Source organism: Sminthopsis crassicaudata, chromosome 1, assembly GCF_048593235.1.
Source record: "Sminthopsis crassicaudata isolate SCR6 chromosome 1, ASM4859323v1, whole genome shotgun sequence".
Taxonomy (NCBI): Eukaryota; Metazoa; Chordata; class Mammalia; order Dasyuromorphia; family Dasyuridae; genus Sminthopsis; species Sminthopsis crassicaudata.
The window spans coordinates 246,256,943-246,322,325 of record NC_133617.1 but is presented as its reverse complement, the minus strand read 5'-3'; the positions used below and the strand labels follow the sequence as shown (position 1 = coordinate 246,322,325).

At 33.4% G+C, this 65,383-nt stretch overlaps 1 protein-coding gene across 1 annotated transcript; it reads right to left on the bottom strand.

The window, feature by feature from the left end:
- Positions 1-21,388: 21,388 nt before the first annotated feature.
- Positions 21,389-56,970, bottom strand: DSG1 (desmoglein 1). The gene is made up of 15 exons (XM_074277142.1): positions 56,749-56,970; positions 44,834-44,869; positions 44,444-44,575; positions 43,098-43,253; positions 42,254-42,398; positions 40,001-40,167; positions 39,530-39,664; positions 39,012-39,197; positions 35,450-35,709; positions 35,223-35,362; positions 32,211-32,606; positions 30,501-30,628; positions 28,827-28,905; positions 26,369-26,580; positions 21,389-24,347 (listed from the first exon to the last, which is right to left on the bottom strand). The coding sequence occupies exons 1-15, from the start codon at positions 56,794-56,796 to the stop codon at positions 23,238-23,240; spliced, it is 3,330 nt and encodes a 1,109-aa protein (XP_074133243.1). The 5' UTR covers positions 56,797-56,970; the 3' UTR covers positions 21,389-23,237.
- Between the last annotated feature and the right edge of the window lie 8,413 nt (positions 56,971-65,383).

Genomic DNA, 65,383 nt, shown 5'->3' with positions numbered 1-65,383 from the left:
CTTTAGTATTTGATAAATAGAACATTATAAGGAGGTGAATGTGTGTGCACATATATGTATGTCTTTGTGTGTGTATGTGTGTGTATTCTTCTTAATGTTTATCATATTTCTAGTCCAGATCAGTATTATGAAAGAGAATATGCCAAAAAGTATTTTACTTCTTGCCAATATCATTATAGACTGTTCTCCAGATGCTTTTGAGGGCTGGAGGACAAAAATGGCATTTTCTGATTTTTAGGGAACCCATTTTAAGGAAAAATAAATTCAAAGCAATAGGAGTCTATCCTATTAAAATGGATAGAAAAGTACTCAGTCTAGTTTCATGTACCCTTGATGCTTCTTTTCCTGATGTTTAAAATTCTAGCAGAAGTTGTGTGTATAGGTGAGAATTTTGCCTGATTGTGTGTCTGTATTTTTAAATGATTTGAAAATAACAGTTAATAAATTTAGGATTCTCTGTGTTTATATGCATGAATGTAAATATAAAATCAATCTAAAATAAATGTAAAAAGCATTATTAAACACATTATGTGACAGCTATTATAGACATAGTATGGTATGATGAGCGGAAGACTTAAGCTTCATGTCAGAAAACTTCTATTCATGTTTTATTTTATATTTGTATATGTGTACAGATGTATGTATATAGATAATATATTGCTATATATGCTCCAAAAGATGTCCGAATTTACCTTATTTGAAAAATGGAAATAATGCTTATGTTACTATCATGTATGGATAGTATGAACTTGAACTTGAACTTGGCATCAGGAAATCCTAGTTTGAATTCTTGCTTCAGACACCTATTAACTTTGTAACTTGGTTAAATATAGTTACTTAACCTCTCTCAGTCTGTTTCTTTATCTGAAAATGATTATAATGTTATAATAAATATAAAGATTATAATAACACCTTCCTCATAGATCAAATGATTAACATATGTAAACAGCTTTGTAAACCTTCAAGTGCTATATAAATCTTAGGTATTACATTTCTTGATGCCAAGTTCAAGTTTAAGTTCATACTATCCATATATATTCATACACACGTGAAAGTGAAAAATGCATCATTTCTACCTCTTGGATGTTCCATTTGTCTTTCAATAATACAGTGACCTCTTATATTCAATATCATTTAGTGACTCACTGCTTTATAAGCATTGTAAGAATCACAGTTCACTTTCCTCTCAGCCTTATAAGACAGTACAAATATTATTTCCTTTTTAAAGATGAAGAAAATGAAACTTGGAAAAAGTGATGGACACAGGTTCTTAACAATCATTTATTGAATTAAGTTGAATCCAAAAGTTTCTTGGCTCTTAGTTGAATATTCTCTGTGTTACATTGGTTCATTAATCAACAAAACTTTATTAAATATCTATATTATATATATATATATATATATATACACACACACACATAAATATATATATGTACATATATATATGTCATTAAACTTCCTTGGAGAACTTAATTTAAAACTATGATTATTGTATAAGTTTCTTTGTTCTTTCTCCATAAATATACCTCTCACTAAAGTTGTGGGAAGTTGATCTAGGTTACAGTTGTTTTTATGATACATGAACCATGACTTCTGTCGTTGGAGGACCTTGGTTTATATATTAATTCTGCTATAGATTAGAAAATCATTTAACCTTTATAGGTCTCAGTTTCCTTACTAATAAAATTAAGATCATGAACTAGCTGACCCTCAATGTCTTTTCTAGACATAAGTCTATGATCTTGTGACTGGTTGAAAATCATTGTATGTCTTTAGGCAGCATGTGCATATATGATATTCTCTTTACTCCATTTGGATTATCTGAAGCATTAGATGCTGGACACAGGCTCTTTCCTCATCTGACTTTCCTTTTTGAAATAAGTTTTTGAAGTTACTAATGCTCTCACTACCCATAAGTTTATTAACAACCAGTTTCCTCCTGAATAATAATTATAAAATAGTTGAGTAAAGTAATTGGTATCCATATGGTGATGTTATAGAAGTGCCAAGTTCAAATCTAATTATACCTATTTACTGTATAATTGAAGGGACGTATAGTATGTGATGGAATCCAAGTTGGGGAGCCTAATAATTTATTCCATTAAAAGGGGAGGGACAACAAATCTACAGCCCAAGCAATATCCCAAGGATACCCTTCCAGTCACTCCTTCACAAACCTGTGATCAGTATGGCTAGCTAGAGACCAAAGAATTTCAACAGTTCCCCTTTGTAAACCAAGAATAAATATTCCTGCTATTTAGTCCTTTAGTTTCATTGCTCTGGTATAAAAGGAAATCTTCCTAGTGTATTTAAATTTCAGAGAAAAGCTGAATATCTATTCTCCAAAGTCAATGAATTCTTAAACTCAAATGAAAATCCAAGTTTTTCTCACTAAGTTGCAGTGAAATTCCTAACTTTTTAAAATAATGAAATTTCATTAAGGTCCAGAATTTTATTCTAAGCTACTCAATGTATGAATCAATATGTAAATTATATATTATGGAATTATGTCATTTTTGAATTGGAAAAGACTTGTGAGTTTGTCTAGATAAACCTATACATGAAGTGTGTATCTTTCCTCTACCATCCTTTAAAAATGCTCAGTTCACCTCTGATTGATGATTTCTAATAAGAAGAAGCTTATTACTCTTTAAATTAACTCATTCCATTTACTGATAGCTCCAGTTTTCAGAAGGTTCTCCTTACATGGAGCTAGAATTTGTCTTTTGATGAATCTTCACTCATTGATTTCAGATTTGCTCTTTGGCATCAAAAAAGAATAAATCTACCTTGCTTCTAACTGGCTAATGGATGATGTTGAGGAGTTCAGACAAAACTATTTGCCATGATGTATTTGCTAAATACTAATTGCATTTTTGAAAAAAGGTATGTAATATTAGCATGGTACAGAGAAAAGAATTTGAGTTCAAGTTTGGCTTGGCCATTCAACACCTTTGTGACATCGGGCAATTCACTTAACCTATATGGGTTTCAATTTCTTAACTGCAAAATAAATTAGACTCTCTGAGGTCCTTTCCAATTCAAGATCTATAATGCTACAAATTTATTTGAGATAAAGTATTCTTGGGGGATATGGAAATGGCACTTTCACACTTTTGATTAAAAATTCTTGATGAATTCAAAACTACTATTAAACTACAATTAAAATAAATAAAGAGATAAAGTACAACTGAAGTTTCATCATTCATGCAACTTCTGGTAACTTATAATAATTCTTTGATAAATAATCCTGACGCCATCCAAAAAATCCTATGTGGAATATTTTGGTTAATATTGAAGCCAAAGTGAGGTTTGCCAAGAAATTTAGTTAAATTTTGTGTCCTTGTACAATTGACATCTGACCTCTATTTTCCAGATGATATGGCCCCACATTCCCCATCATATGGTATTCCATCTTCCACTCAGATGCTCCCTGCTCTTCAGTAATTCACAGAACTTCTTGCTCCCATTGAGGCTTATCTAGAGCCTCTGTTGATTTTTGCCTAATTAGTTCCTCTATCAAAATTATTCTGTTTTTTTAAAAATATATCTTGTACTTAATTATTTGTATTTGTTGTATCACTCTAGTGAATTTTAAGCTCCTTGAGGTCCTGGAATATTTCATTTTTGTATTTGTATAAGACCTATGGCTGGCACAGAATCAGGTGTTCAATAAGTCAATCAATCAATAAACACTTATTAGGCACTTACAATCTGCCATGAACTATGCTAAATACTGGGGATACCAAAGACTATCCCTTCCTTCTCCTTATGTGTATTGATGCTTTCTCTTTTTATCATGATTCTAAGTGGCATTTTGGGAATGTTGATTGATATGTGAAACCTGAGTTTTTAGTGAGAAAATTAAAGCAAAACTTCCTCCACAGAAATACTACATATGGATAAGGTTAATTCCTCTTTCTGAAAAATATTGAAATGAACAATAACAGAAAAAAAGTTTCTTATAAACAATTTAAAGCTGAAAATTATTTTAAACTGGAGCAAAAAAACAAAATCAATCTATTGACATTCATCACTCTGTCCATTAGAAGTTATCCTGGCAGAAAACTAAATGACATGGATCTTCATTGCTATTTATTTGACTTATATGGTTACTTACTTAGGGTGAGAATGTGACCACTAGTGTAGTTTTTTCCTTTTAAAATCCTTCTTAGTCTATTTTTTACTCAAAACAGACAAATTACTGCATTGTAAACGGCTACTTATTAGACTTTTCAAAAAACTGAATATCTGAAGTTTTTGCAATCCTTGGCAACAAGGTGGTAGCCAATATTGCTATATTGACTCAATTGTTTATCTGACAGATACAAAATGTCTATTTTGTATTCCCATCTCCATCAAAGATCTTAGGCCTTAAGTAAATCCTATTATGGCTTGTTCTAATGTACTTCCTAGTACATTACATAAATCATAGCACTCCCTAAATATCAAAACTTAGACTTAATGTTTTTGTGCTTCATCAGTAGCAATCTGATCATCTTTTGATGGATACATTCAGTTGAGATAATGAATACTTGAAACTATGCCTTGGAATCTTTAAAACAGCAAGACATGACACACTACATATCATCAGATAATACAAAAAGAACACCATTTTGTCTTCCAGTGGCCACTTTTTTATTGGATGAAGTCACAGCCATAACTCTGTTCAAAGTATTTCTTTGTGGTTGGCATCTATATTATACAAAGTACCCATCAGACTGAAAGGTGAACCACTCCCAGGTTAGTAGAAACTCTAATAATGCACAAATGGTCTTTGATTTAGATCTTAATGAACAGTGGAAGAGTTCAAGCATAAGAATTTAACCACAAAGGTAGTAATATTCTTATTTTCAACACACCCCTAGTATTGCCCCTCCCAAATAATTTATTTCTTGTTTTCTTGGTCTTGATATATGCCAGAAGTCTGTTCTTAAGATTTTAACTATTGTTGATGTTACCTATTGAATGGAATAAATGTGTATCTTTCCCAGAGCCTAGCAAAGGGCTTAAATACTTTTTAAAAGGAAAAAGTCTTGGAAACGTAAAGATTATGATGATTGCCATAAAACTGTGAAAAGCAAATTAACATCCAATCCACTGGGTAAACTTGGGCAAAACTAAGTTTTCCAAGAAGTAGAAAGTGAAATTGCAAAAAGAATTTCATAAAAATTTAGCAATTGTGAGAATGCAGCAGAAGTAGAGACAGTATAATGCCATGGAAAGGGCACTGGATGTGGGAATTGGCTGATTTGGGCTTCAGTCCCAGAATTTTAGTCTTACAAGTTTTGTGACCTCAGGCAAATCACTTACCTTCTTCATCTGAAAAATGGGTGTGATTGCAGTACCTGCCCTACCTCATGAGGCTGTATTTGTAAACCCTGAAGTGTTATAGAAATGGGAGTTGTAATTGTACTAAACAATCTAACAAGTCCCTAGGAGAAGAGAAGATTAGCCATTTAATTAAGAAGGCTATTAACATGAAATGTATTTGTGTAAAGACCACCCTGAGGGAAAAGTCACTACTCATTTGGCTCTCAAACCCCATTTACCATAGAGTTCCTTACAGATAACTGAAAACTCTTTTGCACCAATAGTGTGGAAATATCTCTTCCCCCAACTGTCCAAAGTAATGAACCAGTAATTAATCCTTTTTATTGAAGAACAAGCCAGAAAATAGATCTCTCAAGAGGGTGTAACAAGCATGAAGGAGAAAATTGACTTTTTTCATTTTGAATTCCAATGTTAATCTGAGTATTACCAATGCCTCTTCTTCTATGTTGATTTTGAAGTCACAGGAAATTCTTTGGCAAAATAGGGATAAGGGTTTTGTGATTTGGAGAACAATCAATTACTTTTTCTTCATCATTCTTAATATTTTTTATGTTGTATGATTAGGATTTTACTTTGACATAGTGCACCATTCTTTCAGTGTGCCTGATTACAGTAGGGACCATTCTCTATTTTTCCAAAAACCCTATAGAGGGAATGCCTGTGAGTTTATGGGAGCTCATACTCTGCCTACTACTTTGGGGCAAGTGATGGTAGAATTGGATCATACTTCTGGGTTGCCTACTTCATTCTTACTTACAGTTGGTTCCCAGGGGGATGACTACTTCTGAATCAAGTGGTTCCTCATACCTAAACCTATATGAGCAATATGGATGTAAGGAAAAGATGTTTGGTTTGAAATAAAAGAGATATGCATTCAAATCATAGCTCTACCTCTTTCCACTTGTTTGAAAATGACAAGTTCTCTGTGCCTAATTGCTTTAACTGTAAATTAAGGGCTAGAATTCCAAATCTATGAACTGAACCCACTATTCTGATACTGGAAATGTTCAAGATAGGACTAGATAATTCTTATTTCATCATATTTTCATTTTGTCAATCTTCTCTCCTTCTTCCCTCTCCCACCTGTGCTTTTTAAAAGATTCATGCGTAACTTTTAAAAACAGATTTTTTTACTTTCTACCCATTTATGATTGGAAGCTTTTACATTGCTGAATCATTGCTATTTTGAAAATAAACACTAAAATAGAAATCATTTTTAAAAAGGGTTCATGATAATCTAGGGAAATGGGATCAAATTCAAGTTGAAAAGGGGGCTACTGAAGCATGCCTAAGAATCCATGAAGGCACATATTGACTTAGAAAACTACATATTAATATTGTCTAAATTTTTATTGTAAGCTTATTTATTTTGTTAAATGTTTCCCAGTTGCACTTAATCTAGTTTTGCAGCTCTACAGTTGATTGTGAGCCCTATGCAGGAGATTGTGTTTCTGATAACTCTGGTCTAAGGATTGCAGAACATTGAATCAGGAATTCTTTCATGAGGCTTTGTGCAATGTTTGAAACCCAAGAATTAATATCTTAAAAATATATTTTCCCAATTTTACAAATGATAATAATTTGCCTATAGCAAAATATAATTCTCGGCCTTCAATTAAAAAAAATTGGAGAAGATGGGTGAATGTAAACATAAGAGCTTTACTTATTTTTAAGATGAAGAAAAATTGATTAAAAAGTCACAGAACCTCAGAGTCTGATACATATCTGAACAAGAATTTCCTTCTAATCTGAACCCTGGCAAAAAAAAAAAAAAAAAAGGTCACCTAGTTACTGTCAGAAAATCACTACATAGAACAAACACACTTCCTCCCAATGCAGAGTACCTTCGCTTTAGGAACTTTCTTATATAAATAATATTATAAATTATAATTAGACTTCCAAGATAGCCCTCAAAGCCTATTATTAATGATATAACTGAACTATCATAGCTTTAAAATTTTAAAAAATGAAAAAGGAATAAGAAGGTTTAAAACTGTAAGTTGATACAGAAATTGTTGAGTCCAGCCTTCTCAGAAATTAGGGTTCAGAGAAAGTGACTTTATATATATTTTTATGACTGAAAGAAATATTTCATATTTGGTATGTTTGATGTTCATTTTATTCATTTAGTATTTTATCTTAAGCTTAACCTGAAAGATTATTTGCCATAAAAATAAACTTAAGTTGGTTCCCTGATATTGAGAAGTTGGAGACATACTTCACTTGGCATAGTGCCTGCTTCTTTGCCCATTAATTTTAATCATACCTTTTTTCTTTGCTAGATCATAAGGTTTTTACAGTGCTTCCCAAACACATGGTGTAAATAAGCAGGCCTTTCTTTAACGAGTGGGAAAGTAGGATTCTTCATTCCTTAATATCTTTTTAAAATAACCAACACTCTTCAAAAAATTCTTTTGAAATCTACACAAACTAACTTTAGAATAACTTAACAATTCTCCTAGAACTTTAATTGAGTTATTTTTAAAAATTCTTTAAAGGTATCAATCTTTTGTCTTTAATTTAAATCTCATTAAAGCAAAGAGAAGAACAGAAAATTTAGGAATAATAAAATGATTAACATAGTTTAGTTACCTATATAAGTTATGTAGAAGAATATATAAGAAAAGGAAAAGTGTGATTATTTTTCCTCATATAGCATACATATGATACACAGCATTAACATCTTGCTTTTCACAAAATTGTAAAATAAATATCTCTCCTATAAAAATAATTGACATTTTTTCTTGAAATTGGGACATTTGAAATTTTTTATGTTTTTAAAAAATGTGATAATATACTGACTTATACATGAAGAATAATGAAGCAATATGAAAAAAAAAAACAAGTATTCATATGGCATTAAAGACCCCAAATTCACTTTGTAAAACAAATTTTTACAGGCTGAGAGAGAATCAAAGTAATTTCCCAAATCGATAGGCCTCATTTTTTTTTCTTTGGTCATGCAACATATGTTAAGGACAGTTTTTGCAAATATTTGCTTTAAAAGCCCTCATCTTCATTTTTAATAGTATAAAATTTCCATAATAACCTGAATTATAGTATAAATCATTTGGCAATGATCTTTAAATAGAATCCAGAAAAATTTTGTTAATATTCTACTTTACATTTCCATAGCCCCTCTATGATTTTCCTTCATAGAGGGGCTATGGAAATGTAAAGTAGAATAATCTTTAGAAATTTCTTAGAGCCTCTAAGAGTGAAAGTTACTTCTCAGAAAGACAATGAATATTGAGCCAATTCAGTAAATAAAGATCATTGACTGACCTGAAAGATGCAGGTGTCTATAGCATTTTTCTTCCTCTTAATTTTCTACTTACCATTAAAATGATTAAAATGCCAATAGTCCTGAAAAGGAGCCAGTCCATTGCTTCTGCTTTTTTCTTACATACAAATCCACCTGATTTTCAATGTTAATCCTGGGAACCTGGACCCTATGTCCTGCTGAAGAGGAAGGTATACTTAATGATGCTTTTCCAAGTGGGCATTGGAGCTCATTCTGACTCCTCTGAGTGAAAAACTAAAGATGCTCTATAATGACTCTGTTTCTCCACCCCAAACCCCTGGGCTGGTCTGAAAGACTTGCATCGTTATTGCTCCAGGTAAAAGCGTAGACACACCTTGCTTCTTATTGCAATGAAACCCTTTGTTGGACACCAAAGAGAAAATTTTACAGAGTGAGGACAAGATTTACAGTGAAGATACCCAATGAATAATAAATTACTCACAACATGAAAAATAATTAAAATGCTAGCACCTATCATCATCTTGAATAAAATTAGTAGGTTTCTTCTTACTGTAAGCATTAAAAAAGCAAAATTATATATACTGTCTACCAATACACATATCTACTAGAGTACTACAGGGAACAAGATGTGCACCCTAGGAAATTCTATAGTCATTTGTCTTTCTTAGTTCAAGGGGTACTAGGATGACAATATATTGCAAGGAAATTGAATTGGAAATGAAGCTAATATTAATTGATTCAGCATCCTTGGTACATCTTCTCTATAAGTTCCTTTGTTCATGAAAAAAGGATTGTACTTATAGTACTTTCCTGTCTTCTGGGAATCTCCTACTAGAAATAAATGTATACATTTGAGAGAATATAGGGAGGAGAATTAAAATAATTAGAGGATTGTGTCTTAAAATAAGAGAGTAAGATAATGGGCACATGTGCCAACTTATGAGAAAAAGGCATTATTTTAAAATATGAAAAAAAAACTTAATTCCCAGGTAGAGGCATCATTGAGATGTTGTACATACTGTAATAAATACTTAAAATTATAGTGAAAAATGCAGTCATAATTCAAATATTTACAGATCTTAGCTTTGAAAGCTCAGCATTATGTAGAGAAAATACCTTGACTGAATTTGAAAATGTTTTTTATTTGAGTAAATGGCCTCTACAAATTCTCAGAATTAGGAACCATTATTGTACCTACAGGAAACCATATAATAGACAATGGTTTAGTTGAAATGGCTGTTTCATAAGATATTGCAAATTGTAATTCACTATAAGAAAGGAAAAAGTTAAGAGTTATACAGAAATGGACCTGGTTGCTTCAGTAGGAATTGAGTTCCCCATAATTTGCTGTTATTGTTGTAGAGAGCATTCATCTCATGTTTCAGGTTGGACTAGATAACCTGTTGTCTCTAAATCTAAGATTTTATGATTTATGTTAAATTATAGTGGGATCCAGTAAAATATAAACTCCTGAAAGTTATGTACTACCTTATTTTTGTCTTTTTATTCCCTGTTCTAGCACAACAACTGACACATAGTGGATGTTTTAAAATATCTTATTGAATTGAATTGGATCTGGAACTCTGCATAGAAGTTTAATACTATTATCTGAAGTATTGCCATTGTTTGGAATAATGGGATATACCTAACTAAGGTGAGAGCACCCAAGCTCAGGAGTCATTTCTTAACTTGTCTCAGGAACAGTATACCAAATAGTAAAGAAAAATATCTCTTAAATGTGTGAATAAATTTCATTGCCATTTAAGTAACATTAGCTCAAGAAATGTTAGTAATATTACTTGTAAGAATAATCCTGAATTTTCATAGCTTTTTGGTGGCCAGTTTCTAGAATGTTACTTATTAATTAGTATAAATTAGCAAAATACCTATTGAAAATTCATTACAATACAATCACATCCTATTTACATTTACTTTTCATGAAGTTCACTATATTGAGAGAGAAGGAATTGAGAAGTATTATTTATGTGGTGCCTTGATTACCACCTAACATAAGAATACTCTGGCGTGAAGTATTTTCAAGAATATTTTCTTTCACTAATCCACTCTTAACCCAGATCTTTACCAGATCAGTAAGATCTGTATCTATTTTTATTTTCTTCTGTTTGAGAAGTTCTAGCTTCCCTCCTTTTTAAAAATCAGTAGATAGCAGAGTATAATGAAAAATCACACCCAGCTGTTTCAATAGCAGTCACTGCAGACTCATTCATTCTCTGATATAGATTGCTTTCTTTTAAAGATAATCTAGTGCTTTTATGATAAATATATAGGGAATATACACACATATGTGTAAATACAGATATATATATATATATATATATATATATATATATATATATATATATATATATATATATATATATATATATATATATATATATATATATATATATATATATATATATACACATTGCATAGTAATGTCAAGTACCATATAACTGAATGATGAATTGCTAACATTTTTTTCTACCTGAATACTTAGGTGTTGAGTCCATGGATTATCCCATTATTGAAGAATATTTCCCATGAATCTAAGAATGAGAATGGAGGTCCAAATTTGTACATAACAACAAAATTTTTAAATATCTCCAGAAAATGCTATCCTAAATGTCATGATGCCTCTGTTTAAGAACCTATTTTATGAGGATTATCATTATTTTCTTAAGCATCCCATTTCTTTTTGGATATTTCTAAATTTTTGGTAGTTTTTTTTCCCCTTATAGCAACGAAAAGCTTAATATTTTAGCAACTTCTTCCAGTTTTATCTTTTAGCAGCATCTCCTAGTTCTTTCCTCTTGTAATAAGTAGAACAAGTATTTTTTTTTCTTCTACATGTTAATTTTCAAACATTTTTGCATTTCCTTTTAGTTATGTCCTTTAGTTAGCATTTGGAATATCACTTTATTTGGCAGAAACTTAAAAAAAACAACAACAAATAGAATGTAAGTCTTTTAAGAGCAGGAATTGTTTCATTTTTTTCATTCCTGGGGTATAGTATGATACCTAGGATAGTTACCTGGCACAAAGGATAGAATCCAGGCTCTAGGATCAAGAAAACCTGAGTTTAAGTCTGGCTTAAGACATTTTACTTTCTGTGAGTCTCTGGACAAGTCACTTAATTTTGTTGCCTCATTTTTTTTTTCATCTGTAAAAACAGCTGGAGAAGGAGATTGCAAACTAGTATATTTGCCAAGAAAACCCCTAATGGGGTCACAAAGAGTCAAATATAACTAAAATGACTGAAATATAACAATAAAGCATAGTTCCTGGTACATAGTAGAATGTTTAGTAGAATGTTTAATAAATGCTTCTTGATTAACTGATTGATGCTATTTATGATGCATTTGGAGTTCTTTGCTTTCTAAGGATACATAACTGGTCTTTAAAAACTAGATGTTAGAAGGAAAGTATATAGCTATAAATATAAAATATAAATATAGAAGGAATATAAAATACTCATGGCCCTCAGCTTTGGTTGTTGAATGGTTTCATAAAATGTTGTAGATGCAGAAGCTCTCATTTCCACAGGCCTGAAGAGAAGATCTGGCATGTAAACAATAAAGCTTATGTTGTTTTTGACCTAGAGCACTGGCTATGAATACTTGCCTATCTGTACAATTTGAGATAATGGGCCCCAAAGTTAAACATTCTGTCTCTTCATTGAAGTCAATTGATTTATAGCAGCAGATAGACAGAAAACTTGGCTAGTCAATGAGTGGTAGCAGAAACCAAAGCTTAAGGTAATTTTTTTCTAAGGATAGTGATGTTAATACCCATGAGGATAGTTTTAGTTTATACCTACTCCAAATCAAACTTACACATTAGGAAACAGCCTTATTAAATCAGGCTGAGAATTCACTATGGTACCTTTGGGATCTAAGCCACATGTGATGTACTATATGCAGGTTGATCTAATCTCAAAGACTGTCATAGAGAAATATCCGACTTGATGCAGAGGTTTGCAGTAATTAAGACAAGCATCAGATTCCACAATTTGATAAGTCTTTGTTTATTCTTAGTGTCACTGGCAGGGTCAAGCTATTAGTGTCACTGACAGGGTCAGGCTAAGTTAGTGAGATTTGTATCTTTAGCATTTCCCACATCCTTTTTCACTGCACTCCTCTTTCAGCTGTAATCTGCTCTCTCCCCCACAAACTATTAAAGCTATTTCTTTTACTCTCCTGCAATTTTCCAATGCTCTTGTGCTATCCAAAAAACAATGATCTGATAAAAATCCGACCAAGGAAAATAATGAGCCATGTTTTAGGAGTTAATTGTAATTACTTTTAAGGCCACATTTTAAAAGAGGATTTTCTGGAAGCAATGTTTGATCCCAAAGAAATGAATCTCTAATGATGGTATTTTAAGAACTATGTGGCAGAACATATTAGGGGATTTCCTGGAATTCTCAAGTCATATCACATAGGTGAACTCATATGGTTTGCACACAACTTCACAGAACAATATATTTAGAGCTCAATTCTCAACAATGAGATGATTCAGGCCAGTTCCAATGATCTTCTGATGAAGAGAGCCATTTGCACCAAGAGAGAGAACTGTGGGAACCGAGTGTGGACCACAACATAGTATTTTCACTTTTTATTGTTATTTGCTTGCATTTTGTTTTCTTTCTCATTTTTTTCCTTTTTGATTTGATATTTCTTGTGCACCATGATAATTGTGGAAATGTGTATAGAAGAATTGCAAATGTTTAACATATATTAAATTATTTGTCATCTAGGGAAAAAAGGAGGGAAAAAATTTGGAACTCAAGGTTTTGCAAGGGTGAATGTTGAAAATTTCCTTTGCATATGTTTTAAAAATAAAAAGCTTTAATAAAAAAAAGAAAAAATAGATTTAGAGTTAAAAGGGGCGTGACAATAAAAATATAGGATTATAGTATTATATTGTCTCTTCAGGTTAATCTGAATCATAAATCTTTAGCTCTTGAGAGAATACTTCCCTATTTTAAAAAAAATCACTCTGTGGTGGAATATTTGCTATTTGGAGAACTGCTATCTGCTTCTTGGTAAGCTCAGTTTAATAAAGGGTAAGTTAATTTCATATCACAGTTAAAAAAATCAATAGTCCCTAAAGAAGATAGCAGGAAAAGGTAGTATTCTTTCAGTCTGTGTTCCCCTTTGATATCACTGAAGCTTTTGCCTACTTTCTCCTTATTAAAACTTTTCCTTCTTGGTTTCTAAAATACCAGACTTCTGTTTCATGTGGACTCATAGGATCTTGAGACTGGCAGGGATTTTGAAGATCATCAGATATAACTCTTTCATTTTGCAGATGCAGAAGTTGGTGATTAGAGAAGTTTTCAATTTCTTTAACCATTCCACCATCCCTCCAATTAGAACTGTGTTCTTCTAGGACTCAGTCTGTGGTCCTTATTCTTTTCCCCTTAATTCTGTCTTCTTAAAAGAGCTTATTCATTCTCTTGTCTTCACTTGTGGATTCACTTGGCTTTACTATGTGGATAACTCAAGTCTCTAGTGTTTTGTTCTTTAAGACATTTTCTTATTTCTATTAGACATTTTCACATCAGTATCTTATCACTTCAAGTTCAGTTCCTCCAGGAATGGCCATCATCTTATTTCACTAACAACAACAAAATCAATAACAACAACAAATTTTTTTTCCTTCCAGAATAAAAAGAACAACCAGAAAAAAAGCTCCTATAGGACAGAAATCTTTTCATTTTTGTCTCTGCATTCTTTGTGTCCGGGGCATGAAAGGTGATAGGTTTAAAAAAAACAAAAAACCAAAAAAATGTTGATTTAATGGTATCACCTTTCTTTAGTCTCCCAGGATAGAAATATTGTGATTCTCTTGTCTTCTTCACTTCTCACATCCATATGATCATCTTTTTTGCTTTTTGTTTATTTCTCAAACACTTCTTTTTTTTTCCACTTCAACTATCACCAACTTAGTTCAAGACCTTACTACAACTACTTTCCAACTTCTCTATGCCTATGCTCTCATTCAACTTTAGTTCATTGTGTACAGCATTGGTGAGATGAATCTTTAAAAATATACTTTTAATCACTTACTGCCCTCCTTGGAAGACTTCAGTGGCTCCTCATTATTTGAAGGTATCTTTCAAGCATTCAACTCACCAAATCAATTTTCTTCTCTCTATCTCCCCATTCCATTATGGACAGATTGATGCCCTAAATATTTTATACTCCTTTTCACTCTTGTGATTTTGACCATGCTGTTTCATCCATTGGAATATTTTCCCATTTTCTCTACTTCTGTCAACATTTTACCTGATTTTCAAGTCCCACCTATTTACTAATGTTTACCATCATAACTTCTTCCTTCTGTAAACTTCTTTAGCTTTTGCAGGCCTTGAAGGGAATAAAAAAATCACAAAGAAAGGAAGAGTTAAGAAATTAAAAACATAACTGTGGAGGAAAGATACACTAATAAAGATTAAGGAATAGTTGTGCTTATATTCCAATAAATTTTGGGAAAAATTTTGATTATGAAATTTTGAGCCTTCTTGAAATTTTGAAACTTTTTTCCTCCTTTGTTATTTTTAGCCTGATATATTCTCCATCACTACTAGAAATGAAATCCAGTTTAATTCAACATGTATTAAGCCCCTACTTTGTGTAGAGTTGTATTAGGTGTTGGGGAAAGGCTACAAGTTAGTAAGCCCAAAAAGTCACAGAGGTTATGCAAGCACCATTAACTTTATTTTTTAAATTAATTTTATAATTATAACATTTCTTTTGACAGTACATTTGCATAGATAATTTTTTTTTACAACATTATCCCTTGTACTCCATTCTGTTCCGAGTTTTTCCCCTCCTTCCCTCCACCCCCTCCCCTAGATGGCAGGCATTCCCATACATATTAAATTATAGTATATGCTTGGTACAATATATATGTGCAAAACCGAATTTTGTTGTTGTTGTTATTGCAAAGGAAAAATTGTATTTGGAAGGTAAAAATAAGCTGGGAAGAAAAACAAAACAAAAAAAAATGCTCACAGTTTACACTCATTTCCCAGTGTTCCTTTTCTGGGTGTAGCTGATTCTGTCCATCATTGATCAATTGGAATTGGATTAGCTCTTCTCTATGTTGAAGTTATCCACTTCCATCAGAATACATCCTCATACAGTACACTATTAACTTTAAAAAATACCAAAGAGCTCACACAGCCATAGTTAATTCCAAGAAATAAAATCAAATAAAACCAAAGAGCTAACAGCTATCAAAAGCATAAAGCTTGCTTTATTTTGCTGAGGATGGAAACTAGACATATGTTCTGGAGCCTCCGGTAGAAGGAAATCCTCTTTGATAGGTCAAATCTTAATACATATGGCAGTGACTCCCCAGTGAGCTGAGTCCTGACAATGAGGGGTAACAACAATGTGACAAGTTTGATTCATAGCAAGACTTCATGAGTGAAACAGTTTTTGCAGGTATTTTTATGAGCTCAGGGACCACCTAGTGCTGGTGTGAAACAGTTCTGGGGTTTTGCTATGGCAAAATTCATCCAGAGAGTGATACAAAGAATTGTTGTCATACCAAGCTCAGGGCATAGTTTGCTTGCTGGGCTTATTTCTGGAAAAGAATGTTTTCTAATAGTAAAAAGAGAGGGTGGCCTTTGAATGGGGCTCCTGACAACAGTAATCTTTGAAAAGATTTTGGAGGAAAAAGAAGTGCTTTAGATCTGGAAAAGAACAAATGCTGTCCAAAATTTCCAAAACCAAGAAACAACTGGCACATTATTTATCTGAGGTCCCAGAGCCTTTCAGAGCCTTCAATGAATAATGGCAGTATATGTTTTTCTGCTTCTCCCTGTTAGGCTGTGTATCTAAACTCTCCTTTGGATACACATTATCTTTACTGGATCGACACTCTGTTGGCTGTCAGATATACAGTAAATGCTACATCATTATGTCTCTGGTGTTAGCTACTCTCTGCTACCATCTGCTGGTCCTTGGTTGTGTTATCCCCTCAATGCTTTTTTGTTTTCTACCTGTGTCTCCGGGAGAAATATCTGCTAGGAAATATCTCCTCTGTCAAGAGCTAAAGGCACTTTAGTCCTGGGCTTTGACTGAGGCCACATAGTTTTAGGCTATGACAATCACAACCAACAAAGGTTCCAAACTAGCATAAACTTTTCCCCTCATTTGAGATCCTTTGCCCCAGCCATTTATCTAATTTGAGGTTAGGAAATTCCTTCTAAACACCTGACAAATCCTTAATTGTTAGTCTGCATCCTCAATAATTTTTTCATTCTGGAAAACTTTTTATTTTAGATGAAATAAGAGAGCTGGATACAGCTTAGATGAAAAGAGAGAGAGAGAGAGAGAGAGAGAGAGAGAGAGAGAGAGAGAGAGAGAGAGAGAGAGATTGAGTTGATAATGTTTCCCTCATAGAAATATTGTTTCAAAAGATCTTCACAAGAATCCTATGAGATAGGTGTTATTATTATCCTCATTTTACAGATGATTAAATTGAGACAAAAATAGGTTAAGTAATTTGCTTGGGTCACACACAGCCAGTAAGTGTCTGAGGCTAAATTTGAACTCATACTAGGGCTAGTACTCTAACTTCGAAGTTGACAGCTGCCTTAAAAGCCCAGATGGTATACTTATTAAATTGAAAAGAGCTAATGAGAGATAACTACCAATACAATTCAATGTATTAACTGGAATTAACTCCAGTTAATAGAGTCAGGATCCAAAAACAAAACAAAACAAAACAAAAAAACCCAAAAACTCCTTAATAGACTAGAATACCAAGTGGAACCTAGTAAACAGAAGGACAATTTCCTATAGATCCTTTATAAAGATCTATCTAAAAAGTCTGGGAATTATCCTTGAGATTTCTTTTTTATGGCTACCAGTGCAACTTGAACTGTTCTTCCATTGCCCCTCATAGGGTCATGATAATGCCATTATGCTTTGGTCTAGTCAGATCACAACTGGAGTGTTGTTCAGTTTTGGATACAACATTCCAGGAAGAACAATGATAAAATGGAGAATATTCAAAAGAGAGAAGAATCTAAGTTGGTGAGGGGCTTTGAGATTATGCCATATCAGAGTTGGTTGATGGAAATGAGGCTATTATTATTGGAGGAGAGATTTAAGAAAGGGAAGAGTATTTGAAGGATAGTCTTGAGGAAAAAAAATTACTCTATTGGACTCTCAAGAGCAGAGCTAGAAATATTGAATGGACATTTCTAAGACTAGAGAATATTGAGGCATTGATGATAAAGATAATCAACAAGTTAAGGAATGAGAATAAACTATACTACCATAGGTGAGTGAGATAGAGTGGAGATAGGTCATAGGAAATGAGATTAATGATCAACAAGGGTTCTTTTGTAGTCTCGATAGCCTTGTAAATCATAACAAAACCAAGAGATCTGTATGGCTAATTTATTTTTATTGCATTAAATATAAACTCTTTGGAAATTACAAACCAACTTTTAAATTTGCAAGCAAATTATACTCAGAAGCAAACAATGTACTAAGTTGAACTTTGTGTTGAAGCATGAAAAATGTTATAGAGTTTGAAAAATCCCTTAACTACAAAAAGAGTGAAAAAGGAGTCAATAAAAGAAAATAAGTTAAAATAAATAGTTAGATGATTAAGATTGTTGAATAATCATTTAGTGGAAAGAGTAAACAGATGAACCACCTGCTTATTTATTTTCTCAAAATTATTTGAGAAATAACTAAGAGCTAACTGTGAAGTTCAGATGGTTTGAAGCTTAGTTTATATGTAAATTAAACAATCTTAGACATGGAATCAAATTATAATATGCCTTATTAGATGTACTGGTGTACTCTATTGCATTGAGACAGCTAGAAAAAAAATTAAACAGGTATCAAATCAACTAAACTCAACAAATCTTGAGCATCTAATAAATATGTACAAAGTAGTGGTAGAGAATATTGGGTCAAAAGAAAATAAAGTTAATACTTAGCTTACTATGACTGGGAAAAAGTGAGTCATTCAATCAGAGAGAATAAAAGCTAACAAAAAGACAGTATTTGCTTTCTATTATTATCCATAAAATGTCAAGAGATTTTGAGTGTGAGTGCAAGGTTACTAGCATATTGGGTGGTTCTTTTAAGAGGATTTATAAGAAACCATAGATGAGAATCATGAATATAGGCAGGGGCAGGCATGAATGGATTTTACTTTGTATCATTGGAGGGAATATGGAAGCTAATAATAGATCCTGCCAAGTATCTAAGGATATCTTGGACAGGGTCTATCCTATTAGATTTCATTGTTGTAGGGAGTTCCCTAGGGAGGATACCCTTTTACCAACCCAGACTGGTACTTGTTCTGCAATTTAAAAGCTTTAGAGAGTTGCTAGGTTAGAAAGGGGAATTGTCCAAGGTCAAGGAACCAGGCCTAAAACTGTTCTTACAGTCTCTAAGAGGGGTTCTCTCTCAAACAGATCACATTGTCTCACTAAACTTAGCTAAATATTTTGTTTAAAAGAGAATTTCAAAGGCCTTTTTCAAATATCTCTCTATAATTTCTACAACTTCTTAGGTTTCTGTTAAAGTTGTTGAGAAATAAATCTATAAAAACAGCAGGAGAAAGACCTGACTAATTATCAATACATTGGTCTAGATTTAGTGTCAGACATGAATTGTAAGGAATAAATTGCATTTATCATTTCAAAAAATTCATTTTATTAATGAAAATTAAGAAAAAATTCAAATGTTTAGGCAAATGGCTTTAAATTTCCTCATTAAATTGCACTGAATTCTGAAAGTCACCCTACACAAATTCATAAAACTCAAACATTCTGACAAAGACAGAATTTAGACCATATTTAGGAAATGAGATCCTGTATGGAGGACAAAACAAAGCCAGTACAAATATAATTAATCATATCTTTAGCTTTTAGAGTGAAGAAGTGATATGTAGACAATATACCTGGAATTCAATGTCAAAGTTAATATTAAAAATCTTATTTTGCCTAATATCAAATGATAATAAGGAACTTATATTGCAGTAATTTTAACTTCAAAAGTTTTTATTATGCTTTTCCCTTTCGATCTTATTATCTCTCCTTTTATAACTTATAGAACAAATAGAAAGGAATGCTTATAATTTAATCTGAGATTCTGATACTAGTCTGAAATCCTTTTTCTTTTCTTCATAAATTGATTTTTTGTCCTAAAGACTAATAAACAGATGATTTAGCATAAAGGTGAAAGGTAGAATATTTTCTCTTAAAGGGATAACAAAAATAGTTGTGTGTGTCTGTAAATTAGGCACATGTAAATAGTTTAAAATGATTGTAAGCAAAGCTACAAATGGTCAGAAGCATAACTCAAAACTTTTCAAGACTTAAAAAACAAGAATAAATAAATGTAGCCTAAAAAAGGAAATTGTTTGGGAGCCTACATAACAAACTTAGCTAGCTTTTCTCCACATAGAAGGCCCTAAATTGCTGCTTTATGTCTCTCTAAACAGTCTATCAGCTATTGCTGAATCAAATGTGAGGGAAAGAATAGAAAGTAAATCAAGTCCTCAACTATACCAGGGATTACACTTTTATAGGATTAAAAACAGGCAATGTTGTTCTCTGCTACTTTGTCACCTTGGACAAATCACCTAACCTAAGTCACACTTTCATTACCTGTCAAACCAGGTGGTTTTACTATATGAACTGTAGGACCTTTTCAGCTCTAAATCTAAGAAAAGAGCCCTTTTTATTTCCTATGGTCATAACACTTTTTCCTAAGGAAGGGAAAACATCCCATAATGTAGATGTATAGATACATTTGCTTCCATTCTCAAAAAAAAAAAAATTCTTCCAATATCAATCCCACTCTGTATTCATAGGAAAGCTCCATGGAGATGATTTTGATTCATGCTAAATTACCTGGATGCACCAATGATGCCTTCAGGTTGTTTTTTATTTCCCCCTGCTCCCAAGGCGGGGAAGGGTATCTCATATAATGGGCATTAAATTACTGCTTGATATCTAACTATCCAAATAATCTACCCATAAGTTATTGCTGAGTCAAAAGTGGGAGAAAAACAAAAAGGAAATTTCAGTAGTATAACTTGGTCCCTTCCCCCATCTTTCTGGTCTACTTATGTGCTTCCACCCTTCCATGTACTCTATTATCTGTTGACAATCAGCCTTCTTGCAGCTCTTCAAACAAGACTCTGCTCCCTTCTCCAGGCATTTTCACTTGTCCTTCATTCCTGGAATCCTTTCTCTTCATTTACAATTTCTGGCTTCCTTCAAGTCTCAGATAAAATCTCACCTTTGACAGGAAGCCTTTTCTCATGCCCCAGAATTCTAATGCCTTCCCTCAGTTGATAATTCCCCCGTTTTTTACATAGCTATTTGTATTCTCTCCTCCACTGGCCTGTCCTCTTGAGAGATGTTTAGCTTTTTTTTATCTGCAGCACTTAACACAGTATCTACTTAATAAAATTTATCGACTTGTTGACTGTACCCCTTGAGTTACTATGATATATTTTATATAGTGAATAGAGTAATAATAAAAGTATTTCAGTTTGTTTTTTAAATTCCAAATATTCTTATAGGTTAGATGTCCAAGGTAGGGAAAAACAGCAAATAAAGATAAATGAGCTTAAATTCTTAAAAATAATTTTTGATCAGCTTTGGAAACTGGACCTCTATTCTTGGTATTTTTAAAGAATGAATAAGCATGACATCTTGTTTATTCTGTGTGCTAAGAAAAAAGCTAAATAAAGAATTTTATTTATTTTATTCACAAGTCTAGTGCAAATAACTTTTTTTTAAACTTTAATACACTCAATTTTATTTTACTGGGAACAATACCAAGATATATGAATATTTTAAGAAAAACATCTTTCTTCTATCATACAAGTGTATGATGCATTTTTCAAAATTACATTTCTCAAGGCACATAATATTAACTTTTTATTAATTAGGCTTTAGAAATTTTGACTACATAACAATTTATATAGCAACCATACATAAACAATTTAATAAAAACAAGACATTGCTGACCTTTGTTGTATTTTCTGCATAAAAGTAGCACATGTCAACATTTGGAAAATAATTTAAAAAAGGAGTGTGTAAGACAGGTCAAAGGGTGATTGAAATTCAAATCAGCAATGTCTGAGAAATGGGATTGAGGATAAAATATTCCAAATGGGGGATTAGGGAATTGGATTTGTTCAGTGCTATTATGTTTTTATTCAAACAAAAAAAGACAACAGTTTAAGTTCCTAGTCAAACCCTTCAAAAAGTCAGAGAGAAGGCAGAGAGAGACCTAAAGCTCAATCAAAGCCACCAACATTATAAGCAAATACTGTACAGAAAAGTTTCATTCTAATTGTTCCCCGTTTAATATTTTTCATGTATCAGACTAGGTCCCCTTGGGTATTCCCACAGTACTCCCCTACCCCCCAACAGATGTACTGGTGAGCATTTTATTTTTCTCAGCCTCGTAAACTAAATTGTGGTAAGATGTTTGTATGAAGACATGTATAAAGAACTAGATATGCATAAATAATGCTTGAGGAAAATGATAATTAAGAGATATTGTAGTGCAAAGTCACTGATTACAGAGGTTATTTAGTTTTGAGTGGCAATAGCAACCATGACTTCTTTTAATATGCAAATGCAGTATTCCTGCTAGATTTATTTTTTAAAATTTTTCTTTCACAATCTCAAACCATGGTGGATAAGAGAAGGAATTAAATAAAGATGTACATCTGGAATCTTGTGACTCTATTACTCTGTAACACAAACATCCTTTACTGCTACTTTAGTCAGAGCTTACAGAAGGAATAATTCCAGTTCTCACTGCTTATCACTAGCTAGGAAATGTAAGGCTTTCTTTGGGTCCTTAGAGCTGTGATGGCTCTGAAGACTTTGAAGGAAGTTATACCAAGTCCCTATATTCCAGCAACATGGGCAGGTTTGCTCTGAAACATTCTCTTCCTATTATCACTTTCCTATACAGCTTTCCTTTCCAGGGCCTATTTTCTAGTTAAAGCTCTTTTTTACCATCAAGATGAGGAGATTTAGGGAATCCTTAAAATAGATATCCAATATCATCCAAAAGAATTACATTGTGGTTAACTTTTACTCAAGTACATGGTATATTTTTTCCATATATATTATCTACGAAAGCAAAATAGTGCTTTTTGCAAAATTCAAATTCTTCCTTAATGAATGATCATGGTACATGTGCCCTTTTACCAGAGCATTATGGCAGGAAATTCAATCCAGAGCAAGCTAACCAATGAAAACCCCAAGCACAAAGATGATGCTTTATGACTATGGCCTACTTTATTCCAAATTTGGAACATGACCTAAGCCATATATAGATAAAAGCAACATCTACCTCATGTCTCTATTCCACTTTCAGCTTTTCATTAGCACTAATAGAAGAAACAACTGAATTGTAGCCAAGAGAAATTTTCCTGAGAACAGTGTCACAAGATCTTTCTCTCCTGTTGTGATACTATAGGGTCACCCCTTTACACTTCAGTATAATTTAAGGGTCTAGATATGCATCATAAATAACCCTGATATGCTATTTTGGTGTGGGGTGAAATAGCTAAATTTTGGTCATGATTACCACAGAAAAAGGTTCAGATACATTCACTACTTAGAATATTGTATGGTGCTGAATTTTGTGATCCGGCTTCTAGTTGTACTTGGGGAGGATGATCCAATGGTCTGGTTAAAATGATCAGAATTCCTCACATGACCAAGTGTAGAACTGCCACCCAGATTACTGCTGTTCAGACCCACACTACTCAAGCCAGCTCCCCCACTTCCCAGGCTGCTCATTTCAATGCCTCCACCGTTTATGCCAGATCCACTCAGACCTATTCCACCTCCACTCATGCTTACACCTGCCCCACTCATTGTAATACCTCCTCTGCTCACATTACTGCCAACCATACCACTAACACCACCACTAGTTACTCCGGCACCTGAAACAACCCTCTCTGTAACAACTACATTATGGGCATTGGATAAGTCAGGATGAATACTTAGATTGCCCATCAGGCCAGAAGTTGGTCTAATTACTCTTTCAGTCACTACCACATTTGATGTATCTCTGGGATCATAGATATTCAAGGAGGTAGGTAGTCTTGAATTTGGTGCAATTACCCTCTCTGTCACTACAACATTAGATCCTTCTCTGAAATCAGTTAGATCTAACATTCCCTGAAAATCGGAGCCAGAAATGGGCCCTACCACCCTTTCTGTTACCACAACGTTTGAGCTATTCCGAGGATCATGAATAGGTACTTGGGGCTGCAGGGACCCAGTAGTAGTATATGACTCAGTCACTGTAACATTTCCATAGCCCAGAGGATCAGGTATCGGTACAGGATGCTGAACACCAGGCCCAGAGGGATAGGTGCTCTCAGAAACAATTTTGGTGGTACCAAAATGTGGAGACATTGGTGGGTGTCCAACAGGAATATCATTTCCCTGGGGAGGACAACTGGGTTCAGTGTTCTCTGGTGGCCAGGTATGATCAACATCTGGATAGGAATCGATTTCTTTTCCCAGGCTTATATCTGCCAATTTCTTAAATTTCGGCCCCAAAGTATCCAAGAAGCTGTCATCCTCATCTTCTCCAATGAAACTACAACAGCCGATAGAGCCAGCAGAAGAGCCAACCCCTTCAATATCATAAATAAGTAAACAATCATTTGATGGTCTACCTTCATCTTCATCAGCATAGGCAAATGCTTTCTAAATGTGTAAAAGAAAAAATAAACAAGTTATACTTTTAAACATGTTAAACTGTCCCTTTTTCTGTTTTTTTTTTTTAACTAATTTCTTAAAACAAATGATAAATGAGAATTTTTTTTAAAAAATCTTTCAAATGGCTAATTTTTAAGATACCTCTTTTCTTTACCTCCTTCTAGCTCTTTCTTCTTCACCAACCCCATCCCCTTATTTAAAAAAACATATGTTACATGCAAAACACTATATTCAGAGGTAAAATTAGAACTAATCTCTTCTTTTAAAGAATATGCAATCTAACATAGAATTCCCAATCCCTCTATTTTTGTCCGCCTACATTTTGGATTTCCTTCACAGGCTAATTGTATACTATTTCAAAGTCTGATTCTTTCTGTACAGCAAAACAACTATTTGGACATGAATACATATATTGTATTTAATTTATACTTTAACATATTTAACATGTGTTGGTCAACCTGCCATCTGAGTGAGGGGGAAAGGAGGGGAAAAATTGGAACAAAGGGTTTGGCAATTGTTAATGTTGTAAAATTACCCATGCATATATCTGGTAAATAAAAACTATTTTAAAAAATGAAGAATGTCCAATCTAGCAGCAGAGATTTGGCATTTAAATAAATAAGCAAAATCCATAATAATACATGATAAATATATGAGAAGCATAGTTCTATAAGAATTTTAGCATACAAAAAAAATTTTTAGGATACATAGCTGATGAAGGGATATCATAGGTGATAGATTCAGAACTTAGAAAGAATCCTGGAGGTCATTTTGTCTAGCTCTCTTATTTTACAGCAGAGGAAACTGAGGTCCAAAGGGTTAAGTGACCAGTCTCTTGGCCTTTTTTTTCTAGTTTTCATTATTTCTGTTTCTCTAGTTTTCATTATTTCTGACCTCTCTGCAGAATTTACTGTTGATATCTTTCTCTTAGGTATTTTATCTGTTCTCTGATATTGTTCTCTGCTGGTTTTCCTATTCTTCCTCAGCCTCTTTTGTTAGTTCATCATTCATATCATCAGATCTAACTCTAGGTATACCCCAAGCTCTGATCTCTCTTCTCCTTTCCTCTGTATGCTCTCTCACTTGGTGGCTTTGTTAGTTTTTATGAGTTTAATTATTATCTGTCTACAGGGATATCTAAGAACTCCATATCCAATCCAAGTCTCTGTCAAGCTACATTTCATGTATCACCAACTGTCTATCAGGCATTTAAAAGTGCTGGTTTCATAAATATGTTAAATTCCACATATCTAAAACAGAAACTTGTCAGACATTTAAAATGAGGGTTTACAGACATTTCAAATTCAATCTATCTGAAACAGAAATTTATTTTTCCCTTATATCTATCCTTTTATCATACTTCACCCTACATTTTCAACCAGGAGCCAAAGCTTATCATTTCTACCTCCATAGCATTTTGCCTCTATCTTCTCTCTATCCAAAGAGCCAAAACTCAAATTCAGGTCTATAACTTTAACTTAAATATTGCAATGGACTCAATTCATCTTGCTTTGAATCTATCTCCATCTCACTGCCTCTTCCAGTTGCCAAAGTGCAGTTTGTTACTCTCTAAACTGCAATGGCTCCCAAGTGCATTAGACACAAGGAAGAAAGATAGTTAAAAGGGTGGAGGTGGAAGGTAGGAGATGGAGTGCCATGGGTATGAGATTGAGTGAAGGTCAGTTTGTCAGGAATGTAGAATGTAGGAAGGGGAGTAATATAATAGGTTTATAAAAATAAGTTGGATTCTGGTTTGGCTTTAAAAGCCAAAGAGAGAAGAGTTTATTTTTGAGCCTAGGGCCAATTGGTTAGGGGGGAGGATTTGACATGGCTGTCCTAATATCACCTTCCCACTATAATCATGCTATTCACTTTTCCATCTGATAAAGTCTAATCATAATATTAGAGTTGAATAGAATAGGACGTGATCACGTGTTGTGGAAATGCCATTTATATGCTTATTCTGATAGAGCCATAAATAAAGCAGAAGCTGCTATTATGTTCATTACCTGGCAGAAGTAGCTTTCCATGAAGTTCATATTCAGGCCTCCTTCTCTACATTCTCTCATGGAATTCCTTCTTAATGTTCCAGAATATCCTTGACATACTTCAGGGACTGCAGATGTTTTTACTCCAGTTGATAGTTCATATCTTGATGTTCCCATTCCTCCTTCTCCTAGATCTCCCATTTCTCTTTCTCCATATTCATTTGTATAAACTCCTAAAAGGATTATTAATTTAAATGTTTAGACTCCAAAGAAACTTACAGAAATACTTTGTTTATCAAGAGAAGTATAACACATTCATGAGTATTTAAAAACAAACTTAGATGAAGAAAGACAAAATCATCATGTGCAAAAAAGTGAAATACTATTACAAATTCAGAATCACAGAATTTCATAGACCATCTAGTCTATTCATGCCCAAATTAGAATACTTTCCAGGGCTTCTTAAACTTTTTCCACTTGCAACCCCATTTTACCTGAGAAATTTTTAAGTGATCCCAGATATATACATAGAATAGGTATACAGATAAAAATTTACTAATAATAAATCATAATTTTGCAACCCTCTCATTCAGTTACAAGACTGTCCCCGCCATGGGGTTGTGAACCACAATTTAAGAATCTAGGCTTTAGATGAGGAAAAAAAAGAGATAAAAATGATTCCTTATTCTCTGAATACTTCCACTGAGGCAGAACCTAGTAGCAGAGTAGCATAATAGAAAGAATGTTAATTATGGAATCAGTACTAATCCCCACTCTGCTACTATTTAGTAATCTTGAATAAGTTTCTTTTTTTGTAGCATAAGGGGCATGCATTCAATGATTACTGAGGTCTATTTCAGCTCTAAAACTGTGATTCCAGAGAACTGATGATGACATACTAGGTACTTCCTGACTAAGACTGGATAGTTTTTGAGTACAGAATAGGACACAAATATTTTTGTTTGCTACCAATGAGGAAATTTGTTTGGCTTGATTACATTATAAGAATAATATTTTTCTTTTTTTTTCCACAGGGTGGGTGAGAATAGATTTTTCATTAGTTAAAACCACAATTAAAAATAAAGAAGTGTTTGGGGAGGGTGTATTATAGGGGGAGCACATTTCATATATTTTTAAGTGACATCATTATCTGTTACTTTTTACTTCATAACAAGTGATCCCTCACAGAATGGAATTAATCTCCAAATGTTTATAATTTGAAAACAAAACAGATCATCTATAATGTTCTATACTTCCCCTCCTCTACCTGGCCCTAATAATAATATTAACATTCACATACCATCATTTTAAAGTTTGTAAAGCATTTTATATATGTTACAGTTGATTCTCATAACAACCGTGTGAGGTAGATGCTAATTCTCCCCATTTTGTAGATGAGAAAAGTGGGGATGAGAACAATTAAATGACTTATTTAGCTAATTATGTCCAGGATTTGAGATCAGATTTTCCTGTTTCCTCATCTAGAATTCTATCAATATGCCCCTCCCTTCATAGATATGATTTCAAAATGTTAAGTATAATGTTAACCTTATGTTAATAAAATGTTAAATATAAGGTTTACCTTAAATACCATGGTCTTCAAAGGGTTAACATTATGGCTCTTTCAAAGGACAATGTATGGTTTGCAGTAGGCATGAGTAGGTTACAGCATATTACCAAGGTAGATTTTTCACAGAAGAAGCTATGAAATTGGTGTCAGCAGGGACATGAGAACAAATGGAATTGACTTGTTTAAGGAATGAGAATATGGAATAACTGATAGATCACTCCTGTGGTAATCTTACTCAATGTCAAGAATAGAGACTAAAAGAATAACTGCAGCACTCTGGATGGACCCTTAAAGAGGATTTAGGGGAGGATATGACAAAATGATTCAGGATGAGAAGGTATAGATGTGATATGATCTTCATTATTGGAAGGAGTAGCCTAGGAATGTGTTGGAGGCAGCACAAAACCAGCTCATGGAAGCATATCTTAAATATTTTCATTTTTAGCATTTATGCTTTGGAAATCAACAAATTCTAAACCAGGACTTGATTTATTTTATTGATTGGCTATACAGAAAGTTTAATCTGAAAGTGTTGGAAAAAATGTTAATAATGCAAATTAAACTTATACTTATTTTGTACATAGATCTTCCCTCCCTAGCTCCTAGCCCCCACTCCACTTCAAATCACAGTTACACATTTTTTTTGTGTGTACACAGTTTGTTGTTGTTACACATTTACCAGCTTATTCCTGAAGCCTTGGGGCTGAGATTACAGAACAATGGGGTATGAAAGAATAAAACTAAAAATAGTTTCTCCAGAGACAAATTATGTACCATAAAAAAATCTTAAAAATAAAAGCTACTAAAATTTTAAAATGAAAATGTGATCTGGCCTCGACAATAAAAAAATAAGCATTTTTCCTCACTATTTAAAGTTTATAATATAAAATACATTTGTATCTTACTTACCAGTGGTATCAATACATTCATTCATATTTCCAGTAGCATCTATCACTGGTATAACTGGCACACAGATGTTGTTTATATCCTAAAGGAAAGGAAACCATTATTTTTTTTTCCTTTTGGCAACAACAAAAATTGATTTTTCCATTATATATTTCATATTCTTTGTTTCCCCCCCCCTCTTCCCCGCTATTTCCCTTAGATTCTTAAGATGTCTTTTTATGATGATTAGATTTACATCTTCATTTGGCATTAGGATCTTCCAGTGAGGAAACTCCCTCTGTCAGTGCAGATAAGCCCTACTTGTGCAACTTCAGTCTTGGAGTCTTAAAGGCTATCTGATTCACTGCAAAAATTAAATGACTTGCCCATATCACATAACTATTTTTAATCACATAGAGACAATGTTGAATCCATGTCTTCCTCATCTGGGAGCCAGCAATCTTTACACTATATCACTCTCATATTTAAATAATATATAAACTTATTGAGGTACATAAGAAGCTTTGAAACCCTCTATTCTTTAACTTCATTTAGGAAATTTTTCCTGATTAACTTAATCCTATGCTGATAAGTCATTTAGTCATTTTAATCTATTAATTTTGTATTAATCTGTATTAATTTTCTTTGCATTAAAATCATTTTCCAGTTTGAATATGTTCCATCTCTCCAATTACATTGTTAGTTTCTTGAAATAATGAGCTATTTCTTCTATTTATTTTGTTTTTCTTTATCCCTACTCCTATCCTTTGCCAGGACCCAACAGGAAAATTCATGCCCACTAGATTTTAGTAAATGTGGACTGCTGCATTTCTGACTTTTTTTTTCAGAATCTTTTATAAACTTTCCTCTCTTCAATTGTCTTCTCTATAAATTATTATCCTAACTATATAAAAATATGTAAGCAGCAAAATTTTAAAAATGTGAATCACAAAAAGGAGATATGCATGTGATACATTTTTACCCTATATACAGTGTTATTTCTTTTTTGAATTGCCTAATAGTAAAATTATGGTATAATATGAGGGGAGAAATCTCGCAAGTTTGTTAAAAGATTTAGATATAACAGCAGAGCTTTTCCAAAAATAAATATTTTCATTTATAATTATGTAATATTTTAAAGCAATCTTGATGATAAAAAAAATCATTTGAATTCCCTAGCATTTAGGTAAGCAACAAGTGATTGTCATGACTTACAATACTGAGATGCTAAAAATAGCATAAGGATCAGTGACATTTCTCCATTGAAATAACTGGTCCTAGTTCAATTTAATACAATTTAGTATGTTTGTAGGTTAATTCATAATTAACCTACAAATTAAACAAATCCTTCTTCAAGGTGAATTTAATAAAGAAATTAATAAGTCATATATTTAAAAAAAACAAAATTTGAGTGGATTAGACCCTTACAAGACTGAAGAACTGTATCCTGACTTATGAGGTATACATTTTATTCTGTTCCAATTATTAATTGTCTTTACTGTCTGAGGTTTCAACTCTTTGCAAAGTATTCAATATTTTCTTCCTCCTACCTGAGCAATTGGTAAGAATCATATCTTTTTTCTTTCCAAATTGTGCAGAGAAAAAAAGTGATCTACTTAGCATTCTGACTTAATTATTTGTTTAGAATTCAGTTTTCAGCTGAATTGCAAAGGGCATTTCTACAAGATCAGTACTTACATCGGGCTGAGGTCCTTCTACTGCCCAGGAATGGATTGCACCTTCTGAACACTCTGGAACAGGTTCAAAACCTCCTCCCACACCACTGGTACCCCCACAGTCACATGCTATCAACAAAAATGGAACCACTAGCAAAGAAAAGTAGAAATAGATTGCAATTAGCAATAGTTTTATGTTTTCATGGAAACAGATTTTTTTTAATTAAGATTATATTTTGTTAACTGAGAAAGCTTCATAGTCAACACATTTTGCTCTGAAATTGCTATTAAAAGATGAAAAAACCCTTTGAAATATTTCAAACACTGGAATTAATTTAAGCTTCTGTCACTGACTACGTTCAAATCCATTATAGTACAGGGTGGCCATTTTTAATACTCCTGCCATCAATTCACACCCTTTTTGAGAACTCAAGATGCTTCTCTCTAGTTTGTCTCATTAAGTACAAAACCTTGTTCTTCAAGGCCGATGAAAATTTGATATCTACCTACCTATCAAACCAATCTGTCATTTGTCTTTAAAACCCAATCTTTAAGTCAGTCTTTTCCAGTCTTTTCACTGCCTTTTCAAATATGTCATGATCATTCATACCTTCATGTCTTTGCACATGCTGCATCTCTTTCTTTTAAATGGCAATGCTCTTCTCTTCTACTCATGATTGAAATCCTAATAATTCATCATGACCTAGACCAATTCTCCAGCTACTCCAGGAATTTCTTTATCCACTGAACTCTTGCTAATTCATAATAATGTAGCATTGGAATAAATGAAGTCCAAAGCTCACTTTTGTTAATTATACAAACTTCTTCTATGAAATATCACAATCTATTCTCTGTCAAAAATTTAACAAAAGTTCAAGGATTGTTTATGTTTATGAAATAAACTTCCTGGATAGTCAAACAAGAAACAATACTTTTTTTTAAATGAATACACCTTGTTTTAATCCATTTTATACTTTTGCACTATATTTTATATTCTTAGCTACTTGCCTACATCTTTTCTCTTCTATTAGTCTCTAATTTTCTTGTAGGCTGGAATCCTATCTTATTTTTTCTGCATTCCTCACAGGATCTGGTATAATATAGATGGGGTATAGGCATTTACAAAGTACTTTGTTCCAGGCATTTTATCAATAAATAATGTCTCATTTGATTCTTACAACAGCACTGGAAAGTGGGTGCTATTATTATTTCCATTTTGCAGTTGAGGAAACTGAGATAGGCAACAATTGAGTGACTTGTCCTATGGTCACACAATTATAAGTTATCTGAGGCCAGATTTGACTTCTTGTATCTCCAGTGTTCTATCTACTAGCTTCTCCTAGTTGCCTGCACAGAGAAGGATCTTAATACTTCATGTTTTTTAAATGAATTAGTGAATTGCAACTAGCTTTAAAAGTAAGAAATATATAGTAAAAAATCAGTTAACATCAGAAACAAATACAATGTCTATAATTTAAATGAAAATAATATTTCTATTTTATGGAGTAACAGAATACAGAGTCAAAGAAAGTATTTACTAGAGGCACCTACCTCTCTTTAAAAGTCAACATTTTTCTAGTTATTTCCACTATCAGACACTCCTATTTCTTCCATATTAAGTAGCATATACTTCAAATATTAATAGATGGTAAAGAAATATGAGGTGAAGTTTAATAGAGAAACAGAAAACATGCTCCTCTATAGACACTGGATAAATAAATTAAATACTTACACCCAAGTATCAAGAAACCCATGACAAGCAGTCCAATGCCTGCAGGACCAAGATGTACATTATCTCCAAGAGCCGGGTAGGGTCCCACATGGGGACCATTAGTGTTGGTATTGATATCTTCATTACCCTTGTCTCCATTGCTATCCGTGTTGGTTTCTGGAGTGTTGCCGTCTTCTCTACCTTCACCACCTCCATCTCCACCACCACCTCCATCTCCACCACCACCACCATCATTACCACCACCACCATTACCACCACCATTACCACCATCATTACCACCACCATTACCACCACCATTTCCACCACCATTTCCACCACCAGAGCCATCATTGATTCCTCCTTCCAATTGGCTTAAATCAAGAAGAATGGTGCCAGTACAAGTTCTTTGGAGAGTATCTGAAATGATAAGATATTAAAGCAACATCACATGTAAAATACAGTTGCCACACCAAAGTATTTATCTATTAGCTTATTTATTGTTTTTTTTCAAAGTTATGATGAAATTAATTGGAAGCTCTGTACATATATTTTCAGCATTTAGCACATATCAGATGCTTAATAAAGACATTGATTAATTGATTTCCACAAAATTGCCAGTTTCTTTTATATTCTTTTGTACATTAACACCTGAATAGATTTCTTTTTGAAAGTTTCTCAAGACAGATCTGAAGTTCTGAGTATATGCTCATTATCTGTTTAGATTTTCACAGCTGTCTAAAGAACCAAATTCTCACTGAGATTATAAGGGGCTCCTCTAGAAGTGTAATTAAAAACTAGCTGTAGCAGCAAAGCATCCTCTGTCCTAAAGGCTTGTCTCTCATAAAAATCATCAAAGGAAATAGAAACATGCTTCATCTGAAGCAAGGAGATCCTTATTCCATAAAGATGGCTAAGTCTTTCTGATTTTGCAAATGGAAATTATAACTCTACTAAAGGAGAGAGTTGCACCTAAATCTATACCACAACTTTGAACCTGACATCTTGTGATAGCATCAATTTACTTACTTGTTCCAAAATAACTTTAAACAAGTTGACTCATATTGAATAAATTTGGCACAATCAGAATTGAATCCAAATAAAATTTGAATTATAGTTGTACCTTATTTCCTGAATCTGAATGGTGGTTCAAATATGTTTTAAAACTTAAGTGACATTAACTGCACAGATAGATAAATTTCTCAGAAAAACAAAATTTCTATCTAAAAAACAAAAACAAACATGGGTACCATTTGTCTTATATTCATTGAAATTTACTTTTGTGTAAGAATTGTAATGATTTCATTTGTTGATCATATAATTAAACTGAAGAAAATGCCATGTTAGAGATAACACTAGATAGAATGATAGCAAGAATATAGGATATTTGGCAGCAAAGTCCCTTTAGTTGCCTACAAGTATCTACAAATTAAAACAATACCATAGTAAAACTATAGGTCTGTAAGGGGTATGTAAAAGCAAAAGAACAATAAGGCATCTAGACCAAAGAAGAGCCTCAACTTGATGTGGGGCAAGTTGAGAAAAATAGGACAGAATTTCTGTTAACTATTCCAGTTTCAATCATTCATATTTATACTGTTGAATATACTTAGATAACCTAGATCTGGAGGAGAGGCTGTAGAAATTCAGCAATAAAATTATTCTAGTATTGGGTCAAAAGGATCTTTTTTTTTGGGGGGGTAATAATCATTTATCATGTTTATTATCAAATAAAACTTAATTAGAATTAATTAGAAGAAAGGTCAGTCAATGGAAAAATATGGAATAGTCTTAAGAATTATAGTTGTGTTGCTTTATTTTTAGTCTTTGATACTTGAGTGAATCTGTAATTTAAGGCAGCTCAAAAATATTTAGGGGGATAAAAAGAAAGGGCAACTATCCCCCCAATCACTCTCTTCTCCTCAAATAGCATATATTTTAATTGAGGAGATAACATATAAATAACTCTATATGTATATGTTATATAAAGAGTAAATGTAGATAATATGAAAGGAGAAGGCAGCAGTTGGAAGGGCCTCCTACAGATGATAGAAAATGAGATGATTCGTGAAGAAAGTTATGGAAATTAAGAGGTGGAAATAAATGAGTGAGCATTCCATGCAGGGGAGACAACCTGTATATAAGCACATATAGGTTATGAAGCATCAAGTTTGAAAACTTGAAAGTAAGCCACTGTAACTGGGATAGAATTCATGAAGAGAGGTCAAACTGGAAAGTAGGAAGGGTAATAAAAAAACAAACCGAGATCTTTATATTTGATCCTGTAGATAACAGAAAGCCGGTGGAGCTCACTGAACAAGAGGGTAAAATGGCTAAGCCTAAATTTTAGAAAAATCATCTTGACAGTTGAGTTGAAGATGAAGTGGAACTGGGAGAGAATTGAGGTAAGGAGATTAGTGAGAAAGTTATTGATATAGTGCAAGGGAGAGCTCTCTGCTCACTTTGAGCCTTGCCTCTCCAACTGCCTATTTATTATTGTATTTGGTACTTCATAAAAACCAATTCCATAAGTATTTTATTTACCTTTCCATAGCTGCCCTTCCATTAATTATTATATCTTTATTATGCATGCTTGTTTTATAATGAACAAAAATGCCAATAAGGATATGGCTCTGTCCTCTTAGTAGAGGGCCAAGTCATTAGTCATTAGACAAAGATATTACATCATCAATAATTGGAATAATTTTGAGCTGTTAGAATTATTTAATTTGAATATTCTGTGCCCATGGGGAGAAAATGAACTTACACAGGACTTAAGGTTATTTTGTGTTTTTGTTTGTTTATATAAGTTGGTATAATAAAAATTCAGTAAAATTTACAGATTCTACATTAGTGAAATATTATCATAAATGTAAAAATCTGTATTTCTTATGGTTCTAATCTATATTGACTAATTTGGAAACTCATTAAAGGGCAAGGTTATAAGAGAAATGATGAATATTTTGTTATTTCACTGTAATTATGACTGTATTAGTGAACTTTTAGGCTATACAATTTTAGAAAATATTTTCTTACCATCTATAGATAGAATGGTTCCTTCATAGCGTCCTCCAATCCTTTGGTATACATCTCTGGTTATTGTATTTTGCAGGATAAGTTGGCCAGTTCTTTCATTAACTGTTAGCAAGCCACCAGGATTCGTTCCCATTACATATCTGTATTTTGAAGAATTCCACAAGATTAACAATTTGGGAAAAATACATTTATATTTAAAAATGCTTATAATTGGACATCTTTCTTACCTGACTGTTTTTGAAGGTCCTCTTGTGTCCAGATCAGTTGCTACCATTGATCCAATGACATCATTTTTGTGCATATTTTTAGTTATGATGTAAGTTTTAGAAGCTGGAGCAAATACTGATCCTTCAATTACATTCTCAACTACTACTGAGATAACAGTTGCTTCTATTTTATATTGAGACATAACTGAATGATGGAATTCAGCTTTGTTTCTAACACCAATGCTAAGCTGCATATTCTGTATTTCTTCATAATCAAGAGGCTAGAATATAAAAAGAAAAGTATAGTCATTCTCACAATCTCATATTTTCTCTACTCTCTTCTGACATTGCCATCACCCTGATATAGGCCCTTATCACCTCATTATTAGACTACTGCAATAGTCTGCTGACTGATCTCCTTGTCCCATATCTATCAAATTGATACTATTAAAATACTTGTCTGATCATATCATCCATCCTACTGTGGTCCCTAATACTTCCAGAATAAAATATAAGATCCTATATTTTATTTTTTAAATCCATCCATAACCTGGTCCCTTCTTGCTTTTCCAGTCTGCTTATAACTTACAACACTCTTTTTTCTCTCCCTCTTCCCATATCCTATGTGATATAATGACCTTTTTTCCTTTCAATGATACTCCATTTCTCAATTCTGAGTATTTTCCCCAGTCGTCCCCCATTCCTGGAATGGTCTCTCTTTCTCCTCATCACCTGTCTAGCTAGAAGACTTCTCTGCCTTCCTTCAGATCTCAGCAAAAGTCTAACCTTCTACAACAAAATGTTCCCATTATTCCTTAATCTTTGTGCCTTCCTTCTGAGATTATCTGCAATTTGCCTTATATTTACCTTGTTTGTACATAGCTACTTGTAGTTTGTCTCCCCCACCACCACTGTGAGCTCCTTAAGAACTATGACTATATTTTGCCTTTTTTGGTCATCTAAACACTTAGCACAGTATCTGGTACATAGTAGATATTTAATAAAAGCTAGTTGATTACTTAATCTAACATGAAACAAAATTCTAACCTAGAGAGAACCAATCAATCAAAAAATCCTTTTTGGGTACCTACTATGATTCCAAGCACTGTTCTCTTTTTGGGGACACAAAGACAAAGAGCAGAAACATGAGACTATTTGCTAAGAATTTGTATTTTTTTCTTTCTCCACTTAAATATAGACAAATTTGTACTAATACATGTGTCTATATTCACAGAGTAATAGATGCACCTTTGCTTTAAATATGATTTTAAGATATGAGAATTAGTTGAAAACAACAACATACACATAGACATACTTTTCAGAAAGTTATAAAATCACATTGACCCATCAAATACGATGGTACATTTCTGTAATCTGTGCTGTCAAGGAGGCAGAAGTAATTGTATTTCTTGAGTTCAGGAATTCTGAGCTGCAGTGAGCTCAATTCTAGTGTGGAATCAATATGTTATCTCTGGGGGGTCATGGATTCTGGGGACTGCTTAAGGAAGGGAGAACGCAGGCTCAGGTTGGAAACAGCAGGTCAAAGTTCTTTGTGTCAATGAGAGTGGGATTAATGGGTCTGTGAATAGCCTTTGCACTTTTGAACTAGACAAGTTAGGAAAACTTTATCTTTTCGAAACCAACAAAAATCACTGTTCAAGACATTTGGGATCTTATATGAATCTTCAGAAGATGCATTTATAAACAGCACCAATCTATTACCTATCTAAGGTTCTGAACTAGAGGTGAAAGAAGATGGAAGAGAGATGATTTTAATTGGTACCCAACTTAAAGCTGAATTATCTAGTTATTTAATCTTCTTCCAAATGACTATATTACACAATAATGAAAGACTTTAAGAGTAGTTAAATGTTTAATAAACTTCTTCATTAATAAAAGACAACCACACGAGCCATGATCTGTATGTTTCAAATCTTTGTTTCCTACTCATTAAAATTTTAGTTGAACATTAACTTTTATATTGCTTTATTTCTATGAAAGCAAAATGTCCCGTGTCTGACTTTTTTGAAGGGTTTCAAAGGTAAAATTCAGAGATTATTTAGAATTACTTTTTGGATTTTAAAATAATATCGCATCTACCATACTGCAATGGAAAGATTGTGGAATCAAAGGAACTTAATTCAAATTTTCCTCCTAATATTTGCTATTTGTGTGATCTTGGACAAGACACTTAAACTTTCAGGCTTGAGTCTCATCTGTAAAATAGAGGATTGGATTAGATTGCCTCTAAAGTTCCTTATACATCTTTGTTTATGAACTTATGATTAAAGAAACTGGAATTTGCAATTGCTTACAAGCAAAAGTTATTTTCATTTAATGGATGAAGAAATTAAGTCATAGAGAGGCTTAATTATTTGTGATATTTCTCATGAGTAACTTGCTAACATTTATTGGTAGGTAGTTCAGTATCAGGTTTTTTAACTTACATTTTAATTCCCTATCTAATAGGGAATTTTAGCTCTACCAGGGAACATTTTGAAAAGGATGCTTTAGAGTTTGGAAAGCATTTTGAATACATTATTTCATTTAAATCAAAGTGCTCTAGTGGAAAAAATGCTGCCTTTGGAGGCAAGGGACCTGGTTTTAAATCTCATCTCTTGTTTACTCCCTGTGTGATTTCAGACAAGTCACTTATACTTTCTACATTCATAAAATGAGAAGATTAAATGAGATTAAGAACTTTTCCAGCTCTAAAACTTTATTATTAATCTCACAACAATCTCCTGAGTTTTTATTGCTGTTTAATCACATAGTCGTGTTTGACTCTTCTTGACCCCATTTGGGGTTTTCTTGGGAAAGATATTGGAATATTCTGCATTTCCTTCTCCAATTCATTTTACAGATGAGGAAATTGAGGCAAGCAAGGTTAATGACTTGCTCAAATTCCCCCTAACTGCCTTTATTCCCATTTTACAGATAAGGAAATTGAGGCTGAAATGACCTGGTCATGTGACATAGTTGCAGAAGCTGGATTTGACCCTAGATCTTTTTGGCTTTAAGTCTAACATTTTATCCTCTATGACATACTATCTCTTTAAAAGGAACTCATGGGTTAAAAAGAACTAGATCAAGCTAGTCAGAAATACACTTATCCCAATAACATCACAAATTCCTAGAATGATTAGGAAAATTAGGAGTTAGGTGAAGAATTATCTAAGTTATATGTAGAAGAAATTAGATGATATCTTAAAAATGGCCTAAATGCCAATAACCCACAAACTGCAAAAGTCCAAACTTTCCCAAAAGGAAAAGTTAAGTTCCAATTAAATATTTTTTTTAAAAATAATTATTAAATGACATCACTTATATAAAGCAATTTTCAGATCTTGAAATGTGTACATTACTAATGTTATAGCATCATAATATGCCATAAAAATGTGAAGATAGAAACCTTAAAATGAAACAAAATATTTATTTCTGTTTTGATTTTGTTATTATATATGTAGTTGATTAATATTAATGGCCATTTTCATAATTTTGTATAGGGTAGACTACTTGCAAAAAGAGCAGCAAGATAAAATCTTTTCTAAATTGAAAAAAACAAAGCAACTCAAAATTGTACCTTAATAACTTTGAAAATTCCCTCGTTAGTCATTTCATCTGTTACTATTTCGAACCAGTTTCCTTCATTTCCTGATATAAAGAAGAAGAGTGCCAACCAATTATCTGTTCCCTCTTGATCGAAGTCAATAACTCTGAACCGCATCACCTCCTGGCTAATCATATTCTCTTGGATATTTATTGTGTACTGAAAGAGATAAGTGAAGTTTGTTTTTTAAATAAAGCTTCTGCATAGGGAAAAAATCAATTAGAAATTCAAGGCACATTTATAATTATAAATAATTTAGAAAATAATTATATTTATATGATATGTACAATATCAGCATCACTCCTATCTTGTCTTCCATAAATCCATTTTTCATAGCAATTCTAGCTACTCTAGATGCCCAAATGTAGATTCCAATTTTGTGAAGTTTTTCTCCACCAAAGAAAATCTACATCCCATATATGGTTATAATGCAAGGACCTCAGAGATGCCTTTTTCATTTCAAATTAATAGAATTTGTGAGAAATACTTACAGTGGGGTGTTCAAGTGTTGGGAAATTATCATTGACATCTAAGATTGTAATTCTGCAATCACTTTGTGCTGACAACCCATCTACAGCTCCATCCCTGTCAGAACCTCTTACCACAAGACTATACATAGCATATTTCTAAAAAATAAAAAAAAACCAAAATGTTACACATAATAACAATCTTTACTTTGATCTTTACTATAAAATAGGCAAAACTCTTTATAAGCATTACTCAAATGATTTATTCAAATTAATAACACTCCAAGGAGAAGATGTAGAAAGAACAATCCATTATTTCTGAGACTAGGAGATTAAAATATGGATAATTTACAGCCCTAATGTGCAGATATGGGGTTCTTTTTCCTAAGATACATCAGTGAGTACTGCAGATTGTACCTTTTTTATCTCCATTTATGCTTTCTCAGGAACACAGAAACAGCCACAACAACAAAACTACAGCAACAACAATTTTACCTCTCGGTCCAGAAAAGGATTCATGGTTCGCAGTTCTCCAGAATATCTGTTCAAAATAAACATTGGGGCATCTGCAGGCTCCTGACTGATGATTTTGAAGGCTATTTTTGAATTCAGATTATTTGGTTCATCAGCATCAGTAGCATTTAGCACCATTACCAGAGTGTCTAGAAATTAAGAGAAGTTGATTGTTATAAAGTTTAAACTTCTACTGTGTTAACATCAAAAAATTTACTTCTCAAATAAGCAATTTCTTTATCATTTACATACCAGGTGTTATTAGCATAATGCAAACAATGTTTTTAAAATTCTGGCTAGATGTTTATGATCTAGAGAGCTAGATGTCAAAGTGGGTAGAGTCCTGGACTTGGAATGAGGAAGACAAGTTCAAATCTAGCTTCAGATGTTTGTTAGCTTGTGTGGCTTGGGCAAGTCATCTAACTGCTATTTGCCTCAATTTTTTCATCTGTAAAATGAGAGTAATAATAGCACCTATTTCCTAGGGCTCTTGAGAACTAAATGAGATAATATTTGTAAAGTTCTTTGCAGATCTTAAATTGCATATAAATGCTAGTCACTATTATTATGATCATTAGCTAATAGTTTCTAACCCTTTCTTAGCAGTAATCCTTCCCTTTACCCCTTTCCTTATTGCACCTCAGATCTATTTAGTTTTTATGACTTTGAAATAAAAGAAAGATGTTATTATTTTTCTTCTGTTTCTGACACATTCTTTTATGCCTTTTGGTAGAAAGATTATATTGGGGATATTGAGGAGAGCATGGTAAAATTTATATTGCATATTACAATCCTAAACCATGATTGTCATCCAGGCATTTCAAATGTGCCCAATTCTTTGTGATCCGATTTAGGGTTTTCTTGGCAAAGAAAATTTTTCATTTTCTTCTCCAATTCATTTTGCAGATGAGGAAACTACCCAGGGTCACTGAAACTAGATTGAATTTAGAAAGATGAATCTTTCTGACTCCAGACTCTATCCACTGCACAACCAAGCTTCCTCAGTGATAGGTTACATAATAATTTGGAGATAAAATCGGGACCTTGAATGTTATGCTTAAAGAGTATAAATGAGCTGGAAAGACTTAAGAATATGGAACTATGTATATTGTCTGAGAACCAGCTTAGTTAGGTTCAAATTAGTTAATTGGAAGAAAGCTGATCACCAGGTGCTTTTAGCTAAAGAAATTTATGAAGAACATCTACAGGTGGGACAGAGTTGTGATTTGGATAGTAAAAGGCATATACACTTGGATGAGGCCTTGGATTTTTTGAAGTACTGAATTTAGTATTTTTATTTATTTTATCTATTTATTTAACATTTATTAAACATGGCTTTTTGTGCCAAGTATTGTTTTAAATGCTAGAAATAGAAAGATAAGGAAAAGACAATTTTTGCATTCAAGGAGCTCACAGTCTAATGGCATGAAAACAATTATGTAAAAACAAGATATGTTCAGGATAAATTGGAGATTGTTATTTATCCTTTGTTTTCAAAGAACAGTGTTATAATTAACAAAGGAAGGCACTAGAATTGAGAGGGATCTGAAAAAAGTTTCTTGAATTAGGTTGAATTTTAACTGAGAACTAAAGGAATTTAGGCAGCCAGAAATTTTAGAAAAATTTTAGAAATTTTTAGGAAAGCCAGAAAGGAAGGAGAGAATTCCAGCCAGTGTAACTGCTCAAGTTAAAAGATTAAGTTATTGTGTATGGGATAACAAAGGAGACCAGTTTCACTGAATTAAGGTTACATGGAAGAAAAGAAGGTTTAAGAAAACTGGAAATGTGGAAAGGGACCAGGTTATATAAGGATTTAATACCAAAACAGAAGGTTTTATAGTTTATCTTGGGGGTAATAAGGAACTAATGGAAACAATTGAATAGAGAGATAACATGGTCAGACCTATGTTTTAGGAAGACCTAAGTGAAGGCTAAGTGAAACATGGATTGGAATGAGGAGAGATTTGAGGTGGGGAGACTTACCAGCAATATAGTAGTCTGGGAAAGAGATAAGGAGGCCCTTCACCAGGGCCATGGCAAAGCAAAGGAGGGGGGGGGGCTCCTTTAAGTGGGGAAGCTATTTTAAACATCAAAGGATTGTCCCGTTGAAGAGGGAATTGCGGAGGCAGATTAAAGTTAAATATAAAGTAATTCTTCCTTAACAGGATAGGACTTGCTATTTCCAGAAACAGTAAAGACATATTTATAGGATATTTCAAAGTGGAAATTACTTACTTGCATAACTATTTTCTTCCACACTTCCCACAAATTCAGTCATTGAAAATATTGGAGGATTATCATTTATATCCATAACTTTGACCCTGAGCTCTAGAAGCCTTTCCAGATCTTGACCATTTGCATTCAGAGCACGACAGTAGATCTAGGAGAACAGGAAGACACAAGTCATAGTGAATTTGACAAGATTCTCCAAATAGTAGTAGAAATCAGAGGGAAAGGCTCTGGTGCTCTCTTTCCTTCCCTCCTCCCCCAACCCTCTCTTTAAGGGAACCAATATCTTTATCTGCATTTAAAAACAAAGGGGAGAAGTCCTCTTTCCCTTCCTTATCACCTTTCTCTTAAAGACTTTAACTAAGGATGTAAGTCCTATTTTTTTTCTTAATGTTTAGAGTAAAGAAATCAGTCAAGTTTATTTGTTTAGAAGATATTCATTTGCTTACAATGTGATTATGGCTATGTAACTCCTTTGAGCCTCATTGACTTCATCTGTAAAATGGACATAATGATACCTCACAGGATTGTTGTGAGGATCAAATTAAATGATTTCTGTAAGCCTAAAACACCTTTTATATAATGTGAGTTATTGTTTCTTAGTGGCTGTTTTGATAAGGAAGGAAACCAAATTCTACTTTCAAATAATCTCTCCCAAATCCCTTTGGGTTTCAAGTGGGATACTTGCTGAATAAATTATCCAGGTAAATAAGAAAAGTTACAGAAAATTGACAATAAATATTAATTAAATGACTGATTAAAGCTGCTACCTTTCTCAATCTGAGCTTAAAATTTCCCATAAATAATGAAGGGAGAATTGGTTTCACCTTCAAATCAATAAAGTACTCACAATGAAAAACGGGGTGACTTCTCTATCAACTATTGCTGTTATATTAATTTCACCCGTTTTTGGATTAATAATGAAGACTCCATAAGGGGGCTGATCAATTCCCACTCCAGAAATGCGATATGTAACTTGTTGGTCCTTGGCACAGTCTGAGTGAATCTATAGTTAAGAGAGATAAAAAAATAAATAAATAACAATTCCATCTTTAATATCACAGTGCTTTCTTGAAAAATTTTGAATATGATTTCCTTCTAGTCACTTAGCAAAAAATTGTAAATGATTAGCGTTGCAGAGACTGCTAGACATTACAGTGGATGGAACCATAGGCTTGGAATCTTAAAGACTTCTCTTTATGAGTTTAATCCTTCCACAGGCACTTACTAATTATGGAATCCTGGGCCAGTCATTTAACCCAGTTTGTCTCAGTTTCTTATCTGTAAAGATGAGCTGGAGAAGAAAATGAAAAAGCATTCCAGTATGTTTGCCAAAAACTACCTTCTCCAGGGGGTTATAATGAATCAGACAACTGAAATGACTGAAAAACAATAATAAAAACTATTGTCTCCCAGACTAATCATGACAGCAAATATTGCAGTGATGACAAATGTTGCAATAAAAAAAAAAGGATGAGATAAATCATTACTCAAACAAATAGATCAACACACCCTTATAGCCATTAAGTATGGGCCATCCTTCCCATCATTCTGTCCTGACTCATATTCATAGAGGCAATTTTCTATAGAACTTAAAATGGTCAATTCCAACCAGGTCTAGTGAGATTTTTAGTTTTTGAAAATGGAAAAAGGCTAAACTATAGCTTATCCCATCCCTTACTCCTAGGGAACAATGACAGGTTGAACAAAAGACAAGATAAATTGAGATTAGAGATTAAAAAAAATCAGAGTACTGATTATTTAAAGGGGGAAATGACAGGGAGAGAAGTGACATGTAAGAAGGGATAGAGGGAATAGTATTGTAATGACAACAAAGCTAAAAAGCTGCTTAAATTAACTTGCAGCACATTTTAATACAGTTACAATTTAAATATCTTTCAAATAGATGGAACATTAATATTAACAATTTCAGCAGTAATATTATTTGATAAAAGCAACAGCAACACAATTCTACCTATATGAAGGGATTTTTCAAACCTTCAATTGAATTTTTAAAAGCTATCATAATCTTCCAGTGGATGATCTGAACGATTACATATCATTTCTATCTATTTCTCTCATAGTCTTGCAGTGAACTAGGATCATGAAATCCTTAAAGGGTTCTTATTTCACTAATTTCAAGATTGGTCAACTCAAATTCCAAGAATTCATTCTCTTACCATAACTGACACTTACTTTAGCGATTGGATTTCTCTTTGAGTTATCTTCACCTTCTCGACAAGCTGCTGCAAACTTGATCCATTCCCTCTTTTGTCTTCTGATGGAATGCCATTTTATGGTTCCATTTTTGCTGTTATAGTCTCTTACCTTGGATAAAAGAATCATAAATTCTATAATTCTGTCTTCATGCTCTCATTTTTATTCACAATATATATTTCATTAAGTACTGGAGTATTAACTTTAATATAAAAAAGAGGATAATGCCAAATTGATTTACTTTCACTTTTGTTGCCCTTGCTCAAATGATTAAGTAAATCTGATTTTCATATAAATTAGCATATACATATGAATTTGAAACATTTGTTTTCTATTTTGCTCCAATTTTGAAAAAAAATTATATTTTACCTGAACTCGAAATTCGCTGTTGATCTCTACCACCACCTAGAAACCAGAAAAAACAAATATATTAAATATTTTTAAAATTAGCTAGTTTTAGGATATTTATCTTTGCCTTCAATTATCTTTATATTTAACTTTTTCCTTCTTTTCATCCTTGTATTTCTGTCCTCTTCCCTCCTATCCCTTTTGCCAAATATCGTCCTACTAAAATACAAATAGATGCTGTTGTGTTCTGGTATTACAAGTAAATAGGAATATTGGCCAATACAAATTACGTCCTTTTTGAATTCAACAACTGAGGCCATTTTTTTCTAAATTTTGTGCCACTTGGGAAACTGGTCCCTTTGAAGCTGCTAAGTTATGTTTACTGGTAATGTATAATAAAATATTATATAATGTATAAAATGGTAATAATATTATAATAAAAACATTATATAATGCATAAAAATTCCTTGCTATAGCTCAGGAATCTGTGGGGCAACAACTTAGTTGTAACTAATTAGAAGATTGATTTTAAATTTATTCTAATAATAGTAAAAATAACCAAATTCTAGAGCTATAAAGGGATGTCTTCCTAGACAGGGGAGGCCATTTATAAATTCATTCAGGAAATTCAGTGCAAGCAACATTTATTAAGTGCCTTTGTTCTACCTCCTAGTGTCTTGCAAATAGAAGATGCTTAATAAATGTCTGTGATATTGAACTGAATTTCTTGGTACTACTAGATATGTTGAGAATGCAAAAATGAATAACAACACAGTCTATGCCTTCAAGGAATTTACATTTTACTGGTGTGAGACAGTGAGAAGTGAGTGGGGCAAGGCAGATATGTACAATAAAAGAGTCTAATGAAGGCAAAAGAGAGCCAAAGAAGAACTACTTTATAAAATTTGAGGAGGGACCCTTAGTTTCAGATGACAAGAAAAATTTATATTTTTAAAATTAGAGATATATTTTAGCTGAATTTTTCAAATTTTAATATTTTCCTTTAGTCTATTTCTGATATACATTCTTTTCAGTAAGTATAGTGATCTTTACTAAATAGGTTCTTGGAAATAGGAAAAAAGCAGACATTATATTTGCATTAAAAAACAGAAAGGAAAGATTGTTAAATAAATACAGAAAAGTGTTGCCTTGATTAGAGCAAAAATAAGACCCAGTCTTAGCTATTTTCCCTTCTCTAAAAATATCTCCTTTCTCCCAGATCTCCTCAGCTGTTTCCAAGTTGAGTGTTGCATCAGAATGCATTGATCTCTACATAAGCATAATCAACTTCTCTAATAGCAAATTTTTTTTTGTCAAGAATCCAATATGAAATGCTGAGCTTAGCTTTGAAGTCCACTTGGGATGTAATGAACATAAATATAGTTTAAGAGATGACATGTTTTCTGATCAGAAATTGTGTGACCTATGGTACAAATTAATAATTTTTACCATTCAAGATTGACTCTTGTTCAAGACAATTAGGTCACTTCCTGTTTCTGAGAGAGAAACAGACTGACATTATCTTTTGGTAGATTCTTTCTTTTCTAGCATAGATCTTGGACTTGAGCAATTTGTTCCTTGAAGCTTTACAGAATCCTTCAGATTACTAAGATACCATTGGAATACTACATGTAATAATGAAGGAGTCTACAAGAAAGAATGTGTTTATTAATATGTCAATGATAAGATCTACTATTGTAGTCCATCACACTTCAGAATCGTTGTTTTTTCTTTAGTATAAACAGATAGAAACACATTTTCTTTTTTTTAAATTATGAAATCAAAAGGTAAAAAAACAAGCTGGAATTGACATGACAATTTTTTTTTCAGAGTTCAAATAGAAACTAATTTAACTTCCCAATATCCTTATTAGGTAGGGAGAATGTAGATCTCCATGTCCTTTAATGGGCAAGGAAAAGAGATGCAAAGTAGAAGAAATGTATTCAATGTTGTACCTAGCTAGGAAATAGTGGAGATGGATATCCTGGACTTCCTAATCCCTGATCATTCTAGCTTTGGATAACATCTATCATATTCCTCCTTAAGAACCATTGTTTCCTGTGGCCTCTGTTTCCTTGGCTCAATCTTCCTTTACCTTACCTGTGGGGGGTGGAACTGTACGTTGATTATCTGTTTGGGAAACATCTCTTCATGATAATAGAACTGTATATCCACTTTTTATCTACAGTGCACCTTTCTTTCTCAGTGAAGTGGATAGTGGGTAGAAGGTATTTCTTTTGGATGACTATGCTGGATGACTCATTAACCATCTCAGGTCTTTGAATCTGTGTCATATTTTTCCCATGAAAGGGTCATGGGATTAGGCACAGAGCTCAGTATCTACACCCTCATGTTAGGGTGTCAATATTGATCAACAACTGAATAATTGTTATCTCTGCTTCTATCTGTACTGTGTAGACATAGGCTCATAGTCATGTGCTTAAAGTTATAATATAGACTGTTACCATAGTATTTCATTTGTATGGTGTATTTGTTGATAATCTACAATTAATGTTTGGTCACATGGATTTTTCCTACAATTTTTATGCATAAAAAGGCCATAAATGTATTTATTCTATCAGTTGTATGGGGGTATGGAAAGGACATCACTTGGAATCAAGAGACACCCAAGATTGAATTCCATCTACAACTTTTACTAAACTTATAACCATGGGCAGGTCACTTAAACTATATGAGTCTTAATTTTTCCTCTGTAAAATGGGAATATAATACCTATAGTGCTTTTGCCACATAATTATTCTCAGAACAAAATTAAATAATACAGGAAAGTTGTTTTGTAAGCTTTAATGTGCCATATCATCTATTATTATATATTGGATAAAGTTTCCAAGCCCATATCTAATGATGTTTTACTTAAATGAATATAAGCAAAAGGATTTGAGGAAAGAAGGCTGAATTATTTTATAATTTATAATATATCCAATTTATTTTTAATATAAAAGACATATAAGAATAATTTATAGTAATGTCATAAAATGTAGCATAATATATTATTAATATAATATATACATATAGTTATATATGTATAAAATATACTTTAATATAACTTATTACTCCCATTTAAATTTCCAAAGTTGAACTTCTAAGCCCTTCCTATACAAAAGCAGTATGAAGCTGACTGTGTGAATTCTGAATCTCAAATCATATATATTTACATTTGCCCATTCTATTTAGATTAGAAAAGCCTTTTTACACCATAACTAAGAAGATAAAATTTAGAAAAAGTTAAATATCTAGCTAAGAGGCAGTAGGAGACAATGGATAGAGGGCTGACCTCACAGTCAGAAAGACCTGTGATTGAGTCCTGAAACATCCTAGTTGCATGACCATGGTTGAATGATTTACTCGGTGCCTCCAGGCAACTTTGTGAGACTATAAATTAGAGAGGAGTTGCCTCTTCATTGGTGACAGAGTTTCTACACCAGCAAATTTCCACACTGAAGAAGTTATAGGTTTGTTTGTACCATCTTTCTGCCCCAGAATCCAACAAAAGACAACCTCCTCTCCAAAGTGTCTTCTTGTGCAATGCCAAATATCACACATTCTTTGCTTATTTAAATGTATTACTAGCTCTTTTGAGTCAGGAACCAGTTTCTCCATATCATTGTCATTATTCCTTGGTTAGAAACACACCAAAAAAGGTGATACTTTCTCTGTTTCAGGATAGAACTGACATAGTGCCAGAATTACAGTCAAAAATTAGTTTTTGAATCATTAGAGTGAGCTGTAATATTTCCATTTATTATTTCCATTCCATATTTAATATTTCCATTCCGTGCTGTGTGATACTATAGGTAAGGTACTAGATCTGTAGTCAGGAAAAGCTGAACTGAAATTTGACCTTAGAAACTTCCTATTTATATGATATTGGGCAAATGATTTAATCTCTATTTGCTTTCAGGATGGCTTTGAGACTCAATGAGATAATACAAAGAATTTAGCACAGAACAACACATAGTAAGCTTTTAATGCATGCTTATTTCTTTCCTTTCTTCCATTCATCCATTCATTCGTTTTCCTTATTTTCTTTCACATCTTATTAAAGGCATTTTAAAAAAAAAAATTTAAAATTTGGGAATCTCATGAATTCACCATTAGGATTTGAAACCAATGTGTTGTAATGGACAAGGAACCATGGGTTCTAGTCCTGACTAGAGAAACAAGTGGCTGTTTGATCTCATTTATTGTCTCTCTGCAAGTTTCCTCAATTTGTATAATGAGGCAATTGAATAAGATAATATCTAAGATACCTTGCATAGCCTTAATATTATATTCAATGCAATTGTGGTTGTCCTGAATTCCCCTCTTCACTACTCCTCAATCCAGAAAAAGATTCCTTCTTAAAGCATTTCTTTTTTCTCTGTCTTTAGTAGCAAAATTCCTTCAGAGATCAATTATATTCACAAGAAAATTTTACAGAGTGATGTAGAACAGGGAATATCATCAAATAATAGAAACTTTCTTCCATCTATGGATGGTGCTAGGCAGAAAACTCTATCCTGCATTTAGATTTGTAGTTAAGCTCTATCTCTGAAATAAGTTGTTTTACCTTGAAAAGTCACTTAATTTTTGTACATCTCAATTTCCTCACTGGCAAAGTGAGATGACAATATTTGTAGTACCTTCCTTGAAAGATTTTTTGTCGGGAAAGTACATGGGAAATGTATGTTACTATTTTGCTGATTTCATTTTTTACATCCCTTAAACATTTTCCTTAATTGCGTGATTTCTAGTTTTTTAAATGAAGAGGGTACAACTTTGAACAAAATCATAAAAATCCTAATTAATGATCTGCAATTATTTGGAACTATGCCCCCAAAATTATCAAACTGTGCATACCCTTTGATTCAGCAGTGTTCCTACTGGGCTTATATTCCAAGAGATCTGAAAGAAGGGAAAGGGACCTATATGTGCAAAAATGTTTGTGGCAGCCCTTTTTGGAGTGGCTAAAAACTGGAAATTGAAGGGATGCCCATCAATTGGAGAATGGCTGAATAAATTGTGGTATATTAATATTATAGAATATTATTGTTCTGTAAGAAATGACCAACAGGATGATTTCAGAGAGGCCTGGAGAGACTTACATGAACTGATGCTGAGTGAAATGAGCAGGACCAGGAGATCATTATATACTTCAACAACAATACTATATGAGGATAGATTCTGATGGACGTGGCCCTCTTCAACAATGAGATGAGCCAAATCAGTTCCAATTGTTCAGTAATGAAGAGAATCAGCTATACCCAGAGAGAGAACTATGGAAATGAGTGAGGACCACAACACAGCATTTCCACTCTTTCTGTTATTGTTTGCTTGCATTTTTGTTTTCCTTCTCAGGTTTTTAAAATTCTTTCTAGATATGATTTTTCTTGTGCAGCAAGAAAACTGTATAACTATATATTGCATTTAACATATACTTTAACATGTTTAACATGTATTGGACTCCCTGCTATCTAGGGGAGAGGATGAGGGGAAGGAGGGGAAAAATTGGAACAGAAGATTTTGCAAGAGTCAATGTTGAAAAATTACCCTGTATATGTTTTGTAAATAAAAAGCTATATAATAAAATTTTTAAATGATCTGCAATTTTGTTATGGGCTCTCTTCTGATTAATTAATGAGCATATATATGTCTTTTATATGCAATTGCTCTAAATGTAGAGGCGGCTTTAATGAAATTATGTTGGTTCATTTTAGGTGAATGTTATCCAAATGTTAATATGAATTAAAGCTTGTGCAAAATATAACCTGTCACTAATAAATAAAATTTTTCTTTTGACTGCAGACATCCCTAAGTTTTGCAAATTGATTGATTTTTGTGTTAGCAAATTGATAGTTTCTACTATCTCATTGACTAACTCACAACCTCCAAAGGCAGACTTCTCATTTGACATATTTCCATTCCTAAGGAGAAATTTGTATGCAAAATATGGGGAGCAATTTGGCTGAAAAGTTTCCCCAGAGAGTAGAATGTTGAATCTCTCCAATCTACTTCTTGTTTGCAAATTGGTGACCAGGGGGAATACTAGAGCATGCTTTCTAAAAAAGATGGTCATGATAATAACAGAGTGGACAGTGACATTTAAGGGATATAGCTTATGTGTAAAATAGAATAAATTAAAGCCTTTATTTATGCATTTATTGAACACCTACTATATGTCAGGAACTGTGATGGGTGCTGGGGATATAACTGGCAATTACTCAACAAGATGGGACAGTGGTTAGATTGTTGGGACCAGAATTCAAATGCTCTTTTATACACTTACTACTTGGTCAAGTCATTTAGCCTTTTTTCAGCTTCATCTTCTTCATCTGTAAATTGGGTTTGATAACTATAGCACTTACTTTATAAGGCAACATGAGGAGTAAATGAGATAACACATGTAAAGCACTTTGCAAATCTTAAAGCACTGTATAAATGTTAGCTATTGTTATTATTATTATAAAGACATGAATAAAACAATACCTGCCCTCAAGGAGCTTATAATCTATCAAGAGAGACAAAGTGTGTGTCTATGTATATACATACATACATGTATATATGTGCATGTGGGTTGTTCAGTTATTTCAATTCTGTCTGATTCTTTATGATCCATTTGGGATTTTTTGGGCAAAATTACTGAAATAGTTTGCCATTTTCTTCTCTAGTGTGTGATATATGTATATGTGTGTTGTATGTATATGTGTCTATGTATATATACATACACACAAATACATATATGTGTACTTGAATGCATATCTGAATATATATGCATGTAATCACTCATATAGACATATAACATATATACACATGCTATATATATATGTAGCTAGGCAGATATTTTTCATTTTCACTCTGTTGCTCCATAAACTTTAATGTCTCCCTCTGTCCCTGGAATCAAATATAAACTTTGGCCTCAATCCCAAAAAAACACCATCCAAATACAGAGAGAGAATGATGAAGACTAAGAACACATGCTATGTTCACTTTTTTCTTCTGTTTTTTTTCTCTAGTGGTTTTCCCTTGTTGTTCTGAATTTTCTCTCCCAATGTGATACATAAGGAAATATATTTAAAAAACAATGTATATGTATAACCCCAAAATGTTGTGTCTACATATAACTGGGGAAAATAAAACTTAAAAAAAACCTTGTCCTTCAAAGGCCTACACAACCTTGCCCCATTCTACCTTTCCAGGATTATTGTAGATTATTCCCATTCACACCTTCATGTGACTGCTGAATTGACTTTGTTATTTCTCACACACAGCATTTGCTTTTTCTCTTCTCCATGTCTTGCCTAGGTTGCATAGATTATTCTTCATTCCTGTAAGGACCATCCTCCATTCCTGGAAGGCTTACCATCCTTACATCTGCCTCTTACAATCCTTCAGAGCTCAATTTAGGTACCATTTCCTGCATAAGACTTTTCCTTACTTTTTTTCCCTCCCCCAAATTCCACCCCTCTCCCCAATTGTTAGCACTTGCATCCCTGAAATTACCTTATTTTTTTCTGTATTTGTATGTGTACATATTGTCTCCCCCAATAGACTATAAACTCTCTGAATGTAGGTACTAATTTATTGTGTCTTCTTATGCCCCATTCCTAAGACAATGACTGATCTATGGTGGGTGGTACTTAGCGAATGCTCTCACTGAATCAGTATTTTAAATAAAAAATAGAGCCATGAACATGAAGTAAGGGTTCCTCTAAATTTCTTTCCATCTCTAAATCCGCGATCCTATATATAATTTTTGTGATCCTTTTGTTTTTTAGCCGTTCTGGTCTACTCTCAATGGTCAGTTCTCATCTACCTTGTTTGAGTATGTTTGATTCTTGTTTATTCCAATATGAATACCAATAAATATTCCAGAAAAAAAAATAAACCTCATAACTTAAGTTGTTTAAAAATTTTAACTCCTTTTTATAACTTGAATTTAGAAATGAAAAAAAAAAGGCATTAAACAGATAAGCTGTGATCAAAGTAGAGTACAATTTTTCAAGTGGTCAGCTGTCATCTAAAGTTTGAACAGGAACTAAAATGATAAACAATCCTCACTTTCTATAGGTTATCACATTTGACATCCAGGAAACAAAGGTTTTTCTTTTCTTTTTTTTCCCTAGAGTTAAAAATATTTTCTTTTTCATTAGGTTGAAAGAGTTTGCTTTTGTACAGTCAGGCATTGGATTCCGTCCTGATTTGGATTGGTGCATTGCAGATGGAAACTTGCAAGTAATTAAAAAAAAAATCATTAGGTCGGCAGAAATTCAACCAGTTCTTTTGGCCCACTCCCATGCGCACCACACCACACCCTTCTCCACCTTCACATTCATCCACAAAAAGTTTTAATATTCTCCATACAAGAATACAAACTTCTCAGTCAACAGGAGGTGAGCTGGACCAAGTAACAAGTTCTCACAGAAAAAAAAAAAATCAAATGAAAGCTAGGTAGATTAGGTTTTTGGACTCCTAATTGATCATTTTCTTTGGTTTTCATTTCTCCAGTCCTTGATCATGAGATTGTAGCTTATTGGCATAGCTAGCTTTGTACTCTGCCTTGAGTATGCACTTAATAAATGTTTGTTACTAGAACTTCTTTTATAAGTTTTTCTTACCTTTTGTGAATTTTTCTCTACCTCTACAACCAGTTGCTCCCAGCTTTCATCTGTAATAGATTTCCTACCTCTCTCCTCCACCCCCAAACAACATCTGATATTTCTAGCTCTATAAATGAGCTGAACGTTTGACAAGGTGGAAAATCTATGTCTCACAAAAGGGGATACTTCTAAGTATGAGAAATGATGTTTTTAAGTGGGCAAGAAATCACTCAGCAGATTCTGGAAAATCTTCACAACACTGTGTAGAGTAGATTCTGTACTTTTTTTAAAAAATTCTGTAATGCAGAGGATACAAAAGTCTTGAAACCCATTAAGTAATTGAGCAGAATTCATAATGAAGTTGATAGAAAATTTGTGGGAAGAATTGTCACATTGACCACTTTCGGTTTTTAAACATATAAACTTTGTGGCCCTACTTCAAATAAGCACTGAATTTGTGATTAAGAGCTCCTTTACTTACTATTTCTGACATGGTTAGTTAAAATATAGATGTATACAAAATATATCTGTAAATACATATATATATGATAAAATGAATGAAGTTTAGTAAAACAGTGAGATCACAATGTCTTTAAACTGTTCAAAGAAAGGTCAAGGAAAATAATTTTCTTCCAGATTAAGACACCAAGAGCAAATATTAAATAATTTTTCTAAAATAAAATACTTAGGAAAATGCAAGATGGGACTGTGAAGAAAAAAAAAAGTAATTGTTACCAAGGCAATAAACTCTATGAGGATAGGGACTAAGCCTTATCTAAACATTGCATATCTCTGAGCATCTGTCATAGTTTTCTAGATGCTACCTGCTTAATTGATGTTTGTTAGGTTGAACATACATAGAAGAAAAAAGCTGGTCAGATTCATTTAGACATACCAGACTCTGAAAATCTCTTTCATAGAAGAACAACTCAGAGAGCAATTCAATATGGGAACAGATTTTTTTAGAAAGGGGCGAGGAATTGAAGGGTTACTAAATTAACAGAATCATCTATTATATAGAATAGAAACTTTATTATATATGGTAGAAATATTATATAATCAATTAGAAAAATCACATAAAAATAAACTACTAATGGAATTACAAAATTTATTAACTGAAAATCTTGAAAGGTAGGAACTATTATTACCCCATTTTACATTTGAGAAAACTAAGGCAAACAGAAGTAGCCTAGAGTCATAGAGCTAATGAAGTATTTGAGTTCAGATTTGAATTTAGATCCTCCTGACGACAGGCCCAGTGCTCTATCTACTGCAATACTAGCTACCTCAATGCCATCATAATTTGAGGAATGTTGAGAGATTGAGGGATTTCCCCTCTCATTTCCCCCATTGACAAATCCAAAAATTCTATGAAAGAACTACAAAGTGGGAGTATTGTTTAGCAGAGTGCCCATTTAAAGTTGCCATACTACCACCTCATGAAGTTCATTTGTAGTTAATTTAATGCAAGTTGCTGTGAAATCTGACCCATCAGCTCTATTTTAGCTAACCACCATTCATTGAATCAAAGACCTAAGTTGTTATTAAATAGAACCAACATTCCAGACCTAAGTTAAGCAAGTAGAAACAAATATGAACCAAAACACTGTCTCCTGCCAATTTCAAGGATAATGTAGCTGGCATCTGCCTTTTGGGATTACTTTAACCTTTCTGTGAAAAAGGGCATTAATGTTTCTGTGGCATTTTGCAAAATATCAAATAAATGAATATAATACTATGTACTTTATGGACAAAATTCCTAAGAAGTTGTTATTAATACTCTCTGTAAAGGATGAACCATGTTTGTTTTTTAGAGTGGAATTTACATGGTGTGAAATACATTAAAAAATAAAACTTCCCATGAAAATTTTTGTTTTCCTGTAACTTTGAAGAACTGTTCCATTTTCACAACTTTTGAAAATAAAAAACTCTGATTTGTTTAACTACATTGGAGTGTTTAGAATACGTGATTGCTGAGTTCCTTTCCAATTCTCCAGTTCTATGATTCAAATTTTAGACCATATCCTAATATACTTAAATTTTTTCAACATTTTGGTCCTAAGTAATATTCTGACCATTGAATACAACTTTTCATTTCAAGCAAGGGGAACAAAGGATGATGAATCTACAGCTGCAAGAGACCTCAGAGCCTCTAATTCCACCTCTGTTTTATGAAGAAGGAGACTGAAAACCAGTAAAGTTCAGGCTTGCATCAGGGCTCACAGGGATTGGAAGCAGGATATAATAACAATCAGTCACATTTATAGACAGCTTTTTTTTTTTAAAGTGCTTTCCTTACAACTACTCTGTGAGGCAGGCAGTGATGTTATTATTATTATTATTATTATTGTGTTATACTAGTATTATTATTATTCCTGTTTTTCAGATAAGCAAACACATTGTGTTTTTCCCAAAGCCACAGCGACAAAAGTATAGAGCCAGGTCTTGAACCAAAGTCTCCTGACCCCAAATCCCATGCCTTTCCACTATGCTAAACTGACTTTCCACTGGTGAGAAAAACCACAGTAATAATTATACGATAACCCTTTAATTATAACAGTTCTTTCACATGCCTCATCACTTATATCACTTATAAATCTTCTATACTGTCATTTTTATTGAAACCATCAAATATAACAAAATCACTTTTCTCACCCTGGAGACACTTGCTTGGGCTTTTAAGAAAACCTATGAAAGCCTGCTCTGATCAGACTGAGGTTCCAGGAAGATAATTAGAATCATGGGATGTACAACTGGAAGAGGTCTTAGAGTTTATCTTAAGCGGCTTCTTCATTTTATAGATGTGAGTAGTTACATTCTACAGAATGAATTAGTCCTGCTTTATTTCCTTGGTTAAAAATGTGCAGGGAATTATCCTCAGGTTGTAGTGGGGGAGGGAGGAAGGAAAGAGAGGAGGAAAGGAAGAGAAGAGAGAGAAAGCATCAGAGACATACACACATACAGAGAAAGAAAAAGAGAGAGAGAGTAAAAGAAAGAGAGAGAGAGAAAAAGAGAAATGCCAGTGCTGCTTTGATAATTGAAAAAGTTTGAATACACCAGTATTCCAAATGATAAAATTCAACATTAGGCACTGCAAAGAATTTTCAAAATCCAACATGTCTTTGGTATGTTATTATCCCGAGGTGTAAAAATGAACAACTGAGTGAGGTATCAGAATAGTCTTAAAGAAAAAAAAATTTGTAAATGTGGCTTATAAAAATCATCCCAGTTATTAACATGAACTGTTAGTTCAGATTATAGCATTAAGTACTCTCTTCCAAAATTGGTCTCACTAGGTATGCGGACAATTTTATTGATTTAAAAAATGGCTCTACTTACCCCTACAATAAACAGAACAGCAGCGGTTCTGTACAGGAACCAGTCCATCGCTTCTGACTGCTCTTACATCCAGGTCTCGGGGAGTTACGTTTTTGACTTCTGTTTCTTTTTCCTTCCCACCCCCCTCTTCTGGTGCCTAATTAAAAAAAAAATCTTAGTAGATGTTCTTACATGCAGGCTTTGAGATGTTTCTGCCTTCTTGTGAAGGAAGGACTGAAGGTACGTATAACCCAGTCAGTATCCCCACCCCAAAATCCTGGGCTGGTCTCACTGAAATACCTGACAAGATCATTATTGCTCCCAGGTAAAAGCTATGGGACACACCCTTCTAGTTTGGAAGCAGTTCTCTGTGGGGCACAGAAGTTTCCCTCCTTCTCTGAAGGTTGTCAAGTTAAATCATTTAAAGTTATTAAAAATCTAGAAAAAGATAAAAATGGACAAGTTCTATATCATTGTGCCGGGTAATAGGAGGGACTTTATCTCCTTACCTGATAAAAAAGAAAATGCTGTCTATATGTAGGTTATGGGTGAGGTGCATATTTGGGTGACTGTGCATAATCAAGGCTTCAGATCACATGGAGAAATTATAAAATTTGACTCAACCAAACTTGGAGAAAGTTTAAGCTGGAAAGTCAGACATTTGCTAAGCTAATGGTTAAGTAACTTGAAAGTTTTATTGAAGTTGAGAGATCATATTGTCATTTATATGGAGGAAAAAATGGGTTGATGATTTGACTTACAAAGTTTTCTCTTTAACTCCTCTTGGTAGAAATATGTGTGTCCCTACATGCCCTCCTTAAGCCCAGTTCTCTCTGTAGACAGCTCATCTTCTCCTCCTCCAAATCAATTCCTTATTTTTCTTAATTTATTCCTGTCCTTTATCCACACACTTTCATACATAAGCAGAACTAAAAGTTATCTTTACTATAATTTTTAATAGTGATAAGAAGGAAAAGTTTGATGAAATATTCAGTAAAGATTGACCAATAGAAACAAGAGAAAATGTGGTTTAGGTCAGCCAGGTTAAAAATAGTTGATAAACTCACCACTGGCCTAAGCCAAGACTGTGTGGAGTCAGCCAATTATAACAAAGGAAATACTCTGGAGACCTGGCCACCCACATGTGAACACAGGAAAGAGAATACCTGGGTTTGTGAGAAGAAGTAATAGCTCTTGTGGGGCAATATTTGATTGCAAGTTTAAAATCATTCTCAGAATGTCCTTTCTTCCCCAGGAAATGGTTTGAAGAAGGCAAATAGAAGAGGGGCTTGGCACCCTGTGAGTGCTGGATAGAAACACGCTAATTGGTCATAATTAGGAAGTAAGCAAGAGACAGCACAAGGTAATATAGTGGGTCTCTGCTGTATGGAAGATGCCTTTCTTATATATGCATGAGAAAAAATAACCATTTAACTTTATAGGGGCATAACTGGAGATCTAGTTACTCAATGTGGATCTCTGCAAACTGAAAAGTATGAAACTGCTTCTGTTTTGACAGGTTTTAGCAAGATATCAGCAGGGAATGAACAGTTGGTTGCCCTGTTTACAAATAAAAATAATGAACTGTGGTATTCAGGCCAGATTTGTCATCAGTGAAGTAAAATAGATAGAACGCCCCATGATATATTCCCAATAGCTAGTAGTAGAGTTGAATGACCTAAAAATGGCTGAGAGATTCAAGAGGAAATGGCCTATCCATCTTACTAGTAGAGTGTGAATGATTTATACTACTGAACCTTGAGGTGGATTACAAACATATAATCTTGTCCCTCTTTCCCAATAGATAGTCCAAGTATCCTCTCTGGTGTTTCCCCAAACATACTCTGGGTTGCATCCTAATTGAGGGCTTTGCCCCAACAAGAGAATCTCAGCTCATCTCTAAATGGCAACACTCAGACACTACCCAGCAGAGGAAGTGTGGAGGAACTCCATAGTTTAGAGCCCTGGAACTGCTTCCTTAAAAAGTCACCTGAGAAACAATGATGATATAATGGAGAAAGGGTGAGAGAGAGAAATTATTTCTCATCACTTCTCCTATAACCTTTCCATATTTGTGTCATTTCTTATCCCACTATGACTTGTACAATTCAGCCTCTGCCTTATTGACTTTTGGTTAAATCCAGACTTACCCCAGTTTTTAAGCCTATGATATCTAATGTATATATTCTCCTTTCCTTTTCTTTTTTTTTCATCTATCCCTTAGTAATAAATTAAATTTTCCACTCCCTTCTATACCATTACTGCCCCTCTCCTTTTTCTCATTCCCCCTCACCCAGTCCCATGACTCCCACGACTAATCTTGCCTCCTTGACTGCTCATGCTACTACTAGATGCAATGAGAATCATCATCTCTAATATCTCCAGTGACATGGAGGCTCGGTGGGCCTTGCCATCTATCTACCCTGACTCTGTCTTCCAGACCTTTGACCTTGTCAACTGATGTTACTTATATATCCTACAGAACATTGTAGCTTGCCATCTTTCCCACTGCAGTACCTTTAGGATTCTTGTCCTTTCCATTATTAAATGTTGAGTATAAGTAATTACATCATGAAATTTGGCAAATTAGGTTTTGGTTTATTGTTTTATTGATTCTCTACATTTAAAAAAGTGATGAAGAAAATATTAATAATGCAGATTAAATTTAAAAGTATGTCATGTGGTTTTGGAGAGCTGATTGTTAAAATATTTACCAGCATACTCCTATCTAGATCCATTGTCGTTTCTCAAAAATAATGCCAACTTTAAAGTAATTTCTTAGAAAACTGATGGATAATAACACATTAATCAGGATTCTCCTATAATATCTTGAATACCCTCCTATTTCTCAGGAATAATAGTCTTATAATTACACTAATTTTCTATGCTTTTCAATCCTTTTACCGATAGAATATTGTAGGTACCAACTTTAAAATGTACTATTAACCTTAACATATTTATTATAAGCATTATTGCTAATTATTTAGTAAGATTGGCCCTATTGCTGTTAAAATAGTTAGATTTGAATGAAGGTTCAGGAAGCTTACACATATTTCTCCCATTAACCTGTTATGGTGCTGCCCTTCCCTAGGAGCTTCAGATAGTTACTATTTAGTTAAATAGTAGTGCAAGATTGTTTGTATAAGTGAAAAAACTCTTCTTCCTCAATCAAAAAACTTGGATTTATTACTCCTGTGACTTTGGACAATTTATTTAACTTCTCTAGGCCTTAACTTCCCTACCTTTAAAATGAAGTTGTTTGATTGTCATGTTATCATGATATTAAAAAGCTCCTTCCTATTCTATAGACTATGACATATATACATATATATATATATATAATGTACACATGTAACATATACATGAACATGTGTTTAATATTTAATATGGACATAATCCACACAATTGTCATTTAATAATCATATAGCATTTCATCTTGTTAACATGTCATAGTAGGTCTATCTATTTGTCTATTATGGAACATAGTTCTTTAATAATAAAATAATGGTAATTGTAAAGAATTAATGGACACTAAAAAAAGCATCACTATATCCTGCAAAAATTAGCTTGTGCCAAGAACCTAGCAAGTCATGACCCGATAGCTTCAATCATACATCAGAAGCATTGTCTTTCACGGATTGATGGACAACAAATCCCTAAGTTACAATTATGAAGATGTTTCAAAAATATTAAAGAATTGTACTAGGAACAGACAATTTTCACGGGCCAAATTTAACCGCAATTGTTCAGACATGAAGTTTATTTGTAAACACTTAAAAACAATGATTTTCATAATTGTTGCTATCCTAATTGTCTGTAATATGGAAGTTACCTGGAACAAAAAGCTTTCAAAGTATAGGGAGCTGGTCAAAGAGAAAATGGTGGGGAATAGAAAAAGAATTGTACCAACCCTGTGATCCTGTTTGCTGCTGAAATTGTACAGACAATTGTTTCAGATAACCTATGGAGGATAAATGTATAATAGTTATTTGATTCAACAGGGTAATCCATAAAAGATTGAATATAAGGGGAAAATGGGAGGGTGATAACTTGTCCAGGGTTATTTCATTTGAACCCCATTTAAATGAAAATAATGAGATAAACATAAAGATAATAATAGTAAGTCACACTTATTAACTACTTTATTGCTTGTATAGTATTTTTCACTGATGACATAATATGATTTTTCCCATTTTACAGATGAGGAAACAGAGGTTCAGAGAGATTCAGGCAAAGTATTAGGAGAAATTTGGAGAGGGAAAGATCATTATCATTTAAAGAGGGGAGGGAATAGTTAGGGAAATCTGGAGGTATTACTTCAACTGATCCTAGAAATGCTAGGTTGAGAAGAGTCCTGTTCAAGGCATGGAAGATATCACGATCCAAGACATGAGAAAGCAGCATAAAGTGAGACAAGAAATGAGTTTGGAAAGAAGTCAAAACTGGCTAGTAAGTTAGTATGAGAAGTAGTAAGAAATAAGATTAGAAAGGTAGATTGTAACTAGAGTATGCGAGACCTTTGAATGCTATGATATTTCTTTTACTGAAATCTCACTGTGATACTTTACTGAGGCATGGAAATGATCCTGGGTCCTCAAAAGCCTGTCAGTGGAACACTAGCTTTGGCACTTACCACCAAGTACTACCACTGTTGGGCCTGCGGGCCTTTTTTATATTACTTTATTTTATTTTACTTTTTGTTTTTAGATGGATAAAACACCTATTGAGCATTTACTATGGGCTAGAAATTGTGCTAAATGCTATGGATATAAATCCAAGCAAACAAGAAATTCCCTAAGATATTATCCCCATTTTTCAGTTGAGAAAAGTGAAAATTCAAAGTGAAGTGACTTGATCATCCTGATAAATATCAAATAAAAGATTTAAACCAGGCCTTTTGACTCCAAGGCTATTACTGTAGCCATTATATCACAAATTCAGGCTTTAATATTTAATAACTGGGTGATCCTGGTTATTGTCCTTTGAGATTTTTTTTCTATTCCTAAATGAATTGGTTGGACCCAATGTTCAAACCCATTTATCTTCTTGTCCTCTGATGGCTTGTCAATCTAGCCAGCTTTCCTGGAGTTACAGATTTGCTTAGCTGACCCAAGCTCCCCTATATCTAGTATATTTTTTTTAGCTAAGAATGAATGTTACATAGGAATTCTGACTTCTTACTTCACTTCTTGACTCTATTCTTATATGTAATTTGGAGCATAGGTAACTCCTCCCCTAGTCTCCTAAGGAGGATTTGTATTTAAAACTATCACACATACACATACACATACACAGATACACACACACACATTGTCCCAGAAGTCTTAATGTTGTTTTAAGCTTTATAAGCATAACAAATAAGCAAAATTGAGCAAGTTTCAAAACCCATTAGCTAAAATTCAAATATGTTCAGCTGAGATAGGAGGGAAAATGTCTACAGGGTTTCTTATAACTTGGTTTCCTGACTATCTATGTCTCCTCTAGTTTTTAATATATCCTCTTCTTTGCTTATTCTAGTCATTGACTAGAGAAGAGGGTAAGGAGGAGAGTTGCAACATAAATTCGGGAGGGAGGTCCAGGGTACAGAGATCCAGGTCTAGGATGAAAGGTACCTCTCTAGGTACCTCCTGCCCCCCATTGACTTTCTAATTTTCAAAAATGCATATTTGGTTCATTAATCCTGAATTTTTCTATTTTGCTAATGTATATTTTTAGTGTTTTTTTTTTTTTTTTTCCTGAAGAGTGTTTCAGCTACATCCTGGAAATTTCAGTATTTTGTTTATTGTTGTCATTTAATTGTTTCAATGATTTGTTCTTTTACTCATTGTTTTTTAAAGATTTCATTGTTGTCTCCATTTGAATCTGTGTCATTTTTTTCTATTTTTATTCAATTTTGAGCCCAACTTATTATTCATCTCTCAAATACCCAAATGTGTGAGCACAGTGATGTGAGTTTCTTCCAACGATGCTTGCTATTCTGAACTGTTCTTGCCCTGGATTCTCTTATCCTCATTCATCTGTAGGAAGTCCACAAAGTTCTATTAAGTGCTTTATGATGGTATGGAAGTGTGTAAGGAATCCTAGTGAGGAATCCCAGTGAGTCTCAGGCATGCGTTTGTGTAAATTTGTTTGCTGAGAGTTTTGAAATGCACTCTTAGATAATTGATAAATCTCAGGAAGCATTAGGAAGATTGGCCATTCTTCTGACACCTTTATTAATGAATATCCTTTGTGGCAGGCCTTTGTTAACTCCATGAACCTGACAGTTCTTGAAGTAACCAAAATCCTCTTAAAAGAATAAATAAATATTCTTTTTGATGGACTGATTGTGATAATTGGTATCTAACACTGTTTCCCACTTAAGATTCCGGATAGCTGTGACCCAGGTTCTCTCAGTTGTTGGAATTCAGATGTTGGAGATTTCTCTAAGTAGTGATGATGTATGTTAATGTGTTGTCTATTGTCTGTTTCTTACATTGTCGCCCATATCTTTATGAACCGGGAAAACTTTGAATACAGAAATAGTGAAGATCTGTCTCTCTGAGATTTGAAAAGTTCATTACAAGATTGGACACCAGCTGTTGATTATTTTTCTCCACTACAAATCATGAAAAATATCTATTAGTGTACGGGGGGGGGGGGGGGGGGGGGGGGGGGGGGGGGGGAACATGCTCTGTATGTGTGGAGGAAGAATTGATGTGTATAGAGGAAGAAAACTTATTTTGTTCCTTCTGCCTGGAATGTTCTACCCATTTTCCCTTATCTAAATTTTACTCATCTTCAAAACTTAGCTCAAACACATTTTTTCCCATGAAAACTTGTCCAACTCTTACAGCCCACATAGCCTACAAACTAATCTCTCTTTTTTTTTTTCTGAATTCTTATTGCACATACAATACATTTAGGATTTAATCAATCTCTCAGTGTTCCTCATGTTTTGGTTTGTTTTTTCCTGCTTTTATCTCATTAATTTATATCCTCTCTGGGGCAGGAAGCATTTCATATACTTCTTTTTGTCCCTAGAGCACACAATACTATAGTGGGCAAATAGTAAACACTCACAAATATGTCAATTTTTCAAATTGCTTTTTATATGTTCATTTGTACAAAGCAAAATGGTGAGTTCAGCAAAGGTTATTTTTTGAAACTGTTCCTTTTTACCAACTCTTATTCCTAATTGCTACTTTTTTCACTTAGTACTAGAGTGGCAGGAGAGACATCTTGAACTCTAATACTGGTCCTGAGTTGTCTTAAATCTCATTTATAACAAGGCTTATACTTGATTCTAGGTCTTTCCTTCTATTTTCATCCTTTCGTATTTTCATATTCTTTGCATCTTGCTTACCATTCACTAATTAGCCCCTCTGTAAAATCAAGAGGAATGCCCTAGACGGCTTCTGAGAACACTTCCAGCTAGAGATGTCTAATCTTATGATTTTAAGAATGTGCCAGTGGGTAATAAAGTCTCCATATGTCTCTTCCTATGTATTCCTATTTTTCTTTTCCTAATAGGAATATTTAATATGTACTTCCTATCGATCCTTCTTTTGGGTCTTTCTTCTTCCTTCCTCTTCCTAATGTATTCTCCATATTGGGAAGAAACATATTACTGTGGGAGGAAAAAAGCATGGATTGTAGAGTTCAAAGACTGTGATTTTCATTCATGATTTCTTGAAAAAATAGTTCTGGTAAAAAAGGAGACCATTGATTTTATGGACTAGCCCATTTTATTTCAAGTGGAACTATAGGACTAAGACTTTAAATCAAATTACTTTGCCTTTCATTCAATGACCAATAAAAGCTCCCAGTCTAAATCTTTGTAGGTTATTTTTTAGGTAAGGTGGTTTAAAATGAGTGTAAATGGCAATTGTTTTCTATTGTTCAGAATTTTTGAAGATTTTCTGCTTCCCAGAGGAATATTTTTGTTATCTTGATTTACGATATTTTGCTCAGAAATCTTCGGGAATTCCCAACTGCCCTCTCCTTTGAATGGCATTTAGGTGCCTCTGTGCCTTGATACTGTTAACTTTCTAGTTTTATTTCACAGCATTCCCCTCTGCACACTGGATATTCCAACCAAGCTATACTATTGTCTACCTCCAGTCCAGGGACTACCAAAAGTACCCCACGAGTAGGGCTTTACTACACCCATTCTCTAAATGATGCTCCATTGCTCAGTGACGAATGTTAGGTGAGTTCTTCTGATGATTCTGCTTCCCAACCTCAGCATAAGCTACGCTTCTAAAAATTCTTCTGTGATGAGTGCTGATAGCATTTCAGTGTCGGTCCACCCTTTCACAATACAATTAAGCCCTGAATGGAGAGCTGAGGTGGGGTAGCTGGCTGGAGTAGCTTCAAGCAGTGGCTTAGTCAGAATAATGGCAGTGTCAGGAGAAGCTGGGAAGGACATTAGCAAACTTACACATTGGTCTTATTTCAGTATTCTGTTGTCATGCATGCTTTTCAATTTAGCATTCCTTTCTGAGCTGCTGCTGATTTCAGCTGCTGTATGATTGCAATAGGTCCTTTTGGTCAGGCATATAATCAAACACCTGAAAATAGGTTTTAAAAATATACCTCTGGACTTCTGAGAAAGTTGGCTCAACAGATTGCAAACATCATCAGAATTATTTGATATATAATCATCTATTACATG

What these genes read in the sequence shown, in the direction of transcription:
- DSG1 (XM_074277142.1), bottom strand. Translation starts at nt 56,796, where the DNA reads ATGGACTGGTTCCTGTACAGAACCGCTGCTGTTCTGTTTATTGTAGGG. An exon ending in GGACCTTCAAAAACAGTCAG is followed by an intron (nt 35,363 to 35,449) that starts GTAAGAAAGATG and finishes TTCAAAATACAG; the next exon opens with ATATGTAATGGGAACGAATC. An exon ending in GGGTTTCTTGATACTTGGGT is followed by an intron (nt 30,629 to 32,210) that starts GTAAGTATTTAA and finishes TTTCTTTGCTAG; the next exon opens with TGGTTCCATTTTTGTTGATA.